Below are 72,089 nucleotides of genomic sequence, written 5' to 3'. Positions count from 1 at the left end.
TGATATGATTTTTTTTCCTTTGATGCCTGATACCTGATCCCTTCAGTACCTCGTGATCACTCAGGCTGGTGTGCTTCTTCCATGTGGTCTTTGTTACTTCTGAGCTAGATGGCTGCTTATTTACCTACAAGCCTTTAAGACCACAGATGCTATATCTTTTGATAGCAGGGCACCATCAGCCTATCTTCACCACATGTGCTTATGCACACATTTCTCCTCAGCGATTGTGTCAGGAAGGTGTGCATCATGGAATGCCAATTTAATAGGACAAAGTGTTCTTGCATTGAGGAAGTACTTGAGTGGAGTTCCAATGTCCATCTGCTGTCTTAATACAAAACCTATAAATACATGCACAAAGATCTATTTCCCCATTATCATATATAAATATATTTACATATATACATATACATATACATGCCTGTATTTAGACCTCTATAAATGCCCTTTGCCTCCTAGTTCTTTCCTCTATTTCCTTTGACTTTCCTCTTGTCTTACTACCATGCTCAGCCTTCATTTGGGTTTCAATAATTTCTCTTGGTTGCATTGCCCTTGCTGAATCTGAACCAAGCCTCTCACACCCTCCTTGCCACTAATTTTGGATCATTGTTGCTCCCTCATCCCTGGGTTGGTCAACACCACCTCCTTTCCCCTGTCTCCCCCTCACCCATGTCCCCTTAGGACCATCAGTCCCGTTGTTTTCTCCTCCAGACTGTTCATCCAGTCTATCTTAACTAGATAGATTTACAGAGATAATACTATGCACCCCAAAACAAGGCATAGCAAGAAAAAGCAACAAAAGAGAACACAATGATGACAACAAAGAAAACCGATGACCAAGAAAAGAATAAATTAATTTTAAAAATAAATAAATTTTAAAAAGAAAAGCCTGTAGATAGATGGAGGTATGATTTTTGACCTCTTGGCATGACCTCCAGTCGAGTTTGATGGGGTGCCACGCTCTGGCCCCAAAGTCTATCTTTTGCACTCCCTCAGGAGTTCCCTGCTCTGCTCCCCCATTGCTCTACCTCATGCCCTGGCCAACCCTGACACTGTGTCTCCAGTGTTGTCCCCCGTAGGGCAATGGGTTAGTGAGGGACATATCTCATAGTTGGATTAGCCATATGGTCCACTCTGTGAATTGACTGTTCAGAGCGGGGATATCATCCCCCAGACCTGGTGGGCCATAATGTGCTCCTCTCCCCAAGCTGCAGCTTCATTGCCATCCTGTAAAGTAAATTCTTCGGGGTGGGGGGGACAGTCAGTTGTCCACATAGCTGGGATTTGGGCTGAGCCTCCAGGCCCCTCCACTGGCTCCCCTCTCCATGCTGTCATGCTACATTTGCATCCTGGAACACCGCATTTAAGTCTGGTCCCTTTCCCTGTGTAGACACAAACAATGTCCTCCCCTTGGGTGGGTCAGTGCCCTATTCACCCACCACACATCTGTGGTTTTTTTTCTTTCCTTTCCTCCCCCTGCCCCCCTCCCCACTTAAGTTGGCTACCTATGCCATACTACCTGGATTCCACCCCTGGAGTGTTTGTATACAGTAGCTTTTTACCTGTGCACCTTTTGCATTTTTCTTTTCCTTTTTCATAAACGTACCTCAGTGGACTCATGTTATACTTGTCATTTGTGCTTGGCTTACTTCACTTAGCATAATTTCCTTCAGTTTATCCCATGCTGCAATCTGCTTCATGTGTTCATCATGGCTTTTTAGTGATGCATAGTACTCCATTTTATGTATGTACCACAGTTTTTTAAATCCATTCGTCTGTTTATGGAAATTTGGGTTGTTTCCATCCCTTGTGATTGTGAACTGTGCCGCAATGAACATTGGAACACAGATGTCTGGCCATGGTTTGTTTCTTGCCTCTTCTGGGTAAGTGCCCAATAGGGGGATTGCTGAGTCATATGGTAGCTCAATTTCCATCTGCTTTAGAAATCGTCAAATCGATTTCCATAGTGGCTGTACATACCTACAGGTCCACCACCAGCAGATAAGAGTTCCTATCTCACCACAGCCCCTCCAACACTAGTTGCTTTCTGATTTTTTGAATTGGAATATCTTTGAGGGTGTTAGGTGGCATATCATAGTTTTAATTTGCATTTCTCCTTTGGCTAGTGATTGAGAACATTTTCTCATATGTTTATTGGCCATTCAGATTTCAGACTGCATGAAATGTCTGTTAAGGTCCTTTGCCCATCGCCTCAGTGGGCAGTTAGTTTTCCTCTTATTGTAAGCTTGCAAAGTATTGTAGATTATAGTAATAAGGCCTTTGTGTGATGTGTCATTGCTAAAGATGTTTTCCCAGTCAGTGGGCTCTCTTGCCACTTGTCTATTTGTGACTCTTCTGTATTTGTATCCTTCCCTATTTCCAATAACCTATGGATTCCCTGTGCCAAGCTTCTCAGGTTTGTCCCAACTTCCTCATTAATGGCCCTAAATGTTTGGGGTTTTATCTCAAGGTCTGTGATCCACCTTGAGGTTATTCTTGTGCATGGAGTGAGGTAAGGGCCTTGCTTCATTTTTCTGCAGGTAGATATCCATTTTTCCCAGCACCATTTATTGAAGAGGGCATCTGCTTCTCATTTGATATTTTTTGGGCCCTTATCAAAGATCCGTTACCTGCATGCTGATGTTTTCATTTCTGAGTCTTCATCTCTTTTCCATTGGTCTGAATATCTGTCATTATACTAGTACCACACTGCTTTGACCACTGTGGCTGTAGAGTACATGCTAAAGTCAGGTAGAGGTATCCCTCCCATTTTGTCCTTCTTCTTGAGGAGTTCTCAGCTGATTCTGGGCTTCTCCCACCTCCATTTGAAGTTGGTAATCAGTTTTTCCAATGATTTGAAGAAGGATGGTGGTATTCATATCAGGATAGAATTGAAATTATATAGTGCCTTGAGCAGAACTGACATCTTTACTATATTGTCTACCAATCCATGAGCATGGGATGTTCTTCAATTTGTTACGGTCCCTCATGGTTTCTTGTAGTAATGTCTTATAATTTTCCTCATACAAATCTTTTGATTTTTTTAGTCATGTATATACCTAGATATTTCCATTTGTGCTTGGTTATTGTAAAGGGTACTACGTTTTAAATTGTTTCTTCTGTGATCTTGTCTGATGTGTAGAACAGTCCGATAGACTTCTGTTTGTTGATCTTGTATCCTGCCACTCCGCCATATTCCTTTATTGCTTCCAACACTCTACTTGTGGAGTTTTGGGGATTTTCTTTGTATAGAATCATATCGTCTGTGAATAACAATAATTTTATCTCTTCCTTCCCCAGATGAATATCTTTTATGTCTTTTCTTTGCCTTATGTTGTTAGCTAGGACCCCCAGTACGATGTTAAAAAGGAATGGGACAAGGTGCATCCTTGTCTGGTCCCCTTTTTAAGTGGAATTGTTTTTGTCTTTTCTCCATTAACTACCACATTGGCTGCTGGTTTCTCATATAAAGCTTATATAATATTGAGGAATTTTCCTTCTATTCCTATCTTCTTGAGTGTCTTAAACAGGAATGCGTGTTTGATGTTGTCAAATGCTTTTTCCACATCTATTGATATTATCATGTGGTTTTTATCATTTTTCCTGACAATGTGGAAAATAATACTGTTGGTCTTTTATATGTTGAACCACCCCTGCATCCCTGGTATGAATTCCACTTGGTCATAGTGAATTATTTTTATATGCTTTTGTATTCTATCTATCCTCTTGATATTTTTAGGGTTGTTCTCTTGACTCTGCTCTAATTGGTGTAAGTTTTGTGCATGCATTTATTAGTATTAGCCTTTCTCTGATAAATGCCTTTGCTGTATCTCAAAGGTTTGGGTACATCATATTTTCATTCTCATTGGTTTCTAGAAACTTCTTGATTTCATCTCTGATCTAGGTCAATACACACTCCTTTTGAAATAGAGAATTGTTCATCCTCCAATTGTTTGCCCTTGTTTTCTTCACCATCCTTCTGTCAATTTCCAACCTTATGGCACAGTGATCAGATTGAGACATCTGAATAATCTTTATATGCTTGAATTTATTCACATTCGAATTGTGTCCCAGCATGTGGTATATTTTAGAATATGTGTCATGTGGGGTTGAAAAGAATGTGAATTTATTTTGCGTTTGGGTGGAAAACTCTGAAAATATCTACCAAGTAAAGTCTTCCAATTTTGCTGTTTAGATCTGTAGCCTCCTTACTGAGTTTGTTTCACAGTGATCTGTATTTTTTGGAGAGTGGTGCATTAAAGTCACCAACTATAATTGTTGAGCCTGTGATTTCTTTTTTCATCTTTTGGAGTGTTTGGCTTACAAATTTCATGGGTCTCTCGTTGAGCACATATATATTTATTATGCTCACTGGTTCTTAGCCTACTGTTCCCTTGCACATTATATAGTGTCCCTCCTTTTCTTTTGTTATGGCCTGTATCTTGAGGTCAATTTTGTTAGAAATTAAGATCACTACCCCTGCTTTTTTTGCATTGCCATTTGCTTGGTACATTTTTCTCCAGCCTTTAATTCTCACTCTTTTTGTCTGCAAGCTTGAGATGTGCCTCCTGTAGGCAGCAGATTGATGCATTATTTTTTCTGAGCCACTCTGTGAGCTTTTAATACCCGAGTTCAGGCCATTGATATTCAGTGTTATTACATACATCTGTGAACTCTGTGATGTCATCTTGTTTGTTTTGTGTTGAGTATTATCCTACCTACCTATCTTATCTGCTTTTGTTTTGTGTGTGTGGTTTATTTTTGCCTTCTTTCCACTATTTAGCTGATGCTATCCTGGGGCTGTTTTCTCTTTGTTGCCCTATTGGTGGAGTTGTTCTATGTGATGGTCTCTTATTTGCCCTCAGTGAGTGTTGATCTTCTGCCCATATTTGATCAGCAAGAATCTTTTGTAGGGCTGGGTTTCTTTTTATGTATTCTTTGAGTTTTTCCTTGTCTGGGAAGACTTTTGCTTCTCTATCTATATTAGTAAATAATTTGGCTGGATAAAGTATTCTTGGTTTTGCACTGTTCTCCTTCAATTTCTGGAATATGCTACTCCATCCCTCCTCTTCTTCATTGTGTCCACTGATAGGTCTGACCATACTGTTATTGGGGTACCTTTGAATGTGATTATTTGCTTTTCCCTAGCTGCTTTTATGATCTTCTCCTTTTTCTCATAGTTGGATTATTTGACTACTATGTGTTTTGGTGACTTCTTGGAATTCAGTCTGGCTGGTGTTTTTTCAGCCTCCTGAATGGCTGCCTGATTTTCATTTATTAAACTGGGGAAGTTTTCCTCTCAGAATTTCTTCGCCATTTTCCCTGTTGACTTCTTTGTTGTGTCTTGTTCCAGTAGTCCAATTATTCTAATATTTTTCCTCTTCATAGCATCAGACATGGCTCTCAAGTTTTCTTCAGCTTCTCTGATTGTCTTATTTGAGTGCTTTTCCAATTTGCTGAAGTCTGCTTAGTCACTGATGTGAGTCTGTGCCTCCTCAAGTTTGGTGGCAAAGTCTGTCAATTTGTCACTGGATTTTGTTATTTCATCCCTTAAGTCTCGTATTTCCCTTTGGTGCATTGCATTTATATTCTCTATCATTTCATCCTTTTTCTGTATTGCTTCCCTCATATCCTGGGTGATTCCAAACAGCATTCTGAAAATTTCGTTGTATGGCACGTCAATATCTGCTTCTTGGATGCACATCGTTAGGTTCATGACTTCTTTCAGCATTGCCTTTTGTTTCTCCTTTTTTGATGAGGCTTTTAGGACTAGTTGCTGTTTACATGTTGTTTTAGAGGACCCTGGAGCCATCTTCCAGAGTCAAAGAACTTTGGTCTCTCACTTCGGGGACTCATATAAGCTGTTCTATGAAATACCTGCCACTAGCTGTACTGAGAGGTCAGGCTATCGCTATATCTTCCTGTGGTTTCATTCTTACCCTAGCCAACCATTATTTTGTTATTTGGAATGTGATTTGGATAGTTCTCTCATGTGACATGGAATGGGTTGTTGTGAGCCCACGAGGGTGTTGCTTCACTGGCTGATCTCTAAGTAAGCCTCATGGTGCTTGGAGCTCCTCGGGTGGCATATGGTGTTTCCCTCTGTAATTGGAGTGTCGACGAGGGCATGTGGGTGTACCCTCCTTGGTGTAGAGCACCATAGCTGGCAGGGAGCATTACCCTAGTCAGAGAGATCGCCTTGGAGGTTGGGTGGATGTTCCCACAGTGGCGTGGAGCCCCACCAGTGGTGGGCAGGATTTCCCCCAGTCACTTGTAGGGCCTCAAAGTTTAGGCTGGAGTTCCCCCCACTGTCTGAAGAGGAGAACCCCATGCTGCTTGGTGTATGGAAAAGGACAGGTGCTCTGTTAGAACCTTAGACTTGCTCTAGTGAGTCTTTGTTATGCAAAAAGCCTACAGGCCTTGTAGTGAAGTTCTGACATTACTTAACGTGGGCTCCTTCTTATGCTGATTCATGATAAGAGTCTCCTTCTATGTGTTCCTTGGAGCTGAGCAGCAAGGCTGGGGTTTGAGTTTTTACCAATAATATATATTCTCACTCTTTAATATTATGCTTATGAGGTGCTCTGATTTGGTGACTGTCATGATGACGCCCAGAGGGGGAGATCCAGCTTATCAGGGGGGTTGTTTCATTTTAGGCCAATTGGAACTTGTTTGGACTAAGCTGATCAGGTCAGGACCCTGCACTTGCTTCCCTGCACATCCCCAAAGGTCAGCAGCAGATGACATCAGATAAGATAACTGCCAGATAAGACAACTGGTGAAACCAGATGCTCTGGGTTCAAAGAAAGCCGCAAGGAATCGAAAAGAAATTCTCAGAGGGTCCAGACCACATGTTAATTGCCATAATTGCCATACATTTCTCATCACCCCTTAAAAAACCCATGCCCCCAGCTCCTGAGAACATCTTCCCTGACCTGTTCGCCTAGCTCACAGAACCCGGTCCAGGAGCTCCCCCTAATAAAGCTATTTCTGTTTCTGTTCTCCCTTGTCCTGTCAGTTACGTCTGTCTGTCTCCTTGTGCCTCCGTTTCACCTTTACATTTGGTGCCCAAAGTCTGGGAGAGGTAGGGACATAGGCTCTTGCTTCAGCCGGGACATAGCCCACCCCTCCTCTCCTCTCCAACCTGTAGAGCCTGTCTGAACAAGTGACTTCTGGTCAGTATCTCTCTGTGTATGCTCATTCTGTCCCATTTGTCTTGTTTGTTGTTCTGGACATTGAGGACCAGCAAAGTCATATGGAAACTTAGGATCCGAGGGAGGATAACTAGCTGAAATCCCTGAAAAGCAAGTACACTAGGAAGCCGAACGTTGCGCCGCTGCAGGGGTTTATTCTGCAACTCTAGTACCAAGAGGAGCTGGAAATAACTGCCTTTCCCCGAAAGGGGTGCGACGATAAGGCCAGTTTCTCAGGTCCATCTTTTCTCTGCGTCTGTCTTCTCTCCTGTGGCCTCTGGGCTTTTGTCTCCGTGTTTACCTGCTGATAACAGGACTCGGAGCACTAGGCCTACCAGTCACTGCACTTCTGACTGCACAGCATGCAGAGGGTGTGTCTGAGCCTTTTCTATCTATTTGTGTGTTTTGTGTTGGTGGTTCTGTGGTGCTTTCTCTAAAATTTTCTGCTTCCCCTTCCTCTCACCCAGAACAAAGGCCTCTGACCAACCTCCATTTTACCAGCTATAAAAACCAGGCTCCCGCCCAGCTCCCTGGCTTCCATTGTGTCTCTCTCTGATCTGAGGTTCCTGTCTGCTGGAGGAAAGCCACAGATCTGCGCCAGGGAACCTTCCTGTTCCAGAGAGCCCAGGACTCTCCCTTGGGCCCCTAACTGATCGGGACAGCCTCAGAGTTACCAGACCACTTTCTGACAGATGGGTGCAAACGGGGACCTGGGGATGCTCTTTTCCTCTGTCCGTACCCCCTGCAGTTTGAGACACAATGGGAAGTCCTCTGTCCCAACCCCCTAAGGACAGTCCTTTGGGGTGCCTACTGCCAACCTTACTGAATTGGATTTGGCTCCTGATCTCCGGCCCTAAATGCCTGGTCATTTTCTGTAACCACGTTTGGCCTCAATACTAATTGGACAATGAGTGGAGCTAGCCAGAAAATAGTACTTAAAAATGTAACATTCTCCACAACCTCAACAATTTTTGTCAACAAACTCACAAATAATCAGAAGTCCCAGATGTTCAGGTCTGTTTCTTTCTTCGCTCCCATCCCTCTCTACCACCTGTCACCCTGCTCAAGTTCTCTTAGCCAAACAATCTCTTAACCAGGCTCCTGACAGTACTCCCCCTAGTCTTTCTGCAAACCCCCTGACTCCTTGTTTGTGCCCCCAGTAAAGCCTCCTCCACATTCTGGGTGCTCCTTACCATCACCTCCCTCTGCTACCCCCTCAACTCCCAAAGGCTGAGGCAACCATGCCTCTGACACCTGGCCCCTCCCCAGAGCCAGGCCCCTCAGACTCCCTGAAGTCTCTCTCTCTCTCCCCTTCCTGGCTCTCTCTCTGTCCACCTCCGCTGAGCCAAGTGCCACTGCTTCTGAAAGACCTCTCCCTGATAGGGAAGCAGCGCACAAATCCATGGCCCCCACATCCTGACACCGGCAGGGGGAGGGGTCAGAAAGCTCCGGGAAGTAACTTTAATCGCCCACCTGCACATTTAATTTCAATATCCTCTGAAATCTCGACAATTTCTGCCAGTGAACTCACAAATAGTCTGAGATTCTATACATCCAGGCCACCTTTCCTCTGCGCTCCCATCCCTTTCTCTGTATTTCCTGTTCCTCTTGACTAAGAAAATTTCCTCCTCTCCTCCTGCTTCTGCACCCGCCTCTGGTGTCTACCTTTTCAGACCTGCCCGAACACTTTGTCTCTCCTCCTACTCACCCCTCTCCCTATTCTGGTCACCTGGAGCCCCCACATCCTCTTCTCCTGATCTATCCACCTCCATGGAGGAACCGGAGTCTGTACTTGCCTCACCTGTTAGCAAGCACATGTACCACAGAACTGCCCTTATCCTTTGTCCACTCCTGACAGTGGCCGGGACTGAGAGAGTGGTCCGGTTCATGTTCCCTTCTCTCTCACTGATTTATCTCAGATTGAAAAGCGTTTAGGGTCCTTTTTAAATGATCCCACCACCTATATTAAGGCATTGTGATATTTAACTCCAGCTTATGCTTTGTCCTGGCATGATACTTTGTCATCCTTTCCTCTATCCTAACCACAAAAAAGAAGGAACACATTTTTTCACTGTTCAGTTTCCGTTTAACCGACCCTGATCTAGGCGGTTCCCAGATAAAAACCTGGTTAGAGTTATCAAATCGACAATCAAGCAGGTAGATACAGACATGTCCATTGTGATAAAATACTTCAGTGTGTCCTGGTTGGGCTTCAGGCCATTTACCATATAGGAGTCAATTTTAATAAAATTAAGATCACTTAAAAGCCTGATGAGAATCCAGCCACCTTTTTAAGCTGCTTAACTGATGCTTTACATTAAAAGCTTTTAAAAAGTGGAAGAAAGGCCCTCAAAGCCCATTCTGAGATTCAGTGAATATGGCATTTAAAGTTTTTAACAGCCATGAGGAGTAAACACAGTCAGCCTGTGAAGCCTGGTTCCAGCAGAAGGTAAATTTTCAAACCCAAGCCATAGTAGCAGCCCTGCGGCAGGCAATCTTCCGCAGCTCCAAAGGGGCAGCACAGGGCAAGGGTGTATGGGAACAGTGACCACCATCTGGCACCTGCTTCAAGTGCAAGAAGAAAGGCACTAGTCACAAAAGTGCCCCAGGCCTAGAACGCCAACCAAGCCTGCCCAGAGTGCAGTCAAAGCGGGCCCTGGAAGTCCAACAGTCCTTGGAAAAGCAACAGGCCCTCTGCATCTCCATGCGGGGGGACTGTCCTTCCAATTCCTGATCCGTCGCTGCCCTGCTGGAAATGGCCAAAGACTGAGGAGACCATGACTGGACCCACCATGACCCTCGCCAAGCCTAGGGTATTGCTCAATGTATCAGGTGAATAAATTTCCTTCTTACACAGAGGCTACCTTTCCTCCCCTGCCCTCATTTTCAGGGCTAAGCAGTCCTTCCTCAATCTCAGTAATGGATATTGATGGTAAGCCGACCTGCCCCAGGTGTACTAGGCCTTTACTCATTCCTTCCTTATAATCCCTTCATGCCCAGTCCCTCTGTTGGGAAGATACATTTTAAATTAGTTAGGAGCCTCCTTACCCCTCACTTTTGGTCTCACAGCACCTCTGCTCCTTCCCCTTCTTTCACCTGACCTGGAAGAACTAACTGGCCCTACAGACCTCATTGCCTTCCGATGTTAACCCATGATACTATGCCTCCTTTCTAACAACCTCATCACCCACTCTCCCTGCAACACTCCAATCTTACCTGTATGAAACCAAATGGTACCTATTGCTTGGTCCAGGACCTGTGCCTCATTAACAAAGCTGTTATCCTCATGCTCCTGGTAGTTTTCGTCCCCTATACTCTTTTGTCCCATATCCCCCCCTCCACTAAACCTTTTTCACCATCTTCCTTAACCCAGCTTGTCAACATTCAATTGCCTTTACCTGCAGCCCCTCCTGAAACAGTTCTGAAGCAAACACAGCCCAACTTCTCTCTCCCTCCAAGGCACCATGATCTCATTCTGCAATGATTATTTTATTCGGGCCTGTACCTCATCCCCACCACTCAGGGTTTACTCTAGACAGACGCTGGGTCATAAAGGACTTCCAACCACCAACTTTGGCTGAGCAAATAACTAACTATGTACAATTTTCCACAGAAGGACCTTGTCTTCCATTTATGGTATGTCGTTCCTCAGCTCATCCTATATGGTCAATATGAATTCGCACAGTTACTCCCCACCCAGAGGTCGAGAACAGCTGCATTCCTACCCACCCCAGTCTCTCTAGCCTCCCTGCAGCAACAGCTCAAGAATGCCGTTATCATGATAATCAATCAGGGCTAGTAAGGCAAAGCATACCTGTATTCCTACCTGTCCTAGTAAACCTTAGTTTTCCCTCCTTCCTGGAAGCAACAAAAATTTCTAGTAGAACATTAGAGCACAGCATACTCCAAACACCAAACTTTAACAAACAAGTCCAGCTAGTCATGGACTCCACCTCGGAATCTCTCACCTCCCTACAGCGACAGCTTACATCCCAGGCACAGGTAATCCTTCAGAACCGTTGTGCATTGCATTTGTTAACAGTTGACAAGGAAGGTACGTGCATGTTTCTAAAAAAAGTGTTACTATTTTAATAAGTCGGGAGTGGTTGAACAAAGTGCTAAGGAGTTAAAAACCATGGCCGTAGAAATCAAAAGTCACTGCTGGGGCAACGCAGCAACCACCTCCTGACTCTAGAACTCCTCTAGGTCCTGGGTCATGCACCTGGTAGGACCCCTGGTAATAATTTTCTTGCTGTTACTTTTAACCCCTTGTCCTTTTAAGTTCCTTCAAGAACTAATGAAAGACATATCCATTCTAACTGCTAACCAACTCTTGTTGCATCCTTACAGCCCTCTACTGGCTAATGCTGGTCCAAACCATTCCGGCCCATAGCCCTCCCCGACCCATCGTCCTGTATCAGCAGGAAGTAGTTAGATCAGACATTGATGTCCACTTATTACTAAAAAGACTGGAATGTTTCGACTAAGCTGAAGCAGGTCAGGGTCCTGTATTTGCTTCCCTGCACATCCCCCTTCCACCTCCCACCCTCCAAGGATAGCAGCAGATGGTGCCAGATAAGATAACCTCCAGATAAGATAACTGGTGAAACCAGATGCTCTGAGTTCAAAGAAAGCCACATGGAGTCGACAAGAAATTCTAGGAGTGTCCAGACCCCATATGATAATTGCCATAATTGCCATACATTCCTCACCAACACTTTAAAAACCTGAACCCTTAGCTGCTGAGCACGGCTTCCCTGACCTGTGGGCCTAGGTCACAGAACCTCACCTGGGATCTCCCCCTAATAAAGCTATTTCTGTTCTCCATTGTCTTGTCAGTTATGTCTGTCCATCTCCCTGTGCCTCAGTTTCACCATCACAGAATTGAATTCACCCCCTGGACTCTGACTCTCCACCTATTTTTTTTCCATACCACGATCTGCCTCAGGTAAAATTCTGCTTTTCTTCTACTCTAAATTATGGCTACACACCAGTCCCACTCCCCGGGCTATGAGCTCAAGGCAGCTAACAGCATGGAGAGCTCTGGCATAGGGTTCTCCTCGTGTGCGGGATTATGTCCTCTTTAGGGCGTCACCCTGGAGAAATTGCTACTCCTGGCAAAAGGGAGGGAGGAGCTTCTCAGATGGAGCCTGAGAGCCCAGCTTGCCAAACCTAGAGTGATTTAGAGCATTCTTGGTTGACTTTGTGAATGGAAATCACACACAAATAAGTGGGCGTTGAGGAGAGACCCTAGTATCTAATTTCAGGACTCCACCTCCCAGTTTCCTTCACCTTACCTCCCAATTTTCTGGTCTGGCAGCAGGAGCTCTGGATGGGTGAGTCTTAACTAGTTGCCATTTCCCCCTCTTTTTCCATGAGCTATTTTTAAGTTTCACTTCAAGAATCACATCCCGACTCTCAATAACTATGTTTTTGTTCTGCACTAGTCCTGCTTCAGGAGATGTTCACTGACTACATTGTATACACTGGTGGGCTTTGTACACAAATTACTGGAATCACCTGTTGGTGTGTCATAGTCTAGTTTTCCACGGAAGTGTGGTGAGACATTTCATAGCTCTACTCTCTCGCACTCGTGGGTGTAAAAGAAGTATTTCTCTTTAGGAAATGGGAGATCAGAAGTATGCAACATACAGTTTCTTCTTCCTTATGATACACATAGACTTCTTCAGTGATAGACTTATGGCACACTTCACAGTCTTCTGAAGCCTTTCCAACCAGACTAGAAGGATTGTTAGCCATCTGGAACATGCAGACAACACAGCTTGGCTTGTTGAAAGCTAGAAGGACTTGAAGCACTTGCTGATGAAGATCAACAGACTGTAGGCTTGTGGCAGCAATTGTACAATTTTACTTGACGTAATTGAAATATGTAATGCTATGATAGATGTATTAAATCCCAACTAATAATAATGAAAAGACTGCATCCTTTGATTGGTTTTTGCATTGGACCAATAGGCAACATCATGATAAACAAAGAAAAAATTGAAATTTTCTAGGATTTCATTTTGTTTGGCTCCAAGACTTGCTAGTCAGGAGATTAAATGGCATACTGCATTGGGCAAGTCTTTTGCACAAGATCTCTCTAATGTGCTGAAGAGTAATGATGTCACTTTGAGGACTAAGGTGTGCTTTTCTGAAGACACAGTGTTTTCAATCACCTCATATGTATGTGAAATTTGGGCAATGAATAAAGATGACTTGATGCACTGGGAGAATTGATGCATTTGAATTATGGTGTCAGGGAAAGAACATTGAAAGCATGGTGGACTGCCAAAAGAACAAACAAATCTATCCTAGATGAAGTACAGCCAGAATGCTCCTATGAAGCAAGAATGGTGAGACTTTGTCACATGCACTTTGGACATGTCAGGAGACACCAGGCCTTAGAAAATGACACCTCTCCCAAACCAAACTCACTGCCATTGATAAATGTCAACTCACAGTGACCCTATAGGACAGGGTAGAACTTCCCCTGTGAGTTTCCAAGACTGTAACTCTTTACAGAGCAGAATGCACCATCTTTCTCCCCCAGAGCAGCTGGTGGTTTCAAATGGGTGACATGCAGTTAGCAGCCCAACCCATAACCACATGCCACAGGACATCATGCTTGCTAAAACAGATACTCATCAAAAAAGAAAGGAAGGCCTTTCATGACATGGATTGACACAGAGTGGCTATACAATGGGCTCAAACATACCAATTGTGAGGATGGTGCAGGGCTGGGTAGTGTTTTGTTCTATTAAACATAGGGTTGCCATGAGGTGGAAGGACCGGCACCTATCAAAAACAACCATAACAATGCTATTAATGTACTAGTGCAACCATTTTAAAGCTTCAGCAAAATCTTGCCTCCATGTGTTAATAATTTTATTAGATTATTTCTGTATTTTATTGAGATTAAGTTATTGACTTAAAACAGTACAAATATAATTTTGGAGAACAGAAGTACTAAAATCATGGTATTAGTAGAGATGTGTTCCTTCTAGAAGGCCTAGGTTAGGATCCCTTCACATACATTTTCCAATTTCTGGACATCACCTGAGTTCTTTGGTTCATGGTCCTTCCTCTATGTTCAGACCAGCAGTGCAGCATCTTCAAATCTCTGTCTCTTTCTGACCATTGCTTCCATTGTGGCACCCCCTACTCTAAATCTGACATTGCTACTTTTTAGTAGAATGGCTCTTAAAATTGCTTTAAACAGAAATAATCTCTTTATCTCAAGTTCCTTAATTACATATGCAAAGCTCTTCAGTGTATCTTAGTATCTTAGGAGGACTGGTAGGGGGTGTAGGGGTGACCCATTGGGTTGCTAACCACAGGTCAGCAGTTTGAAACCACCAGTCACTCCTTGAGAGAAAGATGAAGCTTCCTACTCCCATAAAGAGTCACCGTCTCAGAAACCCAAAGGGGCAGTTCTACCCTGTTCTATAGGAATGGCAATGAGTCGGACTAGACTCGATGGCAGTGAGTTTGGGTTTCTGTGTGGAGTATCCTAGGGCTGTTGTGGCAAAGTATCACAAAATGGGTCACAAAGTCACAAAGTGGGTCACTATAGACAAAGAACAATATGCATTCACCGTTCTGGAGACTAGTGGGCCCTGTGCTCTTGTCAGGCTCTAGGAACACATTGTTTCTTATCTCTCTAAGCTCCAGGTGGTTTTCGCCGCAGCTGCAGCCCAACTCCGTTATCATATAGCCATCTTTCTTCTGCCTTTACCTTTGTTTTATAAGGGTACCACTCAGATGGGTTTAGACTTGCAGGAGCTTATGCTCACTGTTCTTAATGTCTTCAAAGACTTCATGTTCAAACAAGGTCTTCAAAATATCTTTATTTTAAACTTAATTCAACCTACAACACTACTGAATGTAAAAAAAAAAACTTCCAAGAATTAGGGTGTGGACCTTGTTTTGCTTGCCATCATTGAATTGGTAAGAGGACACATTTTAGGCTTTGCCATCGAGTGCATTGTTGAATGCATAGAAATGTGCTCGGTAAATATTAGCCATAAGAATGGTGGACATAAAAATTTGGCTACAAAGTTAGCAAAGGAAAATGGAAATGCATTTACTACTGAAAAGAGTGTAGTAAAACATGCAATCTGATGCATGGTTGGTAGAAATCCTCTTTGAGAAACCGGGCCTATGGAACAAGCCTCAATTGTTTGCATCAGAAATACCAGTATTCTCAGAAAGCAAGCTTAGTAAAATTCTGTTTGTAATAGTGTGAACCTAGACGCAACCTCAATAGGGCAATAATTAAGTAAAAGGTGATTCTAACATTTTAAAAAATATGGAAATTTAAAATATTTCCACGGAGGCCAAATTGTAGGGCACATGTCCCAAACTGACTGATTGATCCAATGTCCTTTCTTCACTTCTACTTCTTGCCCACAGATTGTTACCTATACACGGATCCAACCTTTCACTAAAGAACGTTTGCTCTGCAGTTAGTCAAGACAGTAGGCACCTGCAAGTCACATTGTGTTATTCGGACTTGATGATGAAGATTGCTATCACTGCTAATTGTGTAAGAGGGTCTCAGGGAATGTGTAAGCACACTCCAAAATTGGGGGTGTCTGACATAACTAAGCTGGCTGACCCAGTTTCTGCTTCTGCACCCGAGAAGGTGACCCAGGAATGCAGGTGGGTAAACAAAGGTGAGGCAGCTTGCCCACAGGAAACATGTGGGGGAAATAGATGAACTAGGACTCTGGCAGGATTTACTGAAATCGCCAAGGATTTACTGAAAACAGCCAATCAGAAGAGCTTCCATTAGCCAGCCCGGCAGAATATTCTTTATTGTTCACTCCTGAGTCCAACTTATCTCTCTCCTCATGAAACAGCCACCCTTATAATGTTCATGATCCCCACATGTTAGAAGTCTACAATTTCCCATTCAAATATTCTTATGGTTTCAATAAATCCCTTTACTCTATTTTAATAGTCAGAGTCTTTTCCTCAAAGTATATTAGTCTTAAATAAAAAGTTTATACAAACTTGTACAAATTTTGCCCCCCCCCTTTTAAAAAATCCATTAAAATTATATGGTAGAGCTTTGACTATTTTTCTTTAATTTTTCAATTTCTCTTTACTATTTATATTTTATTAAAATTATCTGATAAACATATATTCATAATGATTTTGAGTTAAGTAACTTTATTTCAATCTTGCCTCTATAGTAATCTTTCCATTTTTAATTAGCTAAAAGATTATTTCAGAGGGAAGGAACACTGGAACTGATTGTGAGTATACAATTAATTTTAAAAGTGAGTTAACCACGAAAAAGAAAAACATTCTAAAACTGAGTGTGGTAAATGTACCATTCTTTTACCTATGAATAGACTATTGAAATTGTATGATATGTGGCTTACATACCAATAAAACTATAAAAATAAGATTATTTCAAATAGGTAAAAATATAATAAAGGTATCAGGAGTATAAAAATGAGTAACTGAATTCTTATCATTCTTTATAAAAAACTGTTTAACATTTTATTATTTTTGCTTTTAGGCTTTCCTTCTCAATTATTTACTTTAAAACTTACACAAGTGATCCCTTCAGGACCAATGGTGTGAGTGGTGATACTGGGAACATAGAGGGAGAGTGGGTTGGAAAGAGGGAACCAATTACAAGGATCTACATGTGACCTCCTGATTGGGGGACGGACAACAGAAAAGTCGGTGAAGGGAAACGTCGGACAGGTCAAGATATGACAAAATAATAATTTATAAATTATCAAGGGTTCATGAGAGAGGGGGAAAATAAGGACCTGATGCCAGGGGCTTAGGTGGAGAGCAAAGGTTTTGAGTATAATGAGAGCAATGAATGTACAAATGTACTTCACACAATTGCTGTATGTATGGATTGTGATAAGAGTTGTATGAGCCCCTAATAAAATGATTTTAAAATTACACAGGTAAAATATAAAAATGTGCAAGGTATATTTCTTGGTTGATAACTAGGTATCTTTTCATTAGCATTAATAATACCACTCACTTTATCTTTAAAACCAGTCAGCCAAGTATCTTCAGAAATCACAACTGAATTACTGCTCTTTCTACAACTTGATTTTGCTAGGGACTCCTGAACTCTGCACTACTACACTTATCTCTAAATATCTTGTAAAACCCCAGTCATATCCTAACCCCTCCTTCCTATCAGGTAAACTTAGTCACACTCCAGTGAGAAAATAAAGGCCATTAGTCCCAAACATCAACTTACTGCCCTGATCGGGAGCAGCAACTCTGTACACAGAGATTGTGAACAGCGTTCTGAATGGAGCAATCTCTTCCGTTGGACTAATGTCTAAGGTGAGCAGATTCATCAATATTTTGAATGCTCCCCCTATCATGGCCTAAAAATGTACCAATGTTTTTATTTATATTTACCCCTCTCTCTTTGCATTTCATGCCTTTGTCATCTAAATCCTTACCACTCCTGGGGTGACACAATCAAGCTTCTCTCCTAATCATTTTTATAAATTACCCACCTAGGCGATAGGGCTAATTTCCATTGATAAGTCCTATGAAGATAAGGGAACTGACCAGACTGATTAAAAAAGCCAAGGCAGATAGAAAAAATGGGAAGGAACTATTTTATCCTTAAATGAACAACAAACAAAAATCCAAAGAGACATAACAATCAAAATGCACACGTTGATTCTTATTTATATCCCCATTCTAAAAAAAATCATTGTAAAAGAACATTAAAAGAAAAAGACTTGGAAAGCTGGTTTTGAAGATGAACCGAGTATTCGGTGACCACAGTGGACTCAAGCATAGAAGGATTGTGAAGTGGCCAGGCTGCGCTTTATTTGAGTGAAAATGAGCTCCTGGTCCCTAGTAACAACAACAGATTAAGTGAGGCGAACCTTCCCCTCCAAAAAATAATATCCCAAACACACTGCCATCGAGTAGATTCTGGCGCATAGGGGCCCAGTGGGACGGGGGGGGGGGGGGGGGAACTTCGGAGACTGTAGCTCCCTCTGCATGGTAGTGGAGGGTCTCAGCATTTTCCTTGGGGAGCGCTGGTGGTTGGAACTGCTGACCTTGCTGTGAGCAGCCCGATGGAAGCACTGTGCCACCAGGCCTCCTTGATGAACTCCCCAGGCAGTGCAAATGGTTTGAATTTCCCTCAGCACACACTCCCCTCCTGCCCTCCTCCCCCCAGGCCCTGGTGGCACAGTGAGTGGATCCTTGGGCTGCCCTGGGAGCCCCCAGTGTCGAGGTCCCACAGCACCCTTGGACACCCACAGGGGCAGCTGTGCTTGCTCAGACAGGGGGTGTTTCTGAGTTGGGATGGACTCAATGGGAATGGATTTGATTCAGCTTGGGTTTGGTGAGTCCATCAAAAAGCCCAGGCCAGGAGTTGCTGTTGACTCCTCGAGACCACGTAGGACCCAGGCAGGGTTCCTGAGACTCAGTCTCTATGGGAGGAGACAGGCTCATCTCTGCCCTGAGCAACTGCCCTGAGCAACTCCGGAGTTTGTATCGCCTACCTTGAGGTTGATAGCCCAATGCTTAAGCTATGAAACCAACAGGGTGCCTTGGAATAGGTGATAATAAAGGGCCAGCGGTTTTTTTTTTTAATTTATAATAACAGCATTATGTTTATGGCAGAATATATCCATAGTTTTAGTGAGGCAGTGAGGAATGCGGTGTTAAGCAGCTTGATACCTTCCATTTAACATAATAATGCAGGAAAAGAGAGCAACACAATGGCCAAGGTACTAAAGGTGGCGAGATAATCACTGAGCATTACTTAATTGGAACAAAAACATGGACGTCCATTTTATCATCCTTTCTACATTTTATCATCCTTCCTATATGTTTGAAAAATTTTCTCTAAAACATTAGAAACATGTGTACAAACATATTCCTTATAACCCCATTCCCTTCATAATTCAGCCTCATCTTCCTCCCTCTGTTTCTCTTCATATTTTTGGAATTGCTATCTGGCTAACTGCCTTCACTTCCTCTCTATCTACAGAAATTTGATTTGTGCACATAAAATTATCCTGAAACTTCTCTATCAAAAGTCATCCTCCATCTGTGTCACCTTCTGATACCACAGGGGTGGGGGTGGGGGCGAGGCAGGAAGTGGAGGACGCGGGAAGTGCAGGCAGTGGAGGATGGGGGTGGGGGGTGGCCTCTAGTCAAAGGACTGTCACATGTGCTGTTAACCTGGGCACTTGTTCCCGGATTGAAGCTCCGGTCCTTTTGAAGGAGTAATTAATTATAAGCTATGAGTATGATGATGAATGTCCATCGGGACAAGTAGGATGTCTTTAGGGATCTCCCTTTGTCCTGCAGGGAGAGTTTGAGGACTCCTGTCACGGGAACAAAAATATGCCCTTATAGAAATGTAAATCTTCGTGCCATTCTCCAGTCCCGGACACCACGTATTGTCTTCTGAGTCCCCCCACCCCCACTATCCTTACCTGTAACTTTACATTTATTTCCCCAGGCCACCAGCTCACTCGGGTATCGATCAATACTTCCCCAGGAAAGTCCTGCCTTACAGTCCCCCCTCCCCAAAACAAACAAACAAACTTAGTGCCACAGTCAATGCCGACTCATAGTGATCCCTCCTTAACTACACCTAAAACCAGCTTCCCCATTTTCACATTTTTAATTTTATTATTAATTAGGAGTTAATACATGTATTATTCTATAGTTCAATCATGACCAGCAGTATTGTACAATTGCTACCACATTCCATTTTCAAACATTCTTTTTCTTCCTGGACTCCTTGATGTTGGCTCCCTTTTATTCCATCCCGCCCCTGCCACCACCACTGTACCCCAACCCCTCTCCCCTGAAACCCTTCTTCTAATTGCTGTCCCTATAGGTTCATTAATCCTGGGGTTCATAGACTGAAAGACAGAAAGACATATAATACAACTTTAAGCAGGCAATGCCCGGTGACATAACACCTCTGAGGTAAGCCCTAATATGAGCAACAAAAAAAATTTCAGAAAATGTTGAAAACCAGATCAGGTCCAGCGTGCATCAGAGGGGGAAATCAGCTGTTCAAGTCAGGTCTATCCTTGATCTTCTGTACTCCTCTCTCGAGCGCACTCCATTTAGTAACCGCTTTCCCCCCATCCCTCAGTTATGGATACGGGAGACCACCAGAGGCTTTCTTCCTGAGCAGATCTCACAGATGAATCTCAGGCTCCCACTGTCATCCACAGCCTTCTGCAAACTGGATTCTCACAATTTAGTCTCTGATACTAATCCCTCCCTTGACTTCGGATTATATGGTTTGCAATCCTTCGGTCACTGATGATGGTGTGCTTATTCATGTGGTCTTAGTTGCCTTCTCACCCAGCTTCCAAGTTTTATGGCGTCTCTGTCTAGAACTTATCAGGCTGTAACTTTACATTTATTTGAGTTTCTGCCAAAGTCTATTCTTCCTGAGGGCAGGAATGGTGTTTTGTTGTTTGTTGATTTCCCCTTAGCTCTCCTTCTTAGAATTTGTGCAGAGTCAGCTGTTAACATTGTGGAGCCCTGGTCGTGTAGCGTAATGCATTGGGGCCGCTCACTGCAAGGCGAGCAGCTTGAACCCACCCACTGCTCCTCGGGAGCAAGGTGGAGCTTTCTACTCCTGGAGAGAGCTACAGTCTCGGAGACCCCCGGGAGCAGTTCAACTCTGTCCTGGACAACTGCTATGAGGTGTCATTGGCTCTATGGCAGTGAGGATTACTTTTTGAGAATGTTTGTGGAATAAGCAAATAATACATGAATGTGTCACTAGACATATCTCGGTCCATACTGCTGTGCACTTTCTATTTATGGCCCACCTGATCCTCTTCAGGTCATCTGCAAACCAAATCCATTGGGTGCCCATCAAAACAGGGACGTTAAAGTGGGAGTCAATATTCTCTGAAACCTGAATTACTGTGTCTAACATAAATAGTTTCTTCTTCCTCATGTGAAAGTTCTTTGTTGTTAGTGTCATTTTTCCCCTTGATCTTCTGGTCACATCCCAAACATCAAGATTTTAAAATCTGTACTCTTTTGAAATCATGCACTCCTTTGCTTTGTTTCTATCTTACATTAGAGCTACCCTTCTAAAGCATTTGGTTCCTGGAGCCTGCGGTCTACAGCAGGAACAATGACTTCATTTTGACTTCTTTATGTTACTGCCCCCAGGTTTGCTGACCATTGAGCAAACCAACAATGTGCCTACGCTTAGACAAGTCTGTAATGTGTTTTTAGGAGGAGTGTGGTTGAAAGTAGATGGCTATGTAGAAAGACACGCAAAGAACTAGGGGACTTGCCCAGGCATTTATTGAAAGTAGCTGTATCCATCTAGGTTGTCCAGAGGAACAAAACCAGTGACACTCACAGAGGTAAAAGAAAGCTTTATGCCAAGAAGTCTTCTTCTACCAAGAAGGCATCTCAGCCTAAATTAAGCCGACGGGTCTGATGCTAGCCAGAGCCCTCGTCAGACTGGTGTAGTGGCAGGCCCATGAGGCAGAAAGGTAAAGTGGGACACAGGAAGGTCACAGGCCGGTGGATGACAGAGTGTCGCAGATCCAGGATCAGTGGAAACCTGGCAAGGGCACTGACAGTTCTCAGGCTTGGGTAGGCTCCATGGGGCTGTCTCTGGAGGCAGGCACAGAGTCCCAGATAGCAGGAAGACCCAGGGGGCTGAGAGACAGGAAGAGGGCCAGTGTCTCTCTTATAAAAAGGCCACGCCTCCCAGGAGACCTCCTCAGGAGGTGACCTGAGTGAAAGGTTGGACTCCAGCCGTACACAAGTGCAAGTTGACATAAAATCTAACTGCCGCAGTAGCCCACCAATTAAGATGCATGTTATCTAATTTAAATGGAAGGTTAATAATGGGCAAGTCTTATAGCCACCATTTGGTTCTGACTTAGAGTCACATGATTATAAATAAGTCATATTCTGGCCACCATATAACCAGGCGATTAAGGCCCCAGAATCAATACTATAACCCATTTTACGCTGTATTTGTGTATGTATTCCACCCATGGTCCTTTCTTTCTGTATCCTGCTTGTGACAGTGATGACTTGACCTATCATCAATTATTGTCTTATGACAATTTCTTTGTTCTTTATGGAACATAATGAACTCCATAACTGAATCGAGCTCTGTACTAGGCACATGCTAGTGGCCTGCCTCATATGGGATAATTGTGTTGGTTTTTGTCCTGTTTCAGGTTTAATAACAGAATATATATAGAACATTTAAAAAATCTGGTGTCTTTAGAAAACTCTCCAACAACCTCCTTCCACCTCTAGAACAGAGCCATATTCACTGTCAACCTTGTCATAACCCAGATGAATTCTTATGAAAAATCTTCAACTCCAGAATTCCATCTTCAGCATCTTATATTTACTCCATACTCTTTTCAAAGTATATATTATGTTCGTTCCTCACTTTACTTGATCACTTTGTAATATTTGCCTATATTAACCAATTATTTCTTATAAAAACTGGAGGACATATTATTTTTCCATATTATTTTATAGCTGTCTTATCTATCTTGAGAATCATCTCTCCTAACCATTCTCTTTATCTATCTATCTATCTATCTATCTATCTATCTATCTATCTATCTATCTAAAATCTATTCATCCTATCTCTGCGATCATTCCTTTTTAGTCTCTTATGTGGATTTTCCTTTCTGCCTATTGAGCTATTGCTTCTTCAGCTTTTCTCCTAGCCCTCTTCTCCTTGGACACCTTGTTCTTGGTGATTCACTTGTTTAGCTAACTCCCATAGTCAATCTTTCTTTTGTTCCTTATTTTCTTTCTTTCTTATTGTTTTTCATTTCTTTCTTTTTCCAGACTTGACTCATCTGGGATTTACATTAATATAACCAAGTGCCTGCGCACATCTTTCCTGGGATGGACCACAGCCTCTGGCTCCAACTCAACATCTATGCTCACCACTATGCAACCAGATTCACCAAATTAGGTATGTTTTTTCACATAACCTTATTTCTTATTCATTTCCTCATCCACTCTTTCTCCTTGCTTACTTACTCAATATCGCAGTCATCCCCATCAGACACATATGAATCATCGTGAATGGCTCTTAGTCCCTCTTCTCCAAATATCCCATGAACACTTAATAGATCTGCTCCATTCACTGAACAGGTTGCCAGTGCCTTCCTTTGTATCTAACACGACTGCCTTCTTTCATTCACTCATTATACCTTTCATCTGCAACTTTGCAATAAGCTATCCTACTTTTGCTTCCCTTCCACTGACCTAATTAGTTATCACCTGGAATACTACACCAGTCTCCTGCCTTTGGCATATCCAAACAATGGCAGGCATTCATTATCTTCCACCTGGAATATTGCTGCTCCTACCTTTGTTTATGGAGCCCTGGTGCTGTAGGGGGTTCCATGTTAGGCTGTGATCCGCAGGGTTAGCAGTTCAGAAACCACCAGCAGCTTCAAGGGGGATAGACTGGGATGTCGACTTTCATAAACAGTTAGTCTTGGAAACCCCCAGAAGGTCACTGTGAGTCGGCATTTGCTCTATGTCAGTGAGTAAATGACCTTTGCTTACCTTCCATTAGTTTGAAAAAAGGTGCCTTCACATTTGTCTGCCATGTGGTCTTTGTAATCATCTACCTAAAAGGCAAACACAATCTGTCACTCTTCTGCTTTAAACTCTTCAGTGGGTTTATAGTTTCTGAAAGAAAGTCTACACAAACACACATAAGACCCCCTTGGCCTACTGCTACACATTGTGCCAGCCAGGTGTTTACCTCGTCAGGACAATGAGGTGCAGTCACTCTCCGTCCATGGCCGTCCTTGTGCATCTCTTACCATCCGATCTTCGATCATAGCTGCAGCCGCTCCAATCTTGTCAGGCAGTGTTTTAACTAGTGGCCACTGGCTGATATCCTCCTACCTACCAATTCCTTTGCTAATTCAAAAGATTACAAAGTTACTCTTCTAGTAGGATGCATAAACTATGTGCCAATGAAACTGCTGGTGGAAAATTGCTGTTCTAAGTGTAGCTAAAACCATGTTACTCTTTTGCTCAATACCTTCATGGACTAACCAGTCCCTTGAAGCTGCATCACTTTTCACTCATTGCATGAACAAATGCTGATCATCTAGCACTTATCAGGAATCGTGCCAGGATGTCAGAAGCATGCCAAATGTAGTCTGAGACTGACACGGGCTTCGGGCTTCCAGCCTCTTGTTCCGGTCTTCGCCTGTAAGGCTCTTCTTTCATTCCAAGTCATTTGTTCCCTCACCTTCAGGACCCAGCTGAAGCACCATTCCCTTCAGAGGGCACTCCAGAGGGCACTCCAGAGGGCACTTCAGAGGGCACTTCAGAGGGCACTGCAGACTGATTCATCTAGATCCTTCTGTTCTCCGCAGATTGCCCTAGAAAAATCCTGTTCATTTCCTTCACAGCACTGTGAATTTTTTGGCACTTAACTTGTCTCTTTTGTTTCTTTACCCTTCTGGATTTTAAACTCCATGAAGACAGAAGCCAGGTCCGATGTTCCCTGCTCGGTACCTACCACATTGCCCACTACAGTACTTGCCCAAAGAAGGTATTTATGGAGAGATTGAATGAAATCAGCTACATGAATTGTGGAGTACAAATCTAGAGCCTTTGTGTTCTCCATCATTCCAAATTTTAAATAATGATGTAAAATAGATCTATTATATTACAATACCATATGCCCTACTTCCGCATGTCAGTTTTACTTGAACCGTGTGGGAAGCGACTGAAGCATTTCTGTCCATAACCCCTTTTCGTGCTATCCCCACTGCTAGTGATAACAACCCGTTATCATTCTCTGTCAGAAACCCCATCTCTCTGCTACATGCTCGCACGAAGTGAACCTACGTCTACTCTTCAGCAGTTTAAGGAAGCAGACTTTGCACTCATCCTCCTTTAGATTAGCAATGTCTTGAACTGAAAGCTTACATCTTTAGAAGGAGGCGAGCAAGCGCTCCTTGACAATTGGCACTGTGCAAAGTATCTGCATCAAAGCCATGTTATTTAATCCTCCACAGCAGGAGTGGGGATCGTTTTCCTCTTAATGGCTATTTGGGTGTTTATAATGTCATTCTAGGGCCATCCAATCAAATGTTTAATTAACCCGCCCTAATGGGATCAGTGGAATTGCTTCTCTTTGGCGAGGCATGTGATGTTCCCTGGTGTTGATGATTGGCAGGCTTTATGTGTTTTCCACCTCTGCTCTAGAGAAAAGTTTACAGAATAAAAAGCATTATGTAGTTTTGAGATAAATGAAGCCGATGTCCAGGGGGTCAAGTATTTTGCTCAACGTCACCAGTTAATAAGCAGTAAAGCTGAGGCCACATGAAGGTCAGGGTGTTTTAGAGGGAAAACAATGCTGCTATCCTTGCTTATCTTGTATCCATGTCTTCCAGATAATAGGTATCACATAACCCCAATGCATTTGCAGCATCCACATAGAGTGAATCCCTTTGACTATAGTCAAGGACTGTGAATGGCCTTGTTATCAGACAAAGCATCCTAAAGTCCATCATGGCAGATATAGTTAGGCTGAAATGTCATATAATTTGGTCTCCCTTTTGACTCATTTAAAGGCTGTTTCAGTTTTATTTGTTTTTTTAAGTGAAGGGGAAACACACATGGATCAAGCCTCCAGTGAATTCCCCCTGACCTCCGACCAGGGATGTGTACAGTCTTGCTGTCATGCAGAGTGCTTTGGAAAGTGGGTTATCATAGATGCGGATGGGTGGAAAATTTAACACGCATCATTTGATCTTCCTGTTGACCCATTTAAACTGGTTCTGGTTCTTAATATTTTCTACTTTCTTTTCAATTGAGGTTGTTCTATGTTTGACTTTTTTCCCCCTGTATCTGAAATCCAGGCTAGGTAAACCAATAGAGATAGTAACTAGATTAATGATGTCTTGTGGTTATGGCAAGGGAGGTTGGGGGAAAATGTGTACAAAAAATATATTCAAAATTTTATTGTGGTAATGATTGTAAAACTCTTCTTGTGATGACTGAACTATTGAATTTATGATATGTGGATTAGGTGCCAATAAAAGTGTTACAAACAAATAGAAAACTTCATTGAAATTAGCCAAGATGGGCAGCTATCTCCTGTGAGTTCCACAAATCATGTGCTGGGTAAATTCATACCACTAACTTGGTGCAATGGTTAAGTGCTCCTCAGTGAACTGAAAGGTCAATGATTTGAACGCAGAGTCACTCTGAGGGAGACAAATCTTTCGGTCTGTTTCCAACAAGATTAGCAGCCTGAAGAAATTTCTAGGGTAGTTCTATTCTGTCTTACAGAGTCACCAGGAACCAGAATGGCCCCAAGAGCAGTGGGTTCAGTAGCTATATAACCTTTTGCCTGCTGCCAATAATCTCTCCCTCCCCGCAAAGAAAACACTTGTACGTCGTAAGAAATGCTATGATAGTCCACCGTTTCTCCCATCTGGGCATGAGTTGCATTATCTTCAGGAAAAAGCAAAACAACTTGTTGATTTCCAAACACCGATATTTTCTTGTAAATCTATAGATAAAGGAGCCCAGTGGGTTATGTGTTAGGCTGCTAGCAGAAAGGTCAGTGGTTCTAAGACACCTGCTGCCCTTTGGGAGAAAAATGAGGCAATCTGCTTCTGTATAGAGCACAGCCGTGGGATAGCCTCACTGCAGTTCTTTCTGTAATATAGGGTCACTTTATGTGGAGATGGATTAAGTGCCCATCATGCTTAAAATGACAGAAATGTACCAAGACCATCCCACAGAAAGAATTCTAAATACTTATTCTGAAACAGCATATACAAATGCTACATAACATAGCTATTATCCAATTTCCAGAAGTGTGATACACTTTTAGATTATAGATTAACATGAAAAGTATTCCTGTGATAGCATCCTTTTAAATTTCTTTACTGACATCTTGATTCATTCAATCATTAACAAATGCAGAGCCTGTGGCATATCAATGACTTTTCTGTTGAGTGGTCAGCTTAGAGTCGTCTGATTGACAATTGTGCAGGAGGGAGCCAAGCTCTTCTCCAATGTCACTTGAATGTTGGTGTCCCAGACCCCCCAAAAGTCAACCCACTATAGAAGCATCTTTAGCCGTGGAGTTTGGAGCTGTGTTGTCCAAATCATTTGGTCAGCAAGTCATTTACTGGAAAACCCCCAAAGCACTCCAGCAGCAAGAATTCAACAAGTCTTCATTGCTTTCACCTCAATCTAGTGAACTGAACACATAATTTTCTGGGAAGGTGGCTAAGGTAGCTAACAACATACTTCCTTAAACACTAAAGTGCAAGTGATTGCAACAATCCTTATTTATGAAACCCCCAAAGACATCCTGCTTTTTACTGCATGATTCATTTGTTTGTCCCAAGGAACAAGATGAGTTTCCTAACCTAATCTCATCATGCCTCTGTTAGCTTCCTACTCTTTTCATCAATTGATAAAGATAATTTCTTCTTCTTCATCATAGTCATGTTTTGAAGCAATTGGGTTCAGGCCTTTTTTTCATCAGAGAGAAAGTCTAAGCAGGACGGAAAGTCTCCAGGAAGCTATGGACAGCTCCAGAACTAAAGGCAGAGTTGGCTCCGTGGCTTCAAGAACTGCTATGCCTTCCCCGACCTGAGGGAAACTTCTAGAGAGTGGAGGAAGCTGCAGTGGCGTTCCCCATGAGAAGCAATCCTTCCAACTGCCTGGCAGTCATGCTGTCTCTGTCCCTGTCCCTTGATGGCACCTTTGGCCTCAGAAGAAACCACCACCCTCCCGGAGGTCCGCTGTTTGGTAGAGAGAGTGAGAAGGTTCAATTCTGGACTAACCGCTTTTCTTCTTCTGGAAGTCAGGTAAACATGATGAAATGGGATGTTTGCTTTTACAGTTAGGTGCCATTGAGTTGGCTCCAACTCGCAGAGACAACTGTGTACAACAGTACTGAACACCACGTGGTCCTGTGCCATCTTCACCACTCTTCCAGGGGGGGGGGGGGTGAGCTCTGGTGACTCTACCTGGAAGCAGCAGCTCTTCCTTAGCTGTCCTCTGAGCAGCGTCCAGCCCGTGGCGCTCACGTCCTGGCACCGTCACATGCAGTGTTTCGCTGCACTCAGAATCCTTTCAGTGGCCAATTTTCTTGGTCTCTTTTCAGAAGTCCTCATTCCTTCTTAGTCTGGAAGCTTCCCTGGAACCCGTCCACTGTGCAGACAGTTAAGATCCCCGTGACATGGCATCCAGCATCAAAGCAACATGCAAGTGACCACAGTAGACAGACTAATAGATCCGTGGTAGAGGATGTTTGCAAGTGGGAGAAAAATACTAATACAATCAGTTAAGGTCTATCGTAATGGGCTTTTTCTGTAGATCCGCATCATTAGAAACACCTCATGGAGTGAGTATGCAGTTTCTTTATGCACAGACTAATTTGTTGGACCTGTGAGAAAGAATAAGCAGATATTTGTAGATAGTCTGAGCGAGCTACTAGGTACATGGTTTTTATTCTAAGCCTAAAGATCTGCATGATTCTTAGCCTTAAAGGGATTTCAACTCATTGCAGAGGATGTCTGAAATTACGAGGAAGGCAGAATCTAAATGGATCCTAATACAGCCTTTACATAAATAATTTGAAGATGCTTATGTTTGTCCATAATTAATTGGAAGTTAAAGTGGCATAACTCAAAAAACTTAGGACAGCTTTGAGATTCATGGCTACTGAGCGGTACTTTATATCGACAACGGCGATGGATTCACATGGGCTCTTTGAACAAGGGCTAAGTCGAAGATGAACTTTCACAAGCTTTGGAGGACCCAAAGTGACTTTGACAGACAGCAAAGGTAAGAATTCCTTCAATAAAATTTATTTACATTAAATAAGATTTGTGAAATGAATACATTTACACGGAGGGAACCGAATACAATGTAGGCTGGGTAAAAACAACTGTGAGAGGCAGTTTCCTCAGTCTCTTCCCCTAGCGTGCAGGTGGTGCATCTAGAGCACAAGTTGTAGCCCCCCTCAGAGCCACCTGGTGAGAGGAGCCAGGCACTAGCGAGGGTCCCCTGGCACGAAGGGAAATGTGCGAGGAAGCGTCATCTTTGCCCACATGGTGTTTGAAGGGCACTTCTCGTGTTAGGAGGAGTCCTGCTGGAGTAGTGGTTCTGCGTCCGGCTGTGATCTTCAAGATCCACAGTTTGAAACTACCAGTCATTCAGAAATCCTGGCTTTCTAGAAGTTACAGTCTTGGCAACTCACAGGGCAGTTCTATCCTGTCCTACAAGGTTCCTATGAGTTGTCATCAACTCGATGGAAGTGAGTTTGGTTTGGCTCCTGATGGGACTCTTCAGGTTGTCTGCCCTCCTTGGTACATAATCAAAGTGATCAGAAGGAGCGGTCCATGCTAGTTACTGATTGTTTATAGTTAGTTAGTAATTATCTAACGGCCTTCTGGAAATTGGGTCCCACCTCTGAGTATCACACAGAACTGGATTGCTGTCTGACAGTTAGGGCATGTCCCCTCCAATGAGAAAAACGTAAACAGATGTACTAGGAATCAGACGTCTAGTGTTGGTGAAAATGGTCTATGAGAAGAGACTGTCCCTTGGGACTCCTTTCTCAGAGAGAAGCCCCAGTCCCAAGGTTAAGGCTGCAAAAATGTATGCAAAGCCAGCTGTGCATAAATGCCAGTCGTGACTTAATTATGACAATGTTTTTATTAGAGTTGTTCATTATTCTTATTAGTGCTCTGGTTCCAATGGTCCATAGCTTCAAAATCATCTGTCTTGATCCCAGCTTCCCCATAAGTTCTCTTATTTATCGGTTACAATTTCAGATAATTGGCATTGTAGTGGAGACCCTGAATTGTTACCATTTTAAAGCCAACTGCAATGTTACCAAGGAAAGTCATGCTACAGTGCAAAGGAAGAACAGAAATGAATGTTCCTAAGTTTTAATTATGATATCATTGTTATAAGGAGTTCTTGCTTATCTACACTTTCTATTGAAGACATGAGGCTGCATCAAAAAAATAAAACCTTTGGTTAATTTGATTTAACCCCCCCCCCCTTTCTATTTATTTCCAATGTCATTTCAATCTCTCGCTCTAGGGGTATGACACTTAATGATGTGTCCAGAGTCCTTGTGTCATCTATTTTGAGTCATGGTTGAAATAAGATGTACAGTTGAAAAAATGCGATACACCTTTAGGATTGGGCTTAGAAACATTTACAAAGATATATGGCAACATTCCAAAGACGTGAGTGGGTGTAGACAACACATACTTAGCGTCTGACAGAAAGTGGAGCTGGCAGTAGGTGTTGCACCAAGAGGGAATGAGGATGGGGATGGTGGAAGACACAGTCTGGTAGGGCAGAGTGAGACATGGCTAGGGTGACAGATGTCTACAATACAGCAAGCCAACCCTGGGGCCATTTCATTTTATGAATAGTCTTCTTTTGTTCTGGTGGATATTCTTGTATGTGATGTTCCACTATACAACGTACATATTAATTGATCCAAGAAGTGGGTGCACATCTTGCACATTTATTATTGAGAGACAGAGATTGAGAGAGAGAGAAAGAAACTAATTTGAAGGAAATGACTCACATGGTTGCAGAGGCTGGCAAGTCCCAAGATTGCAGGTCAGGTATCAGGTATCAGGCTGGAGGCTTCTCCTGACTCCCACAGTTGCATTTGTCCCAAAGCTGACAAATCCAAGATTAGCAGGCAGAGGGCAGGCAGCTGGCTCATGGACTGTGGAGGTGGGTGAATCCAAGATAGGTGACCACGACATAAGGCTGCTGGCTTACAGGCTTCATAGTTTGACCAACCCTAAGAACCAAAGGTAGAATGATGACAGGATGGATGTAGAAGTCAGAGCAAGTGAGCTAGTTTCACCAGAGTGTGCATATATGTCTATGTCAGGCATGCCGGTCACACACCCCAGGAAATTCCCCTTACGACGGATCGATGGATTAGATCATGGGGACCATTCATTTAAAGACTGCCAAACTACTCCAAACCATGCCCAGCCAAGTTAACACATGATCATCAGGGTCAGAAACATGAAGGGAAGAGATGAAAGACAAACAGTCCCTGTTCTCAAGCAAGCAACCCATTAGTCAGACCCCAGTGTGGTAGGTAAGGAATGTGGGTACTACAGGACTGGGTTAGAAAAAGCTTTAAAATCACAAAGATAATGCACTGAGGAAAGTTGGGACCCTGCCAGATACATAAGGGGAAGTATGGGACTTTCAGGCAGGGACAATGGAATGTAAAGTGTATAAAAACTAAGAATTACAATGGGAGGGTGGGGACATACAAGTACGTGAGCAAAGCAGACACACAGCTTCTCTCTCTCTCTCTCTCTCTCTCTCTCTCTCTCTCTCTCTCTCTCTCTCTCTCTCTCTCTCCCCCTCTCCCTCTCCTCCCTCTCTCTCAATAGGTGTGTGTCGTACGTGTGTGTAGGTGGTGGGAATGGAAAGGAAAGAGTAGGAGGCTGGAGGTTGAAAAATGAAGCCAAGTAAGTTGGCAAAATCCAAGTCATAAATGGTCTTGTTTATTAAGAATTTGGACTCAGAACTGTTGGACCATCACCTTGTTCATCTTAACTTCTCTCTGCAACCTGCTCTCTACCCTAACATTTCAAGACCATGTCTGAATAATGTTTGCTCTACCAGCATTGTGATCATGTCTCCTTTGCCCATGATATTATCTCTGCTGACAAGTGTAGTAGTTGACACATGAGGGGTGTTTAGTAGTCTTAGGTGGAATTAATTAAGACATTGATCTCTTGTCTTAAGCTTTCATCTAAAGCTAACTCCTTGCTCTTAAAATAAGACCTTAGCTTCTTCACTAGGGAAATAACAATGATAGGAATGAGCTTTAAGAGCTATTGTACAGAAACTTCATAATTTACTCGTGAATAGAGATTAAACCCAGTTTGAAGGAGAAAAACGAGTCTTTCAGCTCTTGACCAGGTTTCCATAGCGACCAAGTATAAAGTTTAATATTGTCTCTAACAGATCACATTGAATCCAATACAAAAGAAACAAAAAGAAACATTTTAGAAAGTAAGTAATTGTTTTATGCGTGTGTATCACATTCAACATAGAAATTGATCATCCATCATTTCATTTATTTAACATTTATTGGTTGTCTATGAATGGTTGCTACTACTGGGTACTAGAAGAGGTTAGTAAAACATAAAATGTGACCTTAAGGGATTCTCCACTTGTAAAGCTAAATTGCAGTATTACATGTAAGTATTGATTAAACACAAGAGGTGGGTTTCCAGATTTACTGAAAGAATCTACTTCAACAAGTATGTATCGCTTACTTGTTCCATGATGGAAATTTCCTCCCTGCCCTTTGGAATGTTCACGGGGGTCTTTCCTTCTGGTGCATAATTTGTACTTTTGTCTTTATACTATTATGATGTTAGCCTTACCGCCTGAGTATGGTTTTGATTTTCATTGTTTTCTGTTGCGTCTCCCAGCTGTGAGGCACAGGAGGAGTGGGTGCATGATGTGCATAACGGACACAAGGGGGGATAGGGAATGCAGGGGTGGGGTGGGGCAATATGGAGGGAAAGGGAAAAAACCTCCTTCAAACGACTCCAACTCCAACAACCACTGTAGCTATTAGGCGCCACCTAGTTGGTTGTGAGTCCGAGCGACCCTCGATGAACAGAATGAAGCCCTGCTCAGGCCTGTGCCATCCCCAGTTGTCATGTTTGAACCTGGAGGGGGGCATCTATTGAATTACACAGTATAATTTGGTTACAGAGTTTTAAAAAAAGGTAGGCAGTTTCATATCTTGTTCAGCAAAAATATCTGAGTATCTACCTAAATAAATAAAATAATATGAGCTAGCATAACAGAAAAGCCTGTGTCTACTCATTTACCTTGATAGGAATTGAGATTACCGAAACAAAGCAGTACGTATATGACAGTACAGTGCAATTTCATGTCTAGCTAGCACATGCCGACGGCCTGCTGAGTGACATGCTGTGGCACAGGCAGTTTCGTTCTCGGTGAGTGACAGGGAGAGGCTCACTTAACATCCCGGCATTGCAGCCACAGGTCTGCAGGCTAGGAGTTGACCGTAATGAATACTTAGTGAGGTATGTGAGCGAGCACTTGGTACAGTGGCTGGGAGGTAGTAGATTTTCCATAAATGTTTCTAAAATCTGAATCATATACTTTCCCCATTAATCTTAGAATACGGGTATAAGCCTTTTACAAAATCTGATCTGCTTTAAAGCTGAAAATTCTCGAATAGCCTTGTTAAAAAATACATATTGGCAGAGACAGAGGCAAACTTTTTTTTTTTGCAGGAAAAGCAATATAACTCAAAAAATGATATCAAAGTTCTGTAATGAAAAAGAAATTGTGGCTTGAATTATAGCATGTGAGATATAGTATCCTTAAATGTATTTGTAAGTATTATAATATTACCAGGAACTTAAAAGAGACTAAAATTTCCATTCATTTTTTTCTGTTGTGTATTGCACTGGGCTAAGATAAGAGTTATTTAAATGAAGTGGTCAATCATATTCGATATTTAAGATTATTCTGAACCCCTTAGCACCTCTGTCAATTGAGTCAATTCGGACACATAGTGCCTCTCCCTATGGTTTCTGAGGTTGTAAATCTTTATGGGAGCAGATAGCTTCAGCTCTCTCCAGAGGGGCTGGTGGTTTGAATCACTGGCCTTGTGATTGGTAATCTAATTCTTACCTGACAATATCACCAAGGCCTTCCATTTAAGACTTAAATATCTTATATTAAGCAAAGATGTTCATCAGGACTGTATCCTTTCATCATATGTATTCAACGTGTATTCTGATCAAATAATATGAGAAACTAGACTACAGGAAGAAGGATGTAGCATCAGGACCGGGAATAGCATATTCATAATCTGAAATATGCAGATGACACAACCTTGCTTGCTGAAAGCAAGGGGGACTTGAAGCTCTTGCTGATGAAGATCAAGGGTTGCAATCTTAGTATGGATTATAACTCAATGAAAAGACAACTAAAAGTGCTCACAATTGGATAGATCAACCATATTATGATAAACGGAGAAAAGATCGAAGACCTAGTCATCTATTCAATAATATTTATTGAATACTTAATATAAGTCAAGCAATAGGGAACACACGGAGGATGTAAAGATGAATAAAACACAGACTAAGGCTTCACGTTTTTCACTCTACTTGAGACATGAAGATGTCAGTAGGCATTCACAACATGACCTGATTAGGGTTATGGAAGTCCAGGAAGAGCCTTACTGCATCAGGGCCTATAAAAAGAACATTGACCCATCAAGATAACCTGAAAAGATCAAAGATGTTGTGAGCTAGTTTCCCCTGTTCAGGATACTCTGGACAGTCACCCCCAGTCCATGCAGCAAGTTCAATACATTACTGACTAAGGCAGAAGAGCAAGCTGAAGTCTGTTCAAAATGGTCACAAAAATCATGCCAAAGAGTGTGAATGGACTTTCTCCTGAAGTCAACAGCCACTGTACTGAATGACTTCACACATGCTCATAATCAAGTTTTAGAAAGATTTCCCCATGGACGGTCTCACTGCCATCAAGTTGATGTGACCCCGTAGGAAAGGGTAGATCTGGCTGTGCGTTTCTGAGATTGTAACTTTTTACAGGAGTAGAAAAAAGCCTCATCTGTCACCTGATAAGCAGGTAGTGGTTTCAAACTGCTGACCTTGCAGTTAGCAGCCCAATGCATTACCACTACACCACCAGGGCACTGAAGATAATAGTAGATAATATGGAAAGTGTATTGAACTTGGGAGATTTGGGAAGAGGCTCAGAGGAAACTTAAAAAGTAGTCACGAAAATAGAAAAGGGAAATAATCAAGACCTTAGTTAAATAATGGCTGCAGGGATGGAGATTTATAAGACTATATTCTAGAAAAAATAAATCTAGGGTAGTCATTAGGTACAAGCATACAGAGACAGTTATATTCTTTAACATTGACGCCCCTATCCTGAAAGTACTCTCCTATCATTCACATCACCACAGTGTAAACAGTACCACCAAGAAACAAAGCTCCGCCTGTTTTGTCATTTTCAGTTATCATCTGAGTCCTTGGCGCTCCTGCTAACCCCACTTCTCGGTACTACAGTCCTGAAACAGAAAAGCGGGAAAGACCAAAACAAGTTGTCCTTGTTATTTATTAACTTCATGTAAGACTTGGAGAAAGGGACTGCAAAAGATAAAGATTACTGCACCACTTTTTTCTTTTATTAACCTAAGAAATTAAAGCTAGATCTAATACTGGGGATTTAAAATAGGAGAATATTAGAGAGAAAAGGTGCTAGGAAACTAAGGCAAGCCCGGGGAGGACAGAAACCTCCCGTGGAGCAGAAGGGCAAAAGCTCGCTTGATCTCGATTTTCAGTACTAATACAGACCGTGAAAGCGGGGCCTCAAAAAAAAAAAAAGTAAAATAATTTTAAAAAGTGTTAGGAAAGATGCTGACTGTGTTAACAAAATAGCTTCTAGTTCACGTACATCAAATTTTCACTTCTTTAAACTAGTAACACAAGCTGGGGGATAATAAAACGAAATGCTGTTGATGATTGCAGCTGAGTGGTACATGGATGTGAACGATACTATTTCCTTTACTTTGAGGTGCGCTTGAAGGTGTTTTTGCAATATGAAATGTTTTGAAAGTGACATAGCAATATTGTATGTGGTGAATATCTATAAATTGAAAGCAGTATCTTAACTTTATTAAATTACTATTTTCTTTCCATAGACAAATTCATTTTAAGTTTGGTCAATCTGTTTAGCCTTCCGATATGTGGAGCTGTAGAATTCACATGACAAGCTTGTGTTAAGTTCCTTATTGTACTGAAAACACAAACATTTCTGCTTGTTGAAAGTACTTTCCAATAAGCTCCTAACCAGAGTCAAATTTTTTTATAAATCATTTTATTGGGGTTCATACAACTCTTATCACAATCACGTAAATCAATTGTGTACAGCACACTTATATATTCATTGCCCTCATCATTCTCAAAATTCGCTTTCTGCTTGGGTTCCTGGAATCAGCTTCTCATTTTCCCTTTCCCCTCCCCCACCCTCCCTGCTCCCCTCTCCCTCATGAACCTTTGATAATTTATAAATTATTATTTTATTTTATCTTACACTTCCCGGCATTCACCCACTTTTCGGTTGCCCATCCCCTAGGAAGGAGGTTATATGATCCTTGTGATCAGTTCCCCCTTTCTACCTCACTTCCCTCCCAGTATCGCCACTCTCACCGCTGGTCCTGAGGGGTTCATCTGTCCTGTATTCCCTGTGTTACCAGTTCCCATCTGTACCGCTGTACATTCTCTGGTCTCACCAGGTTTACAAAGCAGAATTGGGATCACGATAGTTGGGGGGGGAGGAAGTGTTTAAGAACTAGAGGAAGGTTGTGAGCTTCCTTATTGCTACACTGAACCCTGAGTGACTCATCTCCTCCCCACTCCCCCTCTGCAAGGGATGTCCAGTTGTCTACAGATGGGCATTGGGTCCACATCGGGCATTCCCCTAATCACGATGATATGATTTCTTTTCCCCCGCATTTGGTGCTTGATACCTGTTTTCCTCAGCCCTTCATGATCACACATGTTGGTATGCTGCTTCCATGTGGGCTTTGTTGCTTCTGGGCTAGATGGCTGCTTGTTTACTTTCAAGCCTTTAAGGCCCCAGATGCTATATCTCTCAATAGCTGGGCACCATCAGCCTTCTTCACCACACTTACTTATGCACACATTTGTTTTCAGTGTTTATGTGGGGGAAGGTATCAATCACACAATGATAATTTTGTTCTTTGGTGTCTGCTACCTGATCCCTTCATCACCTCGTGATCGCACAGGCTTGTGTGCTTCTTCTCTGTGGACTTTGTTGCTTCTGAGCTAGATGGCCGCTTGTTTGCCTTCAAGCCTTTAAGACCCAAGATGCTATATCTTTTGATAGCTGGGCACCATCAGCTTTCTTCACCATGTTTGCTTATGCACATGTTTGTCTTCGGCAATCATGTCAGGAAGGTGGGCATCATGGAATGACTGTTTAGCTGAGCAAGGTGCTCTTGTATTAAGGGAGTGCATGTGAGGAGGCCCAATGTCCACCTGCTACCCTACTACTGAACCTATAAATATATGTGGGTCTATTACCACCATAATAATAAATATATTTACATATTCTCATGTCTGTAGTTAGGCCTCTATGTATGCCCTTTGCCTCCTACTCCTTTCCTCTATTTCCTTACACTTTCCTCCTGTCCCACTACCATGTTCAGCCTTCATTCTGGTTTCAGTAATTCCTCTCAGCTACCTTGCTCTTGGTCACTCCCTACCAGACCTCCCATCCCCTCCCTCCACTGGTTTTGAACCACTTGCAGTTTCCTTGTCCCTGGGTTTAAGATGATGATAGAAACATTATCTTTTTCATTCTAAGTAAATTGATAGAAAAGAAATCTTTTGTATTACCAGGGAGCTTTAAATACACTGGAAAAACCCCATTAGTTTATATTTATATTTTAGTTAAAACCAATTAATTCCAAATTATTTGATCATGTCATATATGAAACGCAAGTTTTTATGTAGAAGCAACATATTCCCCTGGAAATGAAATAATTGATGCACTTATAGAATAACTTTTACAACTAAAGTGTAATCTTGAATTCCATGTTTCATTAACTAATGGATTTTTTTTACAATGGCAATGATGTATGACTGCTGTTTTTATTTATTTTTAATTTAAAAATACTTTTATATTGGGGGCTCTTATATGACTGCTGTTTTTAAATCAAAGTGGTTTATGGGGGAAAAACATCAAAGTGAAAGCCCGCATAAACTGAGAAGAACAGGATGATGTGAATTAATTGTTCCCCCTTTTATCAGAAAACATTCAGAAATGAATTGAACTAGACATCATAATTATAGATTCAGCAGCAGCTCATGCAAATGACCATCTCAAATGGATTCTGCTAGTGGTAAAGTTGCACGTACTTGCGAGAGGGCGAATCAGTAAATCAAACCTTCCTTCACATCCACCAAACACTACAAACAAGCACAAAAACATTAAGCTCCCTGTTACTGAGTCAATTCCTACTCACCCAGTATTCCTAAGACTGTAGGTTGAAGAAACCACCAGAGGGAATTGTTCGGTTTTATTTTATTTTTGGTTTGGTTACCGTCTCCGTAGGGGCACAGTTGACACTGGGACAGGAGCCTAATGGTGGCAGTGAAAGAAAGATGTGCTTGGCAATCTGCATCTTTAAAGGTTACAGTGAAACACAAACAAACCAACAACAACCACAACCTTTGGGAACAGTTCTAATCTGTCCTAAATGACTCACCATGAGCTGGATTGAACCTGAGGGCAATGGGTGTGGTCTGGGGTAGGAGTTTCACTTTAGGGAACCAGGACGCATGCTGTCCTGCTTTGTCTCTGAAGGTTTCAAGTACTGGAGTGGTCTTCTAACTGGATCCCTGGGATCCCTGATCCTATGCTAGAGGTTGGGCAATGGATGTAGGCTGAGCAGCATTATGGCGTGAGAATGAAACGTGGCCCTGGGACTTGATGAGTGTCTGGTAGAGGTCACTTGCTTGGATCTCCTCTCCCTTCACATGGCAAGGTTGTCCTTTGTCGTTTTCACATCATACATTCTTCCTAGACAAATCATGGCTGAGAAAGCCTGGGCTAGCAGCGTTAATTTGCTAATAGTGAAAAAGTCCTTCCTCCTCTTTCATTTTCTCCTATCCTTCCTCTCTTCCTCTTTCATTCCTTTCTCCTTCCCTAACTTCTATTCCTCCCCTTCTCTGGCAAACCTCTAGTGGAAGCGGTGAATGGTGAAGTGAAGATGATTCTAAGCGTGATAGATGCACACGCAATGAAGGGGAATGGCTGACCCACTGGCTGAATGAACAGATACGGTGTTCCAGTCAGTGGAACTCTGCAGAGCCTGTGTTCCTAGATTATCACAGTAAGGCCAAACAGGACAGGGTCAAGGTCTGCATAAATCCAGAGAGAGTAGAGAGGAATTTGATGATTTGGGCATGATATGTTCTGTGTGATGCTGACAGGATTTGTTGAGACTCAATTTTAAGAGACTTAGCAGGAAGAGGTTCAAATAAAGGACACGGAGTCCTATTGTTTTAGGAAGCAACTCCCCAAACTCGTAGCTAATGATCAACTGCTATGGACAAAGTCTTCAGTCTACTATTGTGTGTCAAGGAGCCATCTTCTCCTTTCCTCTTCAGAGAGATGTCAGCACAATCTTACTAGGCACTTTGATACGAGGTAGTTAGAAAAACAGAGGGTTGCTTTTCAAATCTTCACTCAAAGAATAAAATTCAGTCATAAAATTTAGTGGTACAGCTAACTCTGTTTCAGAAAGTATTTGCTTCTTTGGGCTCAAGAGAGGAAGCTTATTTTGTCCAGCTGCATTCTTCCACATATCTGTTCTTTCTGTTTCCCAGGGCTGCTGTCGACCCGGGGCTTCTGGCTCAGCAGGTCGCTTTGGCCCCAGGCTCAAGATAAGACCACATTACCCAGCTCGGGCCAGAGACAGGACTCCGGCTTGCTTAGCAGCTTGCCTGTCCTTGGATGTTCCTACAGTGACATCACTGAAGACGAGCTGCCTCACAGGAAGTGAGTAAGGAGGTGAGAATCCTCACTGAACCCGCTGATTTCCCCCAAATATGAGGAAGCTTGAGAGCCAGTAAATTTGAAGGCTCTCAGAAATGGATGGGAAAATACTCAAAAACAAAAAAGTCATATTTATTTTTGCCTACAATGCATGTAAATGTCAATGGTTGGGCCATTTATATAACATTTCAAAATGGAGAAGTAGAGACTCACTTTATGTTTTGCCCCTCAACCTTTAACATTTTAGAATAGTTTTGGATGTTGAGAAAAGTTGCAAAGATATTGCAGGTAGGTGCCCTGTAGCCCAGCCTCAGTTTCCCCCCTGATTCACCTGTTCAGTGCATGTATAGGAGCCCCTGGAGGTCTGCCTCTGATTGAGGTCTTTCTCCATCTTACTTTATTATTGTTGCTATTTTCGTATGTTTTTCTGTATGTGAAATCCAGGGTAGGTAAATCTAGAGAGAGGAACTGAAGTAATGATTTCTGGGGAGTAAGAGAGGGGAGGAAATGAGGAGTTCATGGCAGTGAGTACAAGAAAGAAGAAAATATTTTATTTAAAAATTAGTTGTAGTGATGATTGTACAGCTCTTCCTAATATGACAGAACTGTTGAATTTTATAGTGTGTGGATGATGTATCAATGAAACTTAAAAAACAAAACAAAACCAAAAAACAGTTCTGATCAAGTTTGGATGGGAGAACAGGGTATATTGACGAAGTTATGTAAGTTTGAGAGAAGATATTTGTAAAAGGGCATTTGTCTTCCAAATCAAACTCACTGGCATCAAGTTGATTCTGAGTCATAGCCACCCTGTAAGGACAGGGTAGAGTTGCCTTCATGGATTTCCAAGCCTAACTCTGTAAGGACAGGATTTCCAAGCCTAACTCTTCATGGGGCTAGAAAACCTCATCTTTCTCTGGTAGAGCAGTGGGTAGTTTGGAACTGCTGACCTTACCCAGTCCATCACCATTACACTACCATAGACATCCAAGTGATGGAGCCTACAGGGGGAAAAGTTATGAAAACATCTTACACACAACCAAACACCGGAAGGGAACAGATACTGGGTCTGAGGATTCAGCACCATCGTCTCTGGGGACACTAAGGTCAAGTGGCGCAGCCCACAAAGTCCACAGGGTCTGCTTCCTGCATTGGTCAGTAACAACTGGGCTCTAGTTTGAAAACTCATGAGCAGCCATTTAAGGTGCAGTTATTGGTCTCTCCTGGTGGAGAGGACAGAAAAGTGATGAAAATTGAAGATATACGGACACCATCAGTCCAATGGCTTACTGGACCCCAGGCACACAGCCTCCATAATCCTGAGACCAGGAAGGCTAGACGGAGACTAACTATCAGTCCCTGTTATTCCGAAAGGGATCACAACAGAAGATCTGTGATAGAGTGGGAGAAAAACAGTGGCATGAATCTCAAAGGTCATCAAACAGACTAGACCTGCTGGTTGGATAGAGACTACCATGTTAGTCACCCTCCTGGCTTGAAAACGAACTGCCTTCATGGCTCCATTTTCAGCCAAACAATAGCTCGGCCTGCAGTAGGAGCAATAACAATGGGGGGGGGTGTTGAACCTGTGCCTTAGAACAATAAACCACTTGAGATGGAAAAGTCCAGAGGGGTTAAGAAGTCGGATGAATAGAAACAGCAAACACAGGGAGGAAAGGGGTTATGAGATGCTTAATTGTGGCGCTTGTAGTCAATGAGATGAAACGAAATGTGTATGCATATTTATATGAGAAATCCATCTGCTCTGTATACCTTAACCCAATTCACAATTGAAAGAAATGCAAAAGAATACAACGAAGAAAGTCCGATGAAGCAGTTCTGCTTTGTCATGTAGTATTGTTTTGAGCAGATAGTAATTAACAACAGCTAATGCATCTAACAATGATACATTTGTTGCAAGTAATGAACAAATACGGATATCTTCTTACGAAGTCAAGGTCATACTAGATTAAAATTGTTTGAGTTTGACCTGTCTTTTTTAAGAGTGCCCATCTTGGCGAGCCAGCAGTCGTGTGTTGTCAAGTTGAGGCAACTCCTGGTGCCCTCGTGTGGGTCATTGTAGAACTCTGCTTTCCTGAGCTCTCCTGGTTCCTTCTTCATTTGCTTGCTCTTGGGTCTCAATACCATTTGAGAATGATGACATTGCATCGAATAATATAAACTAAAACTGGAAAATGACTTGAGCTTGGACTGACTTGGTTTAGCCCATGAGAGTGCATTCACGGGGTTTGATAGTAGGTTTCCACTCCACGGTGTAAAAAAGGCAGAGGAGACTGCTTGTGGTGTGGGTGCGAGACAGCTTTGGCCTCTCTCACGCCCGCCAGCTTGAAGGGAGGAAGTTTGTGGCCAACCCAGTGGAGGGCGAAGGGACAGTAGGAAGCGTGAGATCTGTAGCCCTGAAAATGCTCTCAGTCATGACCTGGTTTCGCTCTACCCAGGTCCCCTTTCATCCCATTTCACATAGCCCTACGTCAGAGGCTTATTTCCTCATCTGTCACAGGCTCTGTGCCCTCCCTGTTTCACGAGGTCCTCAGGGCCTGTCTGAGTGCTCTGGGGCTGCTGAAGCAAGGATGACTGACACCTGGGTGGTTGGACACAACACACGTTATCCTCTCCTTGGTTTGGAGACCCCCTCCTGAATAAAGCCCAGGGGTCTGCAGGCTCTGATTCCTTCTCAAGGCTACAGATCCTTCTTCGCCTCCCCCAGCTTCCAGTGGTTGCCGTGATCCTGGACGAGAGCTGCATCCCTTCAGTCTCCATGCCAGTCAGGAAGTCCCTCGGTCTTCTGTTCCCACAGACTGTTTTCTGGACTCCAGCTGTGCTCGGCTTCACTCAGCTTCCCAGACGCTCACCCTCCTGTACTCACTGAGGTGATGCCGGGCTGGAGATTTTTTAAATAGAAGAAGCCCATTTTGGAGCACGAGGGGACTGTTACTGAGGAGACAGGAATTGATTACAGTACCGTGTGGCTTCAGGAGCTCCGCGGGGTTTTCAGTGGCTGATCTGGGGGAGGGAAGCACTGGGCCTTTCTTGGGAGGTGCCTCTGGATGAACTTCTCGGTCTTTCATTTAGCAGCCAAGCGCTTCATCAACATGTGTCCGTGGGTTCCTGAGGACTGCAGTAGTTTCCCAAACGATCCTTGTTCTTCATGACCTTGATAGTTGACCTTGAGGAACAAATTTAATTTTTCAGACTTCTCCCTATAAGAAAACCAGCCCTGGGGGTGCATTGGTTACGTGCTCAGCTGAAAACGGAAAGCCAGTGGTGTCAAACCCACCGGCTGCTTTGTGGGTGGAAAAATGTGGCAGCCTGCTTCTGAAAAGACTCTAAGCTTCAAACACGATGGGCTGTTCAATGCTATCTGAATCAGAATCAACTCTACAACAGTATGTTTGATCTGTAACACATTTTCAAAGAGGTTTTTTGTTTGTTTGTTTTTGCATGCTGAAATTTCGTATTATGCACACTGTTCTGTAAATAAGTAGGAAGGAAGACAAACAAAACAAAGAAACATTCCTAAGGTAATTTGGAAAATGAAGTCCCCCTTACTGACCTCCTGCCATCCATCCTGTTCTTCCTGGACAGGTTTATGGTCTGGGTTGGGATGCCTACCTCTGCCTTGTTCCGTGATAAGTATGATCGACTGAAAGCCTCTAGGGCAGCCCTAGCCATTGATCACAGTGATGGGCATAAACAAGCCAGGCCCAAGTCAATCAATGTGTGATGCTTCTCTGGCCCTAAGGACTGGCTCTAGAGTGGGCATGTGGTTTAATCAGATGAATGCAAGAGCAGTTTTTGGTGGAGGGTTTCTTGGATTTAGTCTGACCTACTGCTATATGCTCTCTTCCTGTAGATTCTGTTGGACGCATGTGCAGCCTAGAGTGGGAGAGCCATTTTCATACATGAGAACAGTCTACGTAAGACAAAGGCCAAATACAAAGGAAAATGAGGCCAAGGGCGTCACAGGCAATGGAATGGACACTTTGAAGCTTCTTGTGCCTCAGCCAATCGACCTCCTTTACTGTTTAAGCCAGTTTCTGATGGATCTGGAGTAACCCTCACCAGAAAATACCCTAAATGGCAAATGCCTTAAATGTGGTCATTGTAATTCAGTTATCATTTGTCATCATTATTAATCAGAAATAATCATACCCATGATTCAATTTTTAAAAACTCTACCTTGAGTGGAATCTATATAGGATCATAAATTCATATTTGATAACTTTGGGGAAGATTTGTATTCAGCAGAAAAAACTATGTGAAATCATGTTTTCTTATGAGCATTTTCATCTTACATAAGGAAGCAGTGTAGCTAGTTCTCCAGCCACTGCAGCGCACAAGCTCAGAACAAGTTAACGCGTGTGGACTCTAATTTGAATTACCTGTATCTGCATTTTTAACACTAACTTATTATTGTGGTTTGGCCTGGTTTTATGTCTAAAGTGTGACTCAATGCCATTTTAGGGACTTTGTTTTACTTTGGCATAATTAAAGAACAATGTTCTTTGTAGACAATGATGAAAAACCAAGCAGTAAGTCGTTATTAGAGCCATCTCTATTCCTAGCACGGGGCTAATAGTCATCATAGTAAGAGGCATTAAGGGAGACTTCCACAAGAGGAGAGGGTTTGAGAAGGTGGCCGGCTGCCCTGCAGGTCTATGGAGGAATCCCCGCATTTGCTGGCAGAGCCAGTTCCGGCTGTAAGCAGACTCGAAGGAGAGGAACCCCGTTATTTTCATGTGGTCCTTGCTGGCCCAGGATCCCAGCTTTGAGGGAGGGACTTTCAAACACGAACTTTCGAGAAGAATACCCAATATCGGCTCCTAAAGTACATTCATGACCAAAATTTATCACGCTAATATACACAAGTTGGGAAGAATATGTTTAGCTCGGTTGAAAGACAAGCTGTCCCCAGCACTGCAGCTCCACACCGTTCTGCTATCGATCCTGGCTTGGTGAAGTGCGCCCAGTGCAGAGGACCCACTAGCAAATGACTGAGCCGAGCAGCGCAAGCCCAGGGAAGCCCAAGCCTGGAAGAAAACAGCTAGAGCGTGGACTAGACTGTATGCCAAGAATTAACATTTAACTTGATCCGATCATCAAGTATGCATCATGTCTGTTCTACCAAGATGTCTTCCGTTTCTAGCTTGCATTGAATGGACCCGGTCTTAGAAACATTACAGAATAAAAGCCTAGACATCTCCAGTCCTTTAGTGAATCAATGCACATTTGCAAATCTGTCTTGTCCTGATTCCCTGTTGTAAAGCACCAGCAGAGCCTAGAAGTGTCATCTGGATTGTTGGCAGATGTTTACAAGCAGTGGCCCCTCCTCTATTATTCGTTTCTCCCCCACCATGCTCTAAGGATGAAGCACCATGAATGAAAGTAGTCAGGGGTGCGAATGTTTATTTTATTTTTTGAAGTGGGGGGGAGATAGTTTTAATTTTATGGGTTCCCTTCCCCCTTTTTATGGTGATCTCATTGCACTGGTTACACAGAACTAACCAATTGTTCTTCAGAATACGCCCTCTAGCCAAGACTAACTTTATTTAGTCACTGTAGGTGGTCCTTGATTGTGGGAACCAAACTGGGAACATTAAACCAACATCACGGCCCTCACTAATACCTCTGTGAGTTTCCTGTCAAGTGAGACGTCTTCCTTTAAGAAAAAAGCTTGTGACCCTTTTGCATGGCTTGTCTGGACATGTGTGTAAGTCTCATGTTTTAGTAAAATATTTTTTTGTTATTCTAAAAAAAGGGATAAAGTATATATTTTACAAGTATAAAAGCAACTGGTTTTAAACATGTGTTCTCTCATTTGTAGTGAGGGAAAAAGTTAGCTGGGGAGATAAATCTTGACCTCATATCAAGTATGGATGGTCAATAGTTCAGATCAATGGAAGTTTTAATTGCACCCTGCTCTGAACGCACTTATATGCCTCATGGCTCTTGAGGTGGAAAGGAAAAGCTGACTTAAGTCGCTTTACAGACATTGCTCAATAATTAACACCTGCTCACAGGGGTTCAGAGCACACAGTAAGTGAGAGAAACTGTTATGATCACTAAACTGGATTCCACATGTCTGTTACAAGTAATGTTGACCGATTCTCAATATGTTCTCAAGTCCGTAGGATAGCCTTATAGTCACAACAGGGTACTCTGGTTTTCTTTTTTGGAATCTGCTGCTGCAGTTCATGGTCATTTAGTCGAAAGAGTTATAAAAAGTACAACTCCTTCCCATTCTCAGGCCCATAACCTCACTCACTGCCATAGAATTGATTTAGGCTCATAGCGACCCTGTAGGAACAGGTAGAATTGCCCCTGCAGGTATCCGAGAATGTAAATCCTTCTGAGAGTAAAAAGCCTCATCTTCCTCCCTAGGCTTGACTCTTGGTTTCCAACTGCTGGCCTCGCATTTAGCAGCTCAGCGCAAAACCCACTGTGAACCAGGGCTCCTTGAGGATTAATTCACGTTGATAAAATGTTAAATGATGCTGCATGCTTTAAATTGTTCAAGCTGACAATATAATATTAGTTTTAAAATATGAAAAATCGATTGTGCATATAATACAAGAGAGTAAGCTGTCCATATGATCCTTAGTTGTATTTGGGGTGGGTGGGCAGATACCATTTAACTAGTAAAACAAGAAGTCATATTTTACAAGAGGGTACGCCCCAAAAAGCTTGAAAATAGCTCAGCTGGACGGAACTTTCCTAGTATATATTTTTCCTGCCAGGTAATCATGGAGCAACTTGCTCTGAGTTAGAGGCCCCAGTGGTATCATCTGGGAAGGTTCTCTCTGGTCACAGTGAATTCTTTCGTAAAAGCAATTTCGCTCAAACATCATATTTTGTGATGGCTGATTTAAGAGAACAATGTGGGGCTTTCACTGGCCCTTCTTTTCAATAGTAGGTTATCAGGCCCTATTTTTGAGTCGGTCTGGATCTGAAACCTGTCTGGTATTTGAAATACCAGTGGCATGTATTCCAGCAGCACGGCAACCTGCGTGCCACCAGAGTGTGACAAGCTGTCAGAAAAGGGTTGGGAAGGATACTTTAAAAAATACTAGTCAATTTTACTGATTTTAAAGATACTGCAATTTTTATACAATTCAAAGATTTTTCAACATTCTGCAGCTGCTTGGATTCGCAGCTCAGCAAGTCATACATTATCCTGTACATAATTACCAGCAAGATTGGAATGATGCACTCATAGAAGGCACCATCATGCACTCATAGAAGGCACCACATTAGCAGAGAACAAAATACAGTAAAGACAATGTCACTGTACACAGCACAAAGAAAGGAAAGGGGCAGGCGGAGTGTGTTGAGTAGTCAGCCATTCCTGTTCTGAAGAGGAGCCAGTAGAAAAATCTTAGATATGGAGCTACTAGATCTGGTCTAATATTCAAGACCAAGGTTTTGAAGTTCTGTAGTATGTTATTAAGTTCATAAAAAATGGTTTCCTTCTGGGATATACATAAACTTGCTAAGATTTATGAGCACACACGCTGGTCACAGCAAGCAGATAAAATGCCCTCATCTCACCAACTGTTCTTTACTGGAAAAGATGCACTTTCCCCCTGTTGCCTCCTCTTGCAGACGTCAGTATTAATGCGTTCAGAGAACCCATGAGTGCATTTGGATGAGTGCATCACAAGTTTCTCTTGGTTTGTATTGCGGGGGGAGTCAAGGAGAAAAAGGCAGGCTTCCCCAATTGCACAAATTGCATTATTCGTGTTTCTAACATTACATTAATAGGTAGAAACAGTAATGCTTAAAACAAAATGTGCAGCAGAGGATTTTTTTTTTTAACTCAAAGGCCCCGAATTCAGTTGGGAATCTCCTTTTCAGTTCATTTTGTTGTAGACAGTTTAAGGTATGGTCATTTCTCAGTCCGCAATTCTCCAAGTCTAGATTTATAAGTTAGCAATGTGAATCCTGTTGTGGAATTGGGGAAATAATGTCCACCTCAATTTTACTGATAAACAAAGATGCTTCTCACATCAAAGAAATGACCAAAAAAGCTGTGTCACATTTCAAAGCCCCCCCCTCCCCAAATAGAGAATGAGAAAAGAACTACACTGAAAACAAAAATACGGGACGCTTCTCGGATTTGCATGTCATCCTTGCGCCGAGGCCATGTGAATCGTCTCTGTATCATTCCAATTTTAGTATATGTGCTGCCGAAGGAAGGATACCATTATGGGGATAAAGAATTCTCTTTGAAATCAGTTCAGACGTGCTGCCATAGATTGATTCAGGGTGACCGGGTCCCTATTGGCCAAGGTAGAACTGCCCTATAGGGATTCTGATGACAGAACCGGTATGGAAGGCACCCTGGTTGTGCGTGGGTTCAATGTTTGGCTCCGAACCAAAAGGTCAGTGTGTGAACCCACCAGCCAATACATAGGAGAGGGAGGTGGCAGTCCGCTTCCTTAAATATTACAACCTTGCAGACCCGATGGGGTAGATCTATTTCGTTTAGGTTTCGGGAATCTTTAATGGAAGTGGACACATTTTGCTCCCTCAGAGAGCCTTGCGAGTTTGAACCACTGATGGTTTGGTAGCACCAAGTGCTTAACCACTGCATGGTGAGAGCGCCTGGAAATTAGACAGATTCAGATAAAAACTAGTCTTCTTGTGAACGGCAAGCCGCCAGACAAGTTCCTTTGTGTGGTTTCTCTGAGAGAGGATGATGATTAACAGCTACCCACGGCATTGCTGTACACAATTAGGTAAGTGTCTCAGCACCGTGACGTTGAGTAAACACCCAATGGGAGGCTATTTTTATTGTTAGTGCCTGACTTGTTCCAAATAAAGCATTTAGAATAAGTGGAGAACACCGTAAGTAAAAAGGCATGACCATAAAATTATAGAAACACTATTAAACAAAATGATCGACATGTGACAATTTCTTGACATGATTCACTTAGTTCTCTGTGTGGTTGAAGGCAATGTTTCCATGTCTGCAACATTCCCCCGATGGATCCTGCACTCTTCAATGTCCACCTCTGTGGAACAGCAGCTTTGACAAGTTTGTGGATTCAATATCCAGTGTATGGAGGAAGTCTTCCCAATAGATTCTCGTAGGGTAGCCCTTGCTACCCTGGAGAAACGAGCAGATACGTTGTTGTCATGGGAAAACAAGCCTTGTGCAATTTTCCAACCTTTTATGTCTCAGTAATGCAACTTTCTCTTTTCTTAAAACTTTACACTAAGTCCTCTTTTGTATCCTGTGTTCTTGAGGAAAATCTCAAAAATTACCAGGTTGAATTCCCCGCCATCAGCAACAGTTGTCATAGTCTTCTGAGCAGACCTCTCTACCTTGAACTTAACAGAGTCAGCAGATTCTCTAGGGAGCCACTGTTTTAATTGCCCCCCCACCCTAACGAGACTAAGACAAGTCTATTATTGAGTGAGCGTATCTGCAGCCATCAATTGATCGCAGAGACATGTTTAAACACAGTTTGTTTGGAATAAATTCTTTTGAGTATGAGCTGCAATGCCAGTAACAATACTTTGGACTCACCCTCATAGGTGCTTTGGCATTGTTTCATGAATACTAACTTTAATAAGGAATTCTTGATTGGGGACCTATACCTCAGAGGCTGAAATGCATTCTCTTTGTCAAGCACCTGAAGTGAAGATACTTAACTGATTACTGAAAAAGAGAGGATAGGGGGTGAGTTTTCTTACCAAGAAGATGCTGGAAATAATGGCTAACCAACTTTCAGAAAGGTGGACAAGAGGCATATCTAGAGAAAGTACCAAAAATTTCCTCAGAAAACAGTTTTCCCTCTGCTCCAATGTGGTAATCAAGAATGACTGAGGCCACAACTGCAAACAATGTGGCCTAGAAAAAGTTCAAAACGAAAGTTATTGCTATGATTGATCAACAATGTAAGTTGCAAATCCTAACCTCAGGCCTGCGGTTTTGGTCCCATTTGAAAAGTGGTTGTCTTTGTTGTGTTCAGGAGACAGGATTAAAAGAGGGCATCTTTTGCATCCATTGATTTTGAGATACAAAAGGGATTAAGCAAGTGAGCAGGGCAGAGATAGGGAGCACAGGTGCCAAGCCAGAAACCAGGGAGAAGTTGAATAGACCAAGGAGCTTCCTCCAGAGCTGACAGAGTGTGTTTGAGAGCCAGCACCTCTCTGCGTGGGCGAAGGGCGACCTTGGACAGTGTAAGACATGACAACATAATAATAAGTTATAAAGTATCAAGGGTTCATGAGGGAGGGAGGGAAAAAGTGAGAAGCTGATACCAAGGGCTCAAGTAGAAAGAAAATATTTTGAGAAGGATGATGGCAAATGTACAAATATGCTTGACACAACGGATGTATGTATGGATTGTGATTAGAGTTGGATGAGCCCCTAATAAAATGATTTAAAAAAAAAAAGAGCCAGCACTCCTAGCTTCCTAACCTGGGTGAACATAAACATCTAGTTATTAAAAACCATCCAACTATGGTTGTTTGCCTTTAGGGTGCCACTAGATAATTCACTCAAAACTCATTGCTATTCCAACTTACTGTCAATTCCCATCCACTGCCTCGGTGCAGTTCTGAGATGGTATCTCTTCACAGGAGTAGACAGCCTTAGCTTTCTCCCATGGAGCAGACCCTATGCTCTATCACAATATTATTAAGATCGGAAGTTTTGATAAATCATTACACTCTTAAAAACATCATCCTCTATCATCTTCTTTCTAATTCGGTAAAGTCAATATTTACTTAATAAACGAGCTTCCACTTGACCACTGCTGCAGCTGCTCCTAGCCCAGTGGTTCTCAACCTTCCTATTGCCGCAACCCTTTAATACAGCTCATGTTGTGGTGACCCCCAACCATAAAATTGTTTACATTGCTACTTCATCACTGTAATTTTGCTACTGTTATGAATTGGGCGGCCCCTATGAAAGGGTTACTCGACCCCCTAAGGGTCATGACCCACAGGTTGAGAACCACTGTCCTATCCCGTTTGAATAGGCTTAATAAAAGCAAAGGTAGCAAACTGGTCAAGATAGCAAGTGATGCGAAGACTAGTCGAGCCGATTCACCAAAGTGAACAGGATCGCTACGATTTCCCATTTCTGGCGTTGCTTGCCAGCACCACGTCTACCCGGCAGAAGCGATTCATGCGACTCATCAACACGCAGTTCATTCACGCCGGTGAACGAGAGACAAGAGTTCTATTATGTGGCCAGCAAGGTTGACATCTCCTGGGAACTTTTAGAATGACAGATCCCAGGTTCTGTCCCAGACCTACCAAACTAGAGTCTGTGTTTTAACACGACCCCCAGGCGATACACGTGCACAATGTAGGGCGAGAGAAGCAGGCACCATTCAGTGTGGACCACAGAGCAGCATCTCCACTCCTGCTCTCATCCTCGCCACATCCCCTCCCTGTGCAGGGAAACCAGTGGGGCATCTGACGCGTCTCTCCCATGTACTCCTTACGGACCTCACTTGCATGTGACCTCACTGATTACAAGCGCTGGAAGACTAGAAGGGGCTCGGACACTTAACTGGAACGTCTCTTCCTGTGAACTAACTTCAACCATGAACTTGGCTTACTTCAGTGTGGTTGGTCACCAGATTGGGAATATTCTTCAATTCATTTTTCCGTGTCTAGTCTCTGTGCCTTGCTGGAAAACATGTCTTCTAAAAATTCCTCACAAAGCATATGTTGGCTAATACTAAGGTTTTCTTCCTTTAACAGAACAAATTTCTCCTTTATCAGCACTACTCCCATGTCTCCCCCTCTCCAAATTTCTTTTTTCCCTGATAAAAAGAAACTCATTTCTCTTACCTCCTCCTGGCAATTCGCTAGTGGACTCAGAAACTAAGACCAAGGAAACTGAGCTGACAAAGAGCACTTATGCCCAAATTTGTCTTAATGCCTGTTATTTGAAATCAAAGTGTTTTTTAAAGATGGGTTGTTTATTTCTGTATATCTCTGTCTAGGTGCCCTTGGATATTGATCAGACTCACCCCCTCCCCTGCCCCCACTCCTTGGGATCCTGCACAGGTCAGGAAAAATAGTGCCGCCTTCGTGGCTTTTCTGTACATTTCTGCTTCGCTTTTTCTCTTTGTCTTATCTCTTCATATTTCTCTACTCAAGCCAAGAAAAGTTAACTCTATATTAGTTTTTCACTGAGGGGGGAAATACGCTTGTCAATTATCTCATGGTCTTTGTAATTTCACTAAAGATTTAGAGGTGTCCCAGAGAAGATGGCATCTCACCTCACTGGCTCAGCCATCACACCCTGGCCCCAGAACTGCCCACCCAGCTCAAGTCTCCTCCTGTCCTGTAACAGCAATTGCTCTCCGGTGTGGAGCCCTGCCCGGTGCCGTAGCTGCCTGGTCCTCTTGCATGATCTTCCTCTATCTCCCAGTTCCTTTCAGGTGACTCCTTCCACACAGCTCTCTCTTTCCTCCTCTCTCAAATAGAGACAGGTACAGTTTCCTTCCTTTGTCCGACAGGCTAGAGATTTATGAGGCCCCTGTTCTAGCCCAGGTTGATTCCACATCCTGCCCGCGTTTCACTGAATAGTCCCTTTAGTTAGCTCTCTTGAAATTACCCAGTCTGTGCTTTGTCTCCAGGCAGAGCGCTAGCAGGCGAGGAGCTATACTCACTCAGTTGTTCTAGAGTCATGCCCAGAAACGGATGATTCACATCTGTACAGATGAAAAGGCTTTTGTAGGTAATAAACATCTAGCAAATACTAGCGTTCCTTGGTTTATTGAACCCGGTCTTCTTAAATTAATAATTAGACAATTCAAAGGTATGACGCATTCATTATTCATGTCACTGCCATCAAGACTTTAGGACTCATAGCGACCTAGAACAAAGCGCTGTGAGTTTCTGAGACTGTAATTCTTGACTGGAGTAGAAAGCCTCATCTTTCCCCTAGGGAGCAGCTGGTGGTTTCAAACTGCTCATCTTTTGGTTAGCAGCCCATACCTTACTCTGCCAGCAGGGCTCCTGTGAAAGGAGAGACGTCACGTTGAGGACATGCATATAGAAATACTTCCTCATGTGACAATTACTGGTGAAGAATATGGAAGTACCATGGACAGCCAGAAGAACAAACAAATCTGTCTTGGGAGAAGTACAGACAGGATGCTCTTGAGAGGCGAGGATGGCGAGACTTTGGACATGTTGTTAGGAGAGAGTGGTCCCTGGAAAAGGACATCACACTTGGTAAGGTCGAGGGGCAGTGAAAAGAGGAAGGCCCTCAACAGGATGGACGGCCACCGTGACTGCAGCAATGGGCTCAAGCAAATCAGCAGTTGTGAGCTGGGCGGGGTGGGGGGTGCTGCCTTCTGTTGTCCACAGGGTGGCTATGAGTCAGAACTGGCTCGATGGCACCCAACAACAACAACAACAACAGCAACAATGTGTGCTATAATGAGGTAAATCTTGAAAACACCATGCTAAGCAGAAGAAAGCAGTCACAAAAGACCACACACTACATGTTTCCACATATAAAGCATGTTCAGAATAAACCAATATAAAGAGGCAGAAAGGGTTGTCACTTGGCATCATTTAGTCAGTTCTGACTCCGAGCAAATCCAGGTACCATAGCAGGAAATACTCCCTGGCCTGCACCGTGCTCATGGGCATCGATACGGTTGAGCCCCTGCTGTCTTCAGTGTGTAGATTCATTTCATTGGGAGGTGGGGGGGCGGGGGGAGGGGGGACGGTGTCTTCCTCTTTTCCATTGCTGCTTTACTTCACCAGGCATGATGCCCTTTCCAGGAACTAGTTCCTCCGGATAACATGCTCAAAGTACTACTAAAGAATTCTCCCCCTTTTCACTTTTAAGGAGCATTATGTTTGTACTTCTAAGAAAGATTTGCTTGTTTCTCTGGCATCTGTGATACATTGAATATTTTTTTTTGTGCCAACACTGTGTTTCAGAAGTATCCATTCTTCTCTGGTTTTCCCTATGCATAGTCTAGCTTTCATATGCACATGAAGCAACAGAAAGTAACATGATTGGAGGGAGGTGCGCCTTAGTCCTCAAACTGGCACCTTTGCTTTTGTTTTTTAAATACCGTAAAGATGACTTTGGAGCACATGCATTCAATGTAAAGCGGCCTTTGGTTTCTCACTGACACTTCCAAGGGCAGATCCAAATGAAATCCTTGACAACGTGTGCGTGTGTGTGCGTGTATCATCATGTGACTGGTCCAGTTGTGAAGATTTTTGGTTTTGTCCACGCTGAGGACTGTATGTAGTCATTGATTTTATTAGTGTTTGAGGTCCCCTTTGATTTCAGCAAGCAAGTCTGTCTCATCCACATATTGTAAGTTTTTAATGAGTTTAATGAGCTTTCCTGAAGTCTTGGTGCTATATTGTTCTTAAATCATCAGATATTTGGATTATTTGATCTCTATCTATCATCTATCGATCTATCGAGATTAAGCACAGTGAAAGGATGCAAAGTGAACAATCCTCTTGGTCTGTGTGTAGGTTTTGCACGAGCACAATTAATGCTCAGGAAGTCCCATTCTTTGCAACGCTATCCATAAAACTGGTTATGACCCGCAGAGAAGAATGGTCTTGCATATTGCATAGACACACAGGCAACGTTCTTTCTGGCATTTTCTACTTTTATCTAAGATCCGTCCATTACCATAATGGGAGCCTCCTTCCTTGTCCACTTCTGAACCCTGCTCAGATTTCTAGCAGCTCCTTTCTAACGAACTGCTTCACCCTTATTTGGCTCGTTTAGGAAAACTTTACTTGGGCGTGATATTTGTGATATTTTCACATTGTGCTGTTGCATCTTTGGGGGGATGGGAACAAATATGTATCTCTTTTAGTTCATAGGCCAGATACCTGTCTTTCCAAATTCCTTGGCATAGGGAGATGGACCCAACATTGAATCATTTGTTGAATCCCCAATAAGTATTCCATTAACTTCTGAAGCTTTGTCTTTTGCCAACCCCTTCAGTCCAGCTTGCAATTCTTCCTTCAACAACATCAGTTCTTCCTCATATGGTCCCTCCTGAAACAGGTAACCATGGACCAATTCTTTGTTGAACAGTAATTCAATGTGCACCTTCGATCTTCTTTTGATGTTTGCTTTATCATTCAATATTTGGTCTGTCTATTCTGATATCTATTTGGTCTTTTCTTTCTTTCCTGGATTTTAAATGATATTGTACTTTCTTCTTGCATGCTATTCTTCATGTCATCCCATGACTCCTCATGTCTTCAGTCATTAGTGTTCAATGTGTCAGATCTATTCTTCAGGTGGTCTCTACACTTGGGTGTTATGTTGGGCCGGGTTGTCTAGAGAAATAAAAGCAGTGACACTCATGTATGTATAAGAAAGAACTTTATATCAAGAAGTAATTTTATATCAAGAACGCCTCCCAGCTCAGTTCAACTCCAGTCCAACTCAAGTCCATGGGTTCGATGCTAGCCAGAACCTTCTTCAGACTGGTAGAGCTGCAGTCAAAGAAGCACAAAGGTGAAGGGGGAAGCAGGCAGATCACAGGCCAGTGGATATAGAGGGACATGGCTCTAAGGTCAGTAGGAGCATGGCAGAGTGCCGACAGCCTCCACAGTTGGCAGCCCCACACATGGCTGATACAGAATCTAAGGAAGGAGAAAGGTGAAGGACAAGAGAGAGAGACGTTCTCACTGCCTTTCTTATATAAAGGCCACATCTCCAAGGAGGCATTGCCAGGCTACCACGTGATTTATAGATTGGACTTTCCCACTACCTCCACACAGGTACTATTAATTTGAAATAAAATCTAACCACCACAGGAGGGATATACTCAAGGTTATATTTTGACTCTCCTGATCTTGTTATAATTGTCTTCAGCTCCAACTTGGAGTTGATTATGAGAAACTGATGCTCTGTACTGCAGTTGGTCACTGACCTTGTTCTAACTGATATTGAGCTCCTTCATGATCTCTTTCCACAAATATGATCCATTTGATTCCTATAGATTCCTTTCAGCCAACTTATGTTGTAGGAAAAAGATATTTGCCATAACTAAGTATTGCCAAGGTCAACTAGTGATCCTTCTTTGTTTCCAACTTTCACATTCCAATCACCAGCAATTATTAATATATCTTTATTGCAAGTTTGATCGATTGAAGGCTGAAGATGGTGGTAAAAAGCTTCAATTTCTTCATCTTTGCCATTAGTAGTTGGTGTATATTTGAATAACAGTTATATTAACTGGTCTCCCGATGGGTCATACTCCAGAATAGATCTTGACACAGTCTCTCTCTCTTCCCCACCCCACCCACAACAAATGCAATGCAATTCCACTTCAATTTGGGTTAGTAGATCATATGATTGCCTCATTAAAATGGTAACTACCATTCCATTTCAGCGCATTAAAACTTAGTATATTAATCCTTATATCTCATTTAATGCTTGACGACTTCCATTTTCCTATATTGAAACTTCTTATATTCTATGTTCTAATTATTAATGGATGTCTGAAGCTGTTTCTTCTTGTTTTGAGTCCTGTATTCCATCCATATCATTGAGGTCGACTACTTACACAAGGCAGCTCTTCTCCAGCTGCACGCTGAGTGCCTTCCAAACCAGGATCTGATCTTCTGGCACTCAAATACACACTGCCTGGCTGCTGTGCATATGGTTTTCAATGGCCAAGGTTTTTAGAAGTAGATATCTACATTTTTTTATTCTGTCTTAGTCTAAGAGTTAAGCTGAAATCGATCCACCTAGGGTGACCTTACTGTTCTTTGAAATAACTATGACATAGTTTCCAGCATCACAGAAACACACAACCTTCCATAGTATGACAAACTGATAAACAACAGGTGAGAAATACACAGTAGATTGATGATTTATGGTGGGGGGTTGGCGACAGCACAGTGGGCAAAAGAGATTACAGCTAATGAGTGTGGGGCTTCTCTATGTGTTGATGAAGATGTTCTAAACTTAGATAGTGATAAAGATTGTATAATGTTTTAATACACTGATTTATGCATTTTAAAAGGATGAATTTTATGATAGGAGAATTACTGTATATCTAAATAAAGTGGATATTAATATAATTTTTAAAAAGATAATTTAGTTCTTTGTTGCTGTCATCACTTTGTTTTCTTTTGTCACTTTGTTTTGCTATGTCCCATTTTTTTGTGCATATTATTATCTCTGCAGTTCTGTCTAGATAAGATAGGCTGGATGAACAATCTGGAGGAGAAAACAACGGGACTGATGGTTCCAGGGGTACATGGGAGAGGGGGGGTAGGGGAAAGGTGGTGGTGCCGACCAACCCAGGCATGAGGGAAAACAAGTGATTCAAAATTAGTGGCAAGGAGGGTATGAGAGGCCTGGTAGGGAATGATCAAGAGCAATGTAACTGAGATGAATTATTGAAACCCAAATGAAGGCTGAGCTTGATAGTGGGACAAAAGGCAATAGAGGAAAGAACTAGTAGTCAAAGGGCATTTATAGAGGTCTAAATACAGACATGTACATATGTAAATATATTTATATATGATGATGGGAAAATAGATCTATGTGTATATATTTATAGGTTTAGTATTAAGGCAGCAGATAGACATTGGGCCTTCACTCAAGTACTTCCTCAATGCAAGAACACTTTGCTCTATTAAACTGGCATTACATGATGCACAACTTTCCCTACATGATCACCAAAGACAAACATGTGCATAAACAAATGTGGTGAAGAAAGCTGATGGTGCCCTGATATCAAAAGGTAACGTGTCTGGGGTCTTAAAAGCTTGAAGAAAAACAAGCAGCCATCTAACTCAGAAGCAACAAAGCTCATATGGATGAAGCACACCAGCCTGTGTGATCACGAGGTGTCGAAGAGTTGAGGTATCAGGCATCAAAGAACAAAAAAATCATATCATTATAAATGATGGGGAGTCCACAAAGGGAACCCAAAGTCCATCTGTAGGTAACTAGACATCCCCTTACAGAAGGGTCTCAGGGAAGAGACAAGCCAGTCAGGGTGTATTGTAGCAATAATGAAACATACAACTTTCCTCTAGTTCTTAAATGCTTCCCCCCACCCGCCCCCAATATCATGATCCCAATTCTACCTTACAAATCTGGCCAAACCAGAGGATATACACTGTGTCAAATGGGAACCAGAAACACAGGGAATCCAAGACAGATGATCTCTTCAGCACCAGTGGTGAGAATGGCAGTCCCTGAGGGTGGAGGGAAGGTAGGGGTAGAAAGGGGAAACCAATTATAAGGATCTACATATAACCTCCTCCCTGGGGGATGAACAACAGAAAAGTGGGTGGAGGGAGACATTGAACAGTGTAAGATATGACAAAATAATAATAATTTATAAATTATCAAGGGTTCATGAGTGAGGGGGAAATGAGGAGCTGATACCAAGGGCTTAAGTAGAAAGCAAATGTTTTGAGAACTATGATGGCAACAAATGTAAAAATGTGCTTGACACAATGGATGGATGTATGGATTGTGATAAGAGTTGTATGAGCCCCCAATAGAATGATTTTTTTAAAAAAAGATAATTTAGTACCAGGAGAGCTCAGAAATCAGGTTAACTCAGCTTCTTTCATAAGCCAGCATTTTCTGTTTTATTCAATTGCCTTCTCATGAGGGCTGTGGAAAAATCAGTGTTCATTTGTTTGATAATTTTTGCCCTTGGCGTTAGTCTATGAAGGGCTTAAATATAGAATCATGTAGACGGGAAGAGTAAGAGGCATGATAAATATCTGTATCCTTTAGTTCACTTTTCAGTTAACTCAGTCACATGTCCCCGACATTGTTGGACTAACGTTTGAGCTCTCTGACGGAGCCCTTTGGCTCTTGTCTCCGGACCACAGCGGTTCCTGCTTCTCTGCTTACCTCACTTCAGTCTTTCTAATTCAGTGGCCAGTAGTCCTTTTTCTGGGAAAAGCAGTAGTGTAAACTGTGACATGAGTTTCAGAGCCCAGTATCGAACCTGACTTAGGTCAATGACCATAGAGAATATGTTTTGCACGGCCTCATGGAAACCCAACACTAGAAGCAGTGCACATGATTCTTTTACAAATGCTACTGAACTGAATCTAAAAGGTTGGTTTCAGGAGGGGTGGGGATGGGGGAGTAAAATATGACCCGGGGGGAGAATCAATTTTAAGGACTGTGGAAACAGTCTTAGATACAAACACATCTGAGTTACTTGAAATAATTGACTTTACAGGCTACAATGATTAAAATCCATTTCACAATCCAAGAAAAAGCCAGTCCATTACTTAAAAAATATTATTTCAGTATTGGTATGTTTCAGGAAACCTGGTTATCAAAATAGAAATGCTAAAATCATTGTCCTTTGAGGACGAGTAGAAAATAAACTGATTTCAAGTAGCTGCAAAGCTTCTGTGGCGAGTCTTCAATATTCATGGACAGGTATTTAACACAGACAGGGCAATGACAAACTCACCCCCTCATTCCTCAATGCCACCGCAATAGTTAGTGGCCTGTAGGAAGACCCGGGGCTGAGCGAGAGCACACAACCTCAGACACGTGACAAAGCCTCATAGAAGAGCCATTTGCAGTTTTGGAGAAAGAACATTTACACACACACACACACACACACACACACACACACGTTTTCTTTTCCTTACAGCCCTCTCCCAAGGAGGTCTGGAAGCACAGCAGTTAAGGACTTGACAGCCAACACAATGTCAGTGGTTTGCAGCTAGCTTTCTTTTCCTTCCAGGGCATAGGTGTGGCAGTCTGCTTCCCTGAGCAACTCCGCACTGCCTTGTAGGTGTCGAGGCTCATGGCCATCAAATAAACATCAACTTGGGATGACCCGCAGTGCCGCAGCGCAGAACTGCCCCTTAGGGTTTTCCACTGGCCTTTCAGAAGCAGACTCCATGTCTTCCTGGCCAGGACCCTGGGTGGGTTTGAAACATCAACCCACCACCATTTGTGCCATGCCAGGACTCCAAACTGGACGGTAACGGCTGCCGGGAAACGTCTAAAAGAGGCTGGTTCTTTGGCTAGAAGAGAAATGAAGCTGTAGTTTCCCAAAGAGGGACAAACCCTAAGAGGGGCAATTGAAACAGGTGCCTGGACTGAGAAAACTGTCACTTCGATTATAATCAGGATTAAAAGACAAACTGAGCTTAGCACTTTATTAAATTCCATAATTATTTCTTATTTTATTTTAGATCAGATAAAAGGATGAATATTATTTTATTTCCAGAAGTAAATGTACGGATTGAGGCTTTCGTCCACAAAATTCTTTAATTCTCGGGTATATATTCCTGCATTGAATTATCAACTAGCGATTAGGTAAGCTCTAACTTCTGGATAGTTTCCAAACAGCCTGACTAAAATGCCACTTGAACTGATGCCTGGATTATAGCATTTCCTTTGAAAAGAAACCAGAGCCTGGTGGCGTCATGGGTTCTACATTGGACTGCTAACTTCAAGACCAGCAGTTTGAAACTCTGAGCATCTCTGAGAGAGACAAGGCTTTCCACTCTGGTCAAGGGTTTTAGCCACAGAACCCCACAGCAGCAGGTCTGCTCTGTGCTACTGGGCCACATTGAGTCAGAACTGACTGGATATCAGAGAGCTTGCAGGATTTTTTTTGTTTGTTTTATTTTGTGCTCAGTAAGTCCTTGGTATTATGGAGCATTGAGTATATAAATCAATAAATCCTAATAAACTCTATTTGTAAAGATGGTGATTGTAAGTCCTAACTTAAGAACAAAACTACCTTATGATGTGGCCCTGCTCCTCAATGCTTACCCTTGTAAAGGAGCATTGAAGACAAGCGTGCTGCAGCACAGTGGATACAAGCAATTAGATGGTGCCCGATCCTCAGAACGAATGGTGTCTGAGGTCTTACAAGCTTGTCTTAAAACAAACAGCCATCTAAGTGAGCTGACAACTAAGTCCACACAGGAGGAGCACATCCGCCTGTATGATCCAAGGATTACAAATAATGAACTGCAAGGTCATAAGAGAGAACTGTATTAGAGTTTCATTCTGAAAAGCCAGTTCGCAGAAGGTTATGGATAACAGGGAAAGGTGAAAATCCAGTTGTAGAGACCCCGGGGGAAAGGTAGCCATAGGTGACTTTTCTCGCTTGGCGATGCTGACGCAGTGCCTGAGATTCTTCTGGTGATGCAGCACGCTTTTGTTTTGATCACAATCCACTGGGAAGCAGTCACCTAGCCAAAAACATTAGCACTTCCTATGGGTAGCTACTGGAAACTAAAAACGCAAAAATGTTTCCATTTATAGCATCTGTTGGCTGTTTGAAAACCCTTGGACCATTCACCAGGGATGGAAAAGCCTTTGCCGTAGACATAGTACATGAGAGAGTGAGCTACAGCAGCTGTGACTAGGTTAACATTTAGCACCTTACTTGTTTTCCCTTTTAACCCATCTTTATTTTGTTCCACTTTAAAATTATTATCTGATTCCTTTGGAATGAAAATAAAATATAACCAATGCCACTGAACAAATTAAATAGAAATTGTTAAATGAAAACCTAGTTGTGTAAGCCTTCACTGAAAACACAATAAAATTTTATTTTTATAAGATGATAATCTCTGAATTAAGATGAAACTTTACATTTGAGTGTTTTTAAGTGATTTCATTTCTCGATTGTGGTGTTCAATCCAGATGTCTTGGGGAATATACATATCGAATGTGGTTTAAGCTAAATTCAGAGCCTTTAGAATGCTCGAACATGTAATAGAGTACAGATCCCTTAACAAGAAAAATCATCAGCTGCAGGTGTCTGGCTTTGAGGATTTGGAAGCAGTTTTTCATTAAAATTTTAAAATCCTAGTGAGCTAGCAGTTTTTCTCGTGCCTTTCCCACTTCTGAGACCCCTTCAATGCACAGTAATGTGGACGGAAGTTTGAAAGCAGCTCCTTAACTATCGGTGACCTTTCTCGCGTGGCGATGCTGGCGCAGTGCCTGAGATTCTTCGGGTGATGCATCACGCTTTTGTTTGATCACAATCCACTGGGAAGCAGTCACCTAGCCAAAAACATTAGCCCTTCCTATGGGTAGCTACTGGAAACTAAAAACAGGCAAACATGTTTCTATTTATAGCGTTTGTTGGGTGCTCGAAGCCATAAACAAACAAACAAATAAATATATTTTGACTTTTTCCATGCCTATCTTCTGCTTAAAAAACATCTTTAGCAAATAATGAAGTGTTTGCATTTGCTCATTCTTACAATCCTCTAAGTAAAAGATACAGTCCGACTCTCTCTACATACATCTTTCTGGATAATCATGATGCACAAAATACTACGCTCAGATTTGAGGGCTATAACCTTTGGTCTACAGCTTCAAAATGCTCTGTATTTATGGAAGCAAGAGGCAGGCCTTGAATAGGATGCAGTTGACTGAGCTGCCTAAATGGATATTGAATTTGCTCTTGACAATGACATTGATAATGGTTCTTTAGTCCCTGAAGATCTATTTTCTCTAAGTGTCCCCAGTTGACCTCGTGCTGTGGCTTTGGGCTGACCTTTAACTGATGAGTGTTTTTGAGCTAGGTGAGAATATATGATATGGAAGTCAGGGAATGCTATGAGCATCAATGTGTGCAGATACACATACATGCCCGGTAGGTGGGAAATAGTACCTGGCATCCTGACTGGCGTATACCTGGGAAGGTTTGACTACCAGGACTTGTACTCCCTAGTCCTCTCCATGTGCTTCATTAACACCTGAACGGTACATTTTTGCTGTACTCCAAATAACGCTTCATACTTTCTTAGGTACTTAGGAATTAAGGTGGAGGTGGTAGATTTCCTTGGGCAGAATTCTTGTACAATATTGTACAGGAATGGGACCAGTGGTTTAATACTAAGAATTGGATCTTTGTTCTCTCCTTTGGGAAGAACTTAAAGCAACAGTAACTATGCTCTCTCTGTTTTAAGGGCTAAGTATTTTTTGTCTGTGACAGTCTTTTGAAAATTCTAACATGAACTCATTTGTAGTTATCTTCTTTTACGCCTATGTCCTCTTTCCATGTCATGGCACATGGGCATTTTGAAGACTGGAGTCAGTCTTACTATTGGATTTCACTGCATTCTCCCTCTACTTTAACATCTCTGATAGCAGAACGTGTCTTATACTCAATAGCTTTCTGCTCTCCCTAGCGTGAGAGAGTTGTCGTTGCGTACACATGAGCGCAGTTAACTTTAGCTCTTGATAATATCATCATGTGTGCTGGGCATTGCCGATACTTCACATGTTGAATTTAATTGCCACTTAAAATGTCTACATAAATATCACATCATAATTCAGCAATGAAATGAAAGCTCTTTCTCTTACTCACAAAGGCCCAGTCAAAGAGAAGTGGCATGCATGTAATATTGGCGAAGGAGATATTATCTATTGGAAAAATGACTACAATTCCACAACCTCCCGTAAAGCATCCACTGCGTTCTGCATGGCCTACGGGAAGAAGGGAGCCATGAATGCTGAAGCTCTGTTACATTTTGTACTCATCTGTGGGCAAGAGGACTAATGTTCACATGCCAAGCAAGATGACCGAAGAAGGGAGAAATTACCCATTATCTCCAAGAGATGAAAGGCACATGAATGCAGTGAGAATCATTATGGCCAACTCGCACATCATGAAAAATAATCAACAATATCTCTTATTTGACGGGTGTTTCTTTCTTGGTTAACATGCCGTACCTGTTAATTGGTGGCATCTTAGATTCAATTAATTATAGTTTTTCTTTGCCATCTCCATCAACACCCTAAAGTTAAAAAATAACCATCTGTTGATGACTTAGCCTTTATTTACTTCAATTGAAGCCTTTGTTATTACTAGGGTCTCATGTAAAACAGCAAGATAGCCTCTTCCTAGTCTGCTGTGGGAGGTGCCTTGAAAGACAGGTTTAAGTGGGGGAAGGTATGGAAAGGGTGTCTGGTGTGTGAGAAGATTGAGGTATGGGTATGTCATAGGGCATGAGGGTGTTTCCTGCTCACGAGTGATTATTCCTCCTTTGCTGTGTGTTTGGCATTGGACTGCTAACCACATGGTCAGTGGTTCAAACCCCTCAGCCACTCCATGGGAGAAAGATGAGGCTGTCTGCTCCCATAAGGATGCAGAGCTTGAGGAACAATCTCTAAAGGGTCCCATTGGGTGACTATGAGTCAGGATCAGCTGGACGGCAGGGAGACCGAGAGCAGACCACTGCCATTGAGTGGCTCCGCCTCATAGCGACTCTATGAGACCCCTGTGTCTCCAAGACTGCGGTCTGCACAGGAGGAGAAAGGCTCGTCTTTCCCCCACCGAGCAGCTATCAGCCTTGCAGTCCAACTCATAAGCCACGATGGCACCAGGCTTTCCTGTTAGCGGCCCTGGTATGGGTTTGTTTATCCTGCTATTCAGGCCCTACTTAAACATCTCTCTTAGCTAACTGTGTACATAAATGCATACCTGGGTCCCATTCCATAGATAATTCTATGCAATTTACACTGTGGCCTTTTCTCAATACTGGTTTGGTCATCGTTAGTACTAGCTCTTCTAAGACTCCTTGACGCGCTCTCTTTTTAGTTGCTTTGCACCGCTACCTGCCCGGCTTTGTATGTTGACCTTTTAGAAGTACAACCTGAGGTATCACATATAATATTCTTTATATCATTATTACCATAATTTAGCGTGCTTAATTTTGATAGCAGTAATATTCATAAAACATTTGTTTTTAAAACTTTTCTTAAAGATATCTCTGTGATTGTAATAATAGAGTGCTTTCACTTTGCTTGCTTTTGATAAAATGCCAATTCATTTGATCAGGAATTTTCTTGTTATCATGTGTATAGAATTAATCAAAAAGTTAAATATGCTTAATTCTTTATATTTCCTTTTCTCTAAAGTGAACATTAAGCATTTATATTTGCATAAAGGAGGAAATAAATCATATATGTTTAGTAACTAATTGAGGTAGTTAGTTTATTGTACCAACCTGGCTGATAAACACATGCGGGGTTAATTGAAAGGTAGGGGGAAGGGGGGAATAAATGGCTCGGTGAGCCTCGCCTTTCTAGTTCTCGGGTCTCTTGCTTTCTGATGGTCGGACCAGGGTGAAGCTGTGTAAGCCAGTTCCCTGCTTCAGCTGGCAAGGCTTGCTTCCTGTAAGACATCCCTGAGGAGAAGCCACATGGACCTACCCTGATGCAGCCCTGGGTGCTGGAGCAGCCATGTGGAGACCCCTGCCAGCACTTGATATGCTTACACCTTCACTGACTTGGCTTTCCTCCTGCAGTCAGCATCATGGTGTCTGTTTTGCGAGATGGAGGAGATCTTTGTGGAATGGTGTTGGACATATGGGTTAATGTTGGACTTGTGGGCTTGGGCAGCACTGGGTTGGGATGTGTTCTTGATGTGCATTTAACCTTTATATAAAAGTTTCTCTTATACATGAGTTTCTGAGGATTTGTTTCTCTACAGTACCCAGACTAGCACACTAATATATGTACCACAAGGTACTTAAATACCTTCTTTTATTTGATGCTCAAAACAATGATATAAGCTACATATAGGTATGCAAAATTGGTAAAGTGTTAGACTGTTCACCAAAAGGCCAGAGAATAAAACCTACAAGCAGTTCTGTGGGAGAAAGAGGTGGCTGTGTGCTCCCATAAAGATGTATTGTCTTGGAAATTTAAGAAGGTCAACTCTGTTTAATAAGGTTGCTATGAGTCAGAATCGACTCAACATTGGTGTGTTGGATTATCCTTAATGCTACAACCCTCGTGGCATCCTGGGTTAGATATTGGGACACTAACCACAAGGTGTGACACATGAGTTAAATACTGAACTGCTAACCAGAATGTGAGCATACCAAGCCCACCAGTGAGTCCGAGGGAGAAAGATGGGACTGTCTGCTGGAGAACAGTTCTACTCTGCTCTAGAGGATCACTCTGTCAGAATCAAATTGATGGCAATGGGTCTGGTGTACTTGGGGGTGGGGGTGGGGGCGCAGGGCAGTGCAACAGTTAAAGCACTTGGTTAAAGTGGTTAAAGCACCAGCCTTTGGGGTGAAAAGTGTAGCAAATGCTTCTGCAAAGTTTACAGAAGTTTGCAGAAGGTACAGGGGCAGTTCTACCCTGTCAGATAGGACCATTCCTAATGTACTCCCATCCAGCCTTTCTTTCTCTCCCAACACATGACATTCTCTCTCTCTCTCCCTCTGTCACACACACACACACACACACACACACACACACACACACACACACTACTCCTCACACATATACACCCATACATAAGCCCATTCACACCTCTACATACACTCAGTCTGATACGTACTTCCACACAAACACACACATGTACCCAAATACACACACCTATAAATACCTCAAATCCCTATCTACTTCTCACCCACCCCCACACACGCAGATACATATATACGTATACATCTTGAAACACACATACATATATACACACACTCATACATTCCACGCAAACCCACATACAATTGTTTTTACTTTAAAAACTTTTATACACGGTGCCCTCCTTGTCTAGAAAGCTCCTTACCAAATTCCGCTCTACTACTCTCTCCCAACCAGAGACCTTACATGCATCCGATGAGATTGAATGAAGGATTAACCTTCCGAGGAAACTCTCTCTCTCTTCTCGTTTGCTGATAGAGTGCAACCCAAACCAAACCAAACAACAACAATAACAACAACCTTGCTGCCGCCAAGGAGTCTATTCCAATTCATGGCAACCCTGTAGGAGGTGACAGCTTGGCCTCTGTGAGTTTCTGAGACTGTAATTGTGTACCAGAGTAGCAAGCTTCATCTTTCTTCTGAGGAGCAGCTAGTGATTTCGAACTGCTAACCATGGTTAGCAGCCCAGTGTTTAACCACGGCACCACCAGAATGTTTGTGTCCCTGTGGTGGGATAAGAATTAAGATCAGCATAAAACCAGTTCTTATGAGGGGAAGCCAGACATACAACCCCTTTCCCACTTTTTCATCACTGTCACTCCCATCCCCCAATACTTCTTTGCTGGCTTTAATAATTCATTGCAAAGACTACCCAGAACTCAGACCACTGTCATATGGTATGGTTTATTAGTCTATAACTTGCAATTAGGATGAACTTTGGCAACGAGGACATCTATTCAGAACAGCTTTCAGCTTTCTTCATCTTGCTTCCAGGAAGACTATGTTTCTTTGCCTTTGACCTCCTGTGTTAGGCTGGGTTGACTAGAGAAACAAATCCAGTGACATACACATGTGTAAGAAAGAGCTTTATATCAAGGAGCAATTGTGACAAGGGTTGTAAGAATCCCCAATAAAATAAATAATTTTAAAAAAATAATTGTATATTATGAAAACAACTCAGCTCAGTCCAGATCAAGTCCATAAGTCTGATAGTAGTCCATAAGTTTTATACTAGCCCATAAATCCCTCCTCAGAGTCACTGAACCACAAACAATGATACAAAATGCAGGAAGATAACTGGCCGGTGGGTACAAAGTCTTGTGGATCCAATGGTGGCAGCGGTGGCATCACAGGCTCTGGCAGGTTACTGAGTGGCTTCAACAGAAAGGTAAAGGCAGAAAGAGAGGGAGGCTGGACTCCAGAGAGCCATTTATCTCGGTCATTCTCCAATCAAGCTGCGAGCTCATTGACAGGTTAATTTTGCCCACAGATACCTGCAGGAGCCATGTTGGCACAAAAAAACCTGACTATCGCACCTCACCACCAGGGGCCTCTAATTGACCCAATTCTTGGTCCGTATAGCAACTTTCTTAACTACTACACTAACAGCAGCCTTTTTGTGTCACTGTTAGTTCAGTCACTTGCTCATGGGGCCTCACTTCTGCTGGGCCTTACTGGGTCTTTTCCTTGCTCAGGCACATGCTACAGCTAAATGGACTCCCTGTATTGTCTGAAGGCGCTCTCTGCATTTCTAAGTAAGCCCACTGCAGCTGCCTGCCAGTCCAGTGATTCTTGCCTCTCTTATGCAGCCGTCTTGCGCTACTTCCAGCATTAAAGCTCTTGACCTGTATTATTGCTCTTTTGGGAAGTCCCCTCTCTCTCCATTTAAGAAAATGGTTTCAGTTTAAAAACCACGGTTGGGTTGACTGCTTACATAAACGAGCTCTATATTAATTTGAATGTATGGCTCTTCCAGCTAACCATAAAACAACCGATGCCCCTGCAAGTTCATATGGTCCAATTGGGGACAGTTAACCTTTTTGAATACTAATCGATTCCCCCCTCCCCCACCCGCTAAGATTGTTGCCCAACCAATCACTTTGGCAGAATTGTAAACTCAAGACCAGCGAGGCTACATATGAGATGCTGATTCCACCTCACTTCTCCACCTGTCACCCTGCCCCAAGCTAGGCTCCCAGGGATCCTGTGTGCTTCTCTATCAGCTGTATGTGTCAGGCTGCTCTCAGAAAGCATACATTGAATAAACAAGTGAATCTATGAATGGATGAAAATGGAAAATAGAATGAAACTGGATCAGGACCCTAGTCACTAAATAACTTCATCTCTATTGGAATAGCTAAAACGAGCCAAGAATGGTTAGATGTCTGTTTTGAGATTTTGAAAGTCTACTCAGCTCATCGTCCACTCCAGGGAAAGGCCTTACACGCACCGAGACCAAGGAGCTTGAGCAGATAATGTGAGTGCGCCTTTCCGAGGAGCAGCCACTGGAGCCAGGGGTGAGGAGTGGGGGTGGGGGCAAGGGCACCCGATACCCAAGGGGGAATTATTTGCAACTGATGGATACTGGACACTTTTATGTATCTTATGGGGGAAGTGTATCTCTCAATATATTCAAGTTATCCAACGAGAGAGAAAAATGTAATAATGTTTGGAGTTGTGAAGTAGAATGTTCTGATATGTTGGGGGGGAAAAAATCTCACAAAACCTTCAAGTTAGTCTCTTCTCCACTGCTTGGCAAAGTGTAAAAGGCCTTTCTTTCTTTTCCAAGGACTTTCACAAGTGGATTGCTCTTTGGCTGATTCAGACTTCAGCCTAGGCTCCAATTTTCACTGCCTCCTCACTATGGAGACAGTGGAGCAATTCTAACCAACAAAGAGGCTCTTGGCATTTTCTTGGCTGTGACCTTTATAGAAGTAGATCACCAACCTTTTCTTCCCCAAGGTGCATTTAGATGGACTGAAACTTCCAACCCTTCCGTTAACAGCCTGGTCTCTTAACCACTTGCACACCCAGAGACTCCTCTCAGTTGATAATTACTACAGAATTTACTGATTGCTATGCAGGCAGAAGTGGGTTACTTCCTCCTAAAACACTCGCCTTTAGCAGAGAGCCAAACCTCCTTAACACCCCTATGAATTGCGCTGCAAAAATATTTTCTTCTTACGTAATGGCATTGATTTTCTTAAGCAGGAGTCCCTGCCCAGCTCCCCACTTGAACTTTTCTTTTTTTTTTTTTTTTTAACTTTTCTTAAGACTGCTTCTAGAAATAGAGGGAAGAACTAGGAGGCAAAGAACATTTATAGAGGTCTAAATACAGGCATGTATATATATAATTATATGTAAATAGATCTATTTACATATTAAATAGTAAGGTAGCAGACAGACATTGGACCTCTACTCCCTCAATGCAAGAACTCTTTGTTCAAACAATCAGGCATTCTGTGTTGCTCACCTTCCCTGACACGATCACAGAAGACAAAATGGGTACACAAGCAAATGTGGTGAAGAAAGCTGATGATGCCTAGCTATCAAAAGATATAGCATCTGGGGTCTTAAAGGCTTGAAAGTAAACAAGTGGCCATCTAGCTGAGAAGCAACAGAGTCTACATGGAAAAAGCACACTAGCCTGTGTGATCATGAGGTGTAGATGGGATCATGTATCAGGCATCAAAGACCCAGAAAAAAATTATATCAATGTGAATGAGGGCGAGCTCAAAGTGGAGACCCAAAGCCAGTCTGTGGACAATTGGACATCCCCTTACAGAAGGGTCACAAGGAAGAGACGAGCCAGTCAGGGTGCAGTAAAGCACTGATGAAAAATGCAGGAGTCAAAGGGCATTCATGGAGGTCTAGACAAAGACATGTACATGCAAATATATATAGGAGGATGGGGAAATAGATCTATGTGTCTATATTTATAGGTCAAGTATTAAGGTGGTGGAAGGACCTTGGGCCTCTACTCAAACACTCCCTCAATGCATGAATACCTTCTTTTATTAAATTGGAACTCTATGATGCTCACTCTCCCGATACAACGGCTGGAGCCAAAGTGGGTGAACACGTAAATGTGGTGAAGAAAGCTGATGGTGCCCGGCTATCAAAAGAGATAGTGACTGGGGTCTTAAAGGCTTGAAGATAAACAAGCGGCCATCTAGCTCAGAAGCAACAAAGTCCACATGGAAGAACACACCAGCCTGTGTGATCGAGTGGTCCCAAAGGGATCAGTTACCAGGCATCAAAGAACAAAAAATCATATCATTGACTGCACACCTCCATGATAGGATCGCTGAAGACAAATGGGTGCATAAGCAAATGTGGTGAAGAAAGCTGATGGTGCCTGGCTATCAAAAGAGATAGTGTCTGGGGTCTTAAAGGCTTGAAGGTGAACAAGCGGCCATCAAGCTCAGAAGCAAAAAAGCTCACATGGAAGAAGCACACCGGCCAGTGCGATCACGAGGTGCCAAGGGACCAAGTATAAGGCATCATGCAAAAAAAACAACAACAACGATATAAGTGTGTGTATGTATATGTATATATGTATATGTATATATATACCATATTAAATGAAGGGGGAAGTGCAGAGTGGAGACCCAAGGCCCAAGTGTCGGCCAATGGAGATCCCCTCATAGAGGGGTTTAGGAGAGGAGATGGGTTAATTAGGGTGCGAGGTAGTACCGATGAAGAACACAGCTTTCCCCCGGATCCTGGATGCTTCCTCCCCCCAACTACCATGATCCGAATTCTGGCTTGCGGGGCTGGATAGGACAGAGGCTGTACACTGGTACATATGAGGGCTGGAGGTACAGGGAATCCATGGTGGATGATACCTTCAGGACCAGGGGTGTGAGGGACGATGCTGGGAGAGTGGAGGGTGAGTGGGTTGGAAAGGGGGAACTGATTACAAGGATCCACATGTGACCTCTTCCCTGGGAGAGGGACAGCAGAGAAGCGGGGAAGGGAGACTCTGGATAGGGCAAGATATGACAAAATAACGAGGTATAAATTACCAAGGGCACATGAAGGAGGGGGGAAAGGGGAGGGAGGGGAAAAAAAAAAGAGGACCTGATGCAAGGGGCTTAAGTGGAGAGCAAATGCCTTGAGAGTGATTGGGGCAGGGAATGTATGGATGTGCTTTATACAATTGATGTATGTATATGTATGGATGGTGATAAGAGTTGTATGAGTCCCTAATAAAATGTAAAAAAAGAAAAGAGGAGAAAAAATGATTAGGGCAAAGACTGTGCAGATGTGCTTTATACAATTGATGTATGTATATGTATGAACTGTGATAAGAATTGTATGAGCCCCTAATAAATTCTTAAAATTTAAAAAAAAGAAATTAAAAAAAAGAAATAGAAAAAAAAAAGAAAAATACAACTTTTTTCTATTTTTTAATGCTTCCTCACCCATCCACCCACCCCCAACTATCATAACCCCAATTCTATCTTACAAATCCAGCTAGATCAGAGCATGTACACTGGTACAGATAAGAGCTGAAAACAGAAAATACAAGTTAGATAAATCCCTCAGGACCAATGATGAGAGTAGTGATACCAGAAGGAAAAGGGGAAGGTAGGGGAACCAATTACAATGATCTATCTATAACCCCCTCCTCGGGGGATGGACAACAAAAAAATGGGTCAAGGGGGCAGTGGTTGATGTAAGACATTAAAAAATAATAACAATTTATAAATTATCAAGGGGTCATGATGGAGGGTAGGGGAGGAAGGAAAACTGAGGAGCTGATACCAAGGGCTCAAGTAGAGAGAAAATGTTTTGAAAATGATGACGGCAACATATGTACAAATGTGCTTGACACAATGGATGTATGTATGGATTGAGATAAGAGCTGTAAGAGCCCCCAATAAAATGGAAAAAAAGACTGTTTTTTTGTATTTAGATTTATTAGGAAATATGGAAACTTTTGAGAAAAATCAGGCCAAGAGAATACCCCAAAGATAAATATGTTAAGAAGAAAGCCTATAGTTATTTGGTATGTATTG

General features: G+C 42.6%; 1 non-coding gene across 1 annotated transcript; it reads right to left on the bottom strand.

Annotated features, from left to right (window-relative positions):
- Positions 1-47,982: 47,982 nt before the first annotated feature.
- Positions 47,983-48,091, bottom strand: LOC142449509 (U6 spliceosomal RNA). Its single transcript, XR_012784667.1, has one exon. It is a non-coding gene; the product is annotated as a U6 spliceosomal RNA (small nuclear RNA).
- Positions 48,092-72,089: the final 23,998 nt, after the last annotated feature.

This window comes from Tenrec ecaudatus, chromosome 5 (assembly GCF_050624435.1).
Source record: "Tenrec ecaudatus isolate mTenEca1 chromosome 5, mTenEca1.hap1, whole genome shotgun sequence".
Lineage (NCBI taxonomy): Eukaryota > Metazoa > Chordata > Mammalia > Afrosoricida > Tenrecidae > Tenrec > Tenrec ecaudatus.
The sequence above is the reverse complement of the archived record's forward strand: the minus strand, read 5'-3'. Positions and strand labels throughout refer to the sequence as shown.